Source organism: Scyliorhinus torazame, chromosome 2, assembly GCF_047496885.1.
Source record: "Scyliorhinus torazame isolate Kashiwa2021f chromosome 2, sScyTor2.1, whole genome shotgun sequence".
In the NCBI taxonomy this organism is placed as follows: domain Eukaryota; kingdom Metazoa; phylum Chordata; class Chondrichthyes; order Carcharhiniformes; family Scyliorhinidae; genus Scyliorhinus; species Scyliorhinus torazame.
In genome coordinates, this window is record NC_092708.1 from 188,674,432 (window position 1) to 188,746,271 (window position 71,840).

Genomic DNA, 71,840 nt, shown 5'->3' on the forward strand with positions numbered 1-71,840 from the left:
TTAAACAGAGGAACAACATTGGCTATTCTCCAGTCCTCCAGGACATCACCTGAAGACAGGGAGGATCCAAAGATTTCTGTCAAGGCCTCAGCAATTTCCTCTCCAGCCACCTTCAGTATTCTGGGGTAGATCCCATCAGGCCCAGGGGACTTATTTACCTTAATATTTTTTAAGACGCCCAACACCTCGTCTTTTTGGATCTCAATGTGACCCAGGCTATCTACACACCCTCTCCAGACTCAACATCTACCAATTCCTTCTCTTTGTTGAATACTGATGCAAAGTATTCATTTAGTACCTCGCCCATTTCCTCTGGCTCCACACATAGATTCCCTTGCCTATCCTTCAGTGGGCCAACCCTTTCCCTGGCTACCCTCTTGCATTTTATGTACGTGTAAAAGGCCTTGGGATTTTCCTTAACCCTATTTGCCAATGACTTTTCGTGACCCCTTCTAGCCCTCCTGACTCCTTGCTTAAGTTCCTTCCTACTTTCCTTATATTCCACGCAGGCTTTGTCTGTTCCCAGCCTTTTAGCCCTGACAAATGCCTCCTTTTTCTTTTTGACGAGGCCTACAATATCTCTTGTTATCCAAGGTTCCCGAAAATTGCCGTATTTATCCTTCTTCCTGACAGGAACATGCCGGTCCTGAATTCCTTTCAACTGACACTTGGAAGCCTCCCACATGTCAGATGTTGATTTGCCCTCAAACATCCGCCCCCAATCTAGGTTCTTCAGTTCCCGCCTAATATTGTTATAATTAGCTGCCCCCCAATTTAACACATTCACCCTAGGACCACTCTTATCCTTGTCCACCAGCACTTTAAAACTTACTGAATTGTGGTTACTGTTCCCGAAATGTTCCCCTACTGAAACTTCTACCTGTCCGGGCTCATTCCCCAATACCAGGTCCAGTACCGCCCCTTCCCTAGTTGGACTGTCTACATATTGTTTTAAGAAGCCCTCCTGGATGCTCCTTACAAACTCTGCCCCGTCTAAGCCCCTGGCACTAAGTGAGTCCCAGTCAATATTGGGGAAGTTGAAGTCCCCCATCACCACAACCCTGTTGTTTTTACTCTTTTCCAAAATCTGTCTACCTATCTGCTCCTCTATCTCCCGCTGGCTCTTGGGAGGCCTGTAGTAAACCCCCAACATTGTGACTGCACCCTTCTTATTCCTGATTTCTACCTATATAGCCTCGCTGCCCTCTGAGGTGTTCTCTCGTAGTACAGCTGTGGTATTCTCCCTAACCAGTAGCGTAACTCCGCCACCCCTTTTGCATCCCCCTCTATCCCGCCTGAAACATCTAAATTCTGGAACCTTTAGCTGCCAATCCTGCCCTTCCCTCAACCAGGTCTCTGTAATGGCAACAACATCATAGTTCCAAGTACTAATCCAAGCTCTAAGTTCATCTGCCTTACCCGTAATACTTCTTGCAATAAAACATATGCACTTCAGGCCACCAGCCCCGCTGTATTCAGCAACTTCTCCCTGTCTGCTCTGCCTCAGAGCCCCACTGTCCCTATTCCCTAGTTCTCCCTCAATGCTCTCACCTTCTGACCTATTGCTCCCGTGCCCACCCCCCTGCCATACTAGTTTAAACCCTCCCGTGTGACACTAGCAAACCTCGCGGCCAGGATATTTATGCCTCTCCAGTTTAGATGGAACCCGTCCTTATACCAGGACACTCGTTAATGGAAGAGCTACTGGGCGTGGGTGACCTAGGGAAGGGCAACTGTGTGGACCTGTACGAGCGACTGTTGGAAGAGGTACGCTACACCCTGGATGAGACGAGGGAAAAATGGGAGGAGGAACTAGGCATAGAGATAGGGGGAGGACTCTGGATCAAAGCACTACAGAGGGCGAACTTCACCTCCACATGCACAGGGCTAAGCCTAACGCAGCTAAAGGTGATGCACAGAGCGCACCTAACCAGAACCCGAATGAGTGGGTTCTTTCTGGAGATGGAGGACAAATGTGAACGGTGCCAGGGAGGCCTGGCCAACCACACCCACATTTATCTGGTACTGGACAATCTTCTTTGAGGTAATGTCCAGGGTTGTGGGAGTGATGGTGGAGCCATTCCAAAAAGTGGCAGCCTTAGGGGTTTCAGATCAGCCAGAACTCTTAATGGAAAGGGGGGCTGACGCCCTAGCCTTTGCTTCCCTGATTGTCCGCTGGAGAATCCTGCTCGGTCGACGATCAGCAGCACCTCCGAAAGCTGCAGACGGGGTGTCTGACCCGGCAGAATTTCTCAGGCTGGAGAAAATTTGTCATCCGGGGGTCAGAAGAGGGTTTCCACAGGACATGGAAGCCGTTCAGCAACTTGTTCCAAGATCTGTTCGCAGCCAACAACCAGTAGGGTAAAGGGGGGGACGGGGGACACAATCGATTTAAACACTTGTAAATATGTGCTCTGGGCATTGTAACAGATGTATGCCGACTAACGGGGTCACGGCCACAGCGGGAGGGAAGATAATTGTAAATATATGCGCTACGTTCTGTTTAACTTTGGTGCAGTTTTTCGGTAATATGTAAATTATGAATTGTGAAATATAAGATGTGAAAACACAATAAAAACACTTTTTTATAGAAAGCAATGACATCATCTCACCAAACTGAAAACTAATTAACTCCCGAGGAAATCCCCTTAAAACAAAATTGCAGTAGCCTAGGTTTTTTTACAATGGTTAATTGTACCTCCGGCTCCTAAAAGCTTTGCTGTCTTTCAAACCAAGATCCTTTTAGAAACATGACTGCGGCAGTCAAACATACTCTAACCCAGGCGTTTAACCCTTCAGCAAATATGTATAATCCAATATATGTAAACTTCTCTATTCATCGCAGTAAGGAAGACTTGCTACAATTATACAGGATTTCTGGTGAGACTACAACAGTGCATAGTTTTCACCTTATCTTATGAAGGGGATGCTTACCTTAGGGGTGGTGCAGTGAAGTGCAGTCCAAAGACGTGCAGGTTAGGTGGATTGGCCATGATAAATTGCCCTTAGTGACCAAAAAGGTTAGGAGGGGTTACGGGGATAGGGTGGAAGTGAAGGCTTAAGTGGGTCGGTGCAGACTCGATGGGCCGAATGGCCTACTTCTAGCCTTTGAATTTCGGCGGGAGCGGTGCGCAGGGGCCTTCTGGGAGGTGGTGAGTATTTACTTTAAAAACCCTTACCTGGTCCCGTGTCTGTTCTTCTTTTCTGTTTTTTTTATATAAGGCGGGAACCGGAAGTTCGACCCGCGGACTTCTTGGAAGGCCCCCCCCCCCCCCCCCCCCAACCAATAAATTCTGGTGGAGAGGAAACCCATTGGTGTGAGGTAAGTACCATATTTTATTATTAACACTAAGAAGGTAAGTAAGTGATTTTTACTCATTTTTACTTTTGTACCTTTTCAAATTGTGTGTGTGTCGGGGGGAAACTGAAGTGACATCACAGAAAAGCTGTGGCCTGAGTGGCTGGTTGGGATTCTACACTAAATTAAAAAGAAATTGAGCATTGGTAACTAATTAAACATAATTACTTAATTATAATTTAGAGGGATATCTAAGCCAGAGATCGGAGAGTACTATATTTAGCTTTCGCATTTCTATTAGAAATCTAGTGCTAGGAAACAGATAGTTAACAGTAACTTTGAATTAAAAAAAAAATATTCCAAAAAAAATAATTTTAATTTTAATTTTAATTAATTGACGCAATGTCAGTTAGAGGGGTGCTGTGCTCTGACTGTGAGATGTGGCAGGTCCGGGAGGCTTCCAGCGTCCCGGATGGCTTCATCTTCAGAAAGTGCACCCAACTGGAGCTCCTCACAGACCGCATGGTTCGGTTGGAGCAGCAATTGGATGCACTTAGGAGCATGCAGGCGGTGGAAAGCGTCATAGATCGCAGTTACGTAAATGTGGTCACACCCAAGGTGCAGGCAGAGAAATGGGTGAACACCAGAAAGGGCAGGCAGTCAGTGCAGGAATCCCCTGTGGTTGTCCCCCTCTCGAACAGATATACCCCTTTGGATACTGTCGGGGGGCTAGCCTATCAGGGGAAAACAGCAGCAGCCAGAGCAGTGGCACCACGGCTGGCTCTGATGTTCAGAAAGGAGGGTCAAAGCGCAGAAGAGTAATAGTAATAGGGGACTCTATAGTCAGGGGCACAGATAGGCGCTTCTGTGGACGTGAAAGAGACTCCAGGATGGTATGTTGCCTCCCTGGTGCCAGGGTCCAGGATGTCTCCGAACGGGTAGAGGGCATCCTGAAGGGGGAGGGCAAACAGGCAGAGGTCGTTGTACATATTGGTACTAACGACATAGGCAGGAAGGGGCATGAGGTCCTGCAGCAGGAGTTCAGGGAGCTAGGCAGAAAGTTAAAAGACAGGACCTCGAGGGTTGTAATCTCGGGATTACTCCCTGTGCCACGTGCCAGTGAGGCTAGAAATAGGAAGATAGAGCAGCTAAACATGTGGCTAAACAGCTGGTGTAGGAGGGAGGGTTTCCATTATCTGGACCACTGGGAGCTCTTCCGGGGCAGGTGTGACCTGTATAAGAAGGACGGGTTGCATCTAAACCGGAGAGGCATAAATATCCTGGCCGCGAGGTTTGCTCGTGTCACACGGGAGGGTTTAAACTAGTATGGCAGGGGGGTGGGCACGGGAGCAATAGGTCAGAAGGTAAGAGCATTGAGGGAGAACTAGGGAATAGGGACAGTGTGGCTCTGAGGCAGAGCAGACAGGGAGATGTTGCTGAACACAGCGGGTCTGGTGGCCTGAAGTGCATATGTATTAATGCAAGAAGTATTACGGGTAAGGCAGATGAACTTAGAGCTTGGATTAGTACTTGGAACTATGATGTTGTTGCCATTACAGAGACCTGGTTGAGGGAAGGGCAGGATTGGCAGCTAAACGTTCCAGGATTTAGATGTTTCAGGCGGGATAGAGGGGGATGTAAAAGGGGAGGCGGAGTTGCGCTACTGGTTCGGGAGAATATCACAGCTGTACTGCGAGAGGACACCTCAGAGGGCAGTGAGGCTATATGGGTAGAAATCAGGAATAAGAAGGGTGCAGTCACAATGTTGGGGGTTTACTACAGGCCTCCCAACAGCCAGCGGGAGATAGAGGAGCAGATAGGTAGACAGATTTTGGAAAAGAGTAAAAACAACAGGGTTGTGGTGATGGGAGACTTCAACTTCCCCAATATTGACTGGGACTCACTTAGTGCCAGGGGCTTAGACGGGGCAGAGTTTGTAAGGAGCATCCAGGAGGGCTTCTTAAAACAATATGTAGACAGTCCAACTAGGGAAGGGGCGGTACTGGACCTGGTATTGGGGAATGAGCCCGTCCAGGTGGTAGATGTTTCAGTAGGGGAGCATTTTGGTAACAGTGACCACAATTCAGTAAGTTTTAAAGTACTGGTGGACAAGGATAAGAGTGGTCCTAGGATGAATGTGCTAAATTGGGGGAAGGCTAATTATAACAATATTAGGCGGGAACTGAAGAACCTAGATTGGGGGCGGATGTTTGAGGGCAAATCAACATCTGACATGTGGGAGGCTTTCAAGTGGCAGTTGAAAGGAATTCAGGACCGGCATGTTCCTGTGAGGAAGAAGGATAAATACGGCAATTTTCGGGAACCTTGGATGACGAGAGATATTGTAGGCCTCGTCAAAAAGAAAAAGGAGGCATTTGTCAGGGCTAAAAGGCTGGGAACAGACGAAGCCTGCGTGGAATATAAGGAAAGTAGGAAGGAACTTAAGCAAGGAGTCAGGAGGGCTAGAAGGGGTCACGAAAAGTCACTAGCAAATAGGGTTAAGGAAAATCCCAAGGCTTTTTACACGTACATAAAAAGCAAGAGGGTAGCCAGGGAAAGGGTTGGCCCACTGAAGGATAGGCAAGGGAATCTATGTGTGGAGCCAGAGGAAATGGGCGAGGTACTAAATGAATACTTTGCATCAGTATTCACCAAAGAGAAGAAATTGGTAGATGTTGAGTCTGGAGAAGGGTGTGTAGATAGCCTGGGTCACATTGAGATCCAAAAAGACGAGGTGTTGGGTGTCTTAAAAAATATTAAGGTAGATAAGTCCCCAGGGCCTGATGGGATCTACCCCAGAATACTGAAGGAGGCTGGAGAGGAAATTGCTGAGGCCTTGACAGAAATCTTTGGATCCTCGCTGTCTTCAGGGGATATCCCGGAGGACTGGAGAATAGCCAATGTTGTTCCTCTGTTTAAGAAGGGTGGCAAGGATAATCCCGGGAACTACAGGCCGGTGAGCCTTACTTCAGTGGTAGGGAAATTACTGGAGAGAATTCTTCGAGACAGGATCTACTCCCATTTGGAAGCAAATGGACGTATTAGTGAGAGGCAGCACGGTTTTGTGAAGGGGAGGTCGTGTCTCACTAACTTGATAGAGTTTTTCGAGGAGGTCACAAAGATGATTGATGCAGGTAGGGCAGTGGATGTTGTCTATATGGACTTCAGTAAGGCCTTAGACAAGGTCCCTCATGGTAGACTAGTACAAAAGGTGAAGTCACACGGGATCAGGGGTGAGCTGGCAAGGTGGATACAGAACTGGCTAGGCCATAGAAGGCAGAGAGTAGCAATGGAAGGATGCTTTTCTCATTGGAGGGCTGTGACCAGTGGTGTTCCACAGGGATCAGTGCTGGGACCTTTGCTCTTTGTAGTATATATAAATGATTTGGAGGAAAATGTAACTGGTCTGATTAGTAAGTTTGCAGACGACACAAAGGTTGGTGGAATTGCGGATAGCGATGAGGACTGTCGGAGGATACAGCAGGATTTAGATTGTTTGGAGACTTGGGCGGAGAGATGGCAGATGGACAAATGTGAGGTAATGCATTTTGGAAGGTCTAATGCAGGTAGGGAATATACAGTGAATGGTAGAACCCTCAAGAGTATTGAAAGTCAAAGAGATCTAGGAGTACAGGTCCACAGGTCATTGAAAGGGGCAACACAGGTGGAGAAGGTAGTCAAGATGGCATACGGCATGCTTGCCTTCATTGGCCGGGGCATTGAGTATAAGAATTGGCAAGTCATGTTGCAGCTGTGTAGAACCTTAGTTAGGCCACACTTGGAGTATAGTGTTCAATTCTGGTCGCCACACTACCAGAAGGATGTGGAGGCTTTAGAGAGGGTGCAGAAGAGATTTACCAGAATGTTGCCTGATATGGAGGGCATTAGCTATGAGGAGCGGTTGAATAAACTCGGTTTGTTCTCACTGGAACGACGGAGGTTGAGGGGCGACCTGATAGAGGTATACAAAATTATGAGGGGCATAGACAGAGTGGATAGTCAGAGGTTTTTCCCCAGGGTAGAGGGGTCAATTACTAGGGGGCATAGGTTTAAGGTGAGAGGGGCAAGGTTTAGAGTAGGTGTACGAGGCAAGTTTTTTACGCAGAGGGTAGTGGGTGCCTGGAACTCGCTACCGGAGGAAGTGGTGGAAGCAGGGACAATAGTGACATTTAAGGGGCATCTTGACAAATACATGAATAGGGTGGGAATAGAGGGATACGGACCCAGGAAGTGTAGAAGATTGTAGTTTAGTCGGGCAGCATGGTCGGCACGGGCTTGGAGGGCCAAAGGGCCTGTTCCTGTGCTGTACATTTCTTTGTTCTTTGTTCTTTGAAGGATCGCAAGATTGATTACTGGGCTGAGAGTGTTGTTCTTTGAGGATAAATTGAGTTGAATGAACTTATACTTTGTTTTTTAGCGAGTTGATCTCATTGCAATACATAAGGGGTGAAATTCTCCGGTATCGGCGCGATGTCCGCCGACTGGCGCCCAAAACGGCGCAAATCAGTTGGGCATCGCGCCACCCCAAAGGTGCAGAATGCTCCGCATCTTTGGGGGCCGAGCCCCAACCTTAAGGGGCTAGGCCGGCGCCGGACGGATTTCCGCCCCACCAGCTGGCGGAAAAGGCCTTTGGTGCCCCGCCAGCTGGCGCGGAAATGACATCTCCGGGCGGCGCATGCGCGGGAGCGTCAGCGGCCGCTGACGGCATTCCCACGCATCCGCAGAGGAGGGAGTCCCTTCCGCCCCCACCATGGTGGAGACCGTGGGGAAGGGAAAGAGTGCCCCCACGGCACAGGCCCACCCGCGGATCGGTGGGCCCGATCGCGGGCCAGGCCACCGTGGGGGCACCCCCCGGGGCCAGATCGGCCTGCGCCCCCCCCCCCCCAGGACCCCGGAGCCCGCCCGCGCCGCCTTGTCCCGCCGATAAGTTAGGTGGTTTCATCTACGCTGGCGGGACATCGGCCCATCCGGGGGGGGGGCCGCCAACCGACGCGGCGCGATTCCCGCCCCTGCCGAATATCCGTTGCCGGGGAATTCGGCAACCGGCGGGGGGTCGGAGAATCTCGCCCAAGATCCTGAGGGGGTTTGCTGGTAAACACTGACAGTTGTTTCCTTGGCTAGAGAGTCTAGAGCTAGAGAACATAGTCTCAGGATAAGGGGTTGACAATTTAACACTGAGATGAGGAAGAATTTATTCATTCAGAGAGTTGTGAATTTTTGGAATTCTCTGCCCCCCAAAGTGCTGTGAATGGTTAATCGTAGAGTAGTCAAAGCTGCTGAGGGAGATATATTTTCAACTTTCGTAGAATCCAGGCATGTGGAGCACGTGAGGGAAAGTGGAATTGAGGTTGAAGATCAGCCATAATTGTATTGAATGGTGGAGCAGGCTCTAAGGGCTATATGGCCTTCTTCAACCCCTATTTCTCATCTTGATATACTGCATGTCTAGTTGGTGGTCTGTGGCATGTGACAGTGCATGTCCATTTATAAATCCAGGGCAAGTATTTCTGCATTCCCAATCACAGGGAATATGACAAATATAACTGCATGTCGAGCGACTATTCCATTATTGAGGCAAAGAGAGAGTATGAAAAGGCAGCCAGCATAAAATGGGTTCCAAAAGTCTTCCTTCGGCATATAAAAAGTGATGGGTAGCAAGAGGAGAGGTAGAGCCAAATAAGGAACAAAAATTCTGATCTAAACATAAGACATAGGAGCAGAATTAGGCCACTTGGGACAGGCCCACATGTAATAGGCCTCGCTTGTTATCTGACATTTTGTAGCAAATATTTCTGCCTTGGTGCTTCTTTCTTTAACTGAGAAAACTACTGCGAACTTATTTTGTCTGCATGCTTAGCAAAAGTGGATTATGGATTTATAGATACAGTTCTTTGCTAGCCAGTGTTGACCGTTTGAACCTCAGTTAGTCTAATCCATGTAATGCTTGCAGCAGGAACTGCCAGATAGCAACTGGGAAACGATTTTCCCTTTTTTATTCATGCATGGGATGTGGGCATTGTTGGCTCACCCGGCATTGTGGATAGCACAATTGCTTCACAGCGCCAGGGTCCCAGGTTCGATTCCGGCTTGGGTCACTGTCTGTGCGGAGTCTGCACATCCTCCCCGTGTGTGCGTGGGTTTCCTCCGGGTGCTCCGGTTTCCTCCCACAGTCCAAAGATGTGCAGGTTAGGTGGATTGGCCATGATAAATTGCCTTTAGTGTCCAAAATTGCCCTTAGTGTTGGGTGGGGTTGCTGGGATAGGGTGCTCTTTCCAAGAGACGGTGCAGACTCGATGGGTCGAATGGCCTCCTTCTGCACTGTAAATTCTATGATCTATAATTCACCTAACCGGCACATCTTTGGACTGTGGGAGGAAACCGTAGCACCCGGTAGCACCAGTTGGCATATCATTATGATTAATGATATGCCAACGGCGTTTACGATATGTGCAGAGTAGAATGCATTGACGCCGCTGTCGAGGCACTGAAGCATAGAATTCTGTCGGGCACGAGCGCCGGCCACGAATTTCACCTCACACGAGATTCTCCACCCAATCACCTCAGTTTTCATGATGGAGGACACTAGTACCATCACAATAGTAACAGCTAATGCAAAGGTAATAGAAAGGGAGGAACAATCATCATCAATAGGAAAAAGTACTAAACAAACTATTGAGATTGAAGGCAGACGTGACCCCAGGGCCCCATGCTTGGGTCGGGAAGAGCTCACTCTTTATACCCATAAAACCGGCCAAATTCCTCTAAGATGTTCATAATCCCCCCGATACCTCCCAATGTGTCCGAAATGTAAAGCAGCAGATCGTCTGCGTATAACCCCCCCCCCCCCCAACTATCCCTTTCTAACTCCTTGACGTTCAAAGCGCCATTGCCAATGGCTCTTATCACCAAGGTGAAACACAACAGGGATAGTGGGCATCCCTGCCTTTGTAGCCATCTAAATTGGCCAACTCCAGATTTAAAATGGCGAACGGCAAAGGCTGATGGGAAAGTCAGCCAACGTGGACAGAAACCAGCAGCTGTGTATATACCTCTGCAAAGACCAGACAACATCGATACCAGCGACCACCACCATAACAATGTAGCAGCCATCTGCATACTGATGAGCAATCCCCGGGAACAATAAGTAACATTTTGGACACACAAAGCAAAGCCAGACTCCTCGGCGCCAGCAGGAGCCAACACAAAGGAGGTGAACGAGCACCTCAAGACCGTCCATCGATCAGGGAACCGCTCCAGTATTGGAGGAATCGAACCAAGCGATTGGGACAAAGTCCAATCACTTGGGACCAGGTACAGGGTCTGCCCCGAAAGGCGGGAAGCCCCTGGGGACTATAAGAGTTAAGCCCCAAGTTCAAATCGCTCTCTTCACCTCTTCGTCCTGCCCGGGTCACCCAGCAACGCGAACCAACATTGACCGTGACCGGTGCAGTGATCACCGAACGAAGTAAGTCTTAATTCAACGCTTGCTACGAGATAGGCGCTCCTAGCTACAAATCCGTACCAACTTCGAATCCCGCAGACTCAGAACCCGAACGAAAGGCCATTTGTTCCCCTGACCTGGTGGGCCAGTCCGAAGTTAAGTATAGGCCTGTTAGTTGTAGAAGTAGCTTAGACGTAGAATTTGCATGAGTAGCAATTACTGTGTATAATAAATGTGCTTTGATTTGAATCTTACTAATCGGTGTATTGGGTTATTGATCATTACTTGGACTTGAACCTCGTGGCGGTATCATAAAGATACCTGGCGACTCGAGAGCAAAGGTAATAAAACAGAGCAATTGAACCAAGGAGAAAATTAGCAACACCTTGTCCATCGATGCAATGCAAAATACCCCAAACTCACCTAATTCGCCCTAACACTCACTGGACCCAATCCACAAACCGCTGCCCAAACCCGAACCATCCCAGTATTTCCCACAGATATTCCCATTCTACCCGATCAAAGGCCTTCTCCACGTCCATAGGTTCGCCCTCGGATGTCCACTGTCACCAACTTCCTCCTTATTGCACATCAACCACCCCAGCGCCCCCTCCCCTAAACACAACAATCCCACCCCTCTCTACAACTCTAACCACCTGATCACCCCCACTGTGTTCCCGTGAACTAACTCGCCCAACGAGCCTGGCGGCTCCTGCCCACACTGCCAAACATCCTACCCACCACTGATTCCTCTCCCCCCCCCCCCCCCCCCGCTCGCACACTATCATTGTGCAAACAACAATAACAATGAAAAGAAAAAAGGTGCACTCACCCTCCCACCAAAGAACCACATGAGAAAGCTAAACAGACCCTCAGAGAAGAGAAGCTCTCCCCTGACCCTCACCCAAAAGAACCCAGCACAATACGAGGGGCAGGGAAAATAACACCACCTCACATTCCCTCCACAGTTCAATGTCCTCCCTCTCCTGCCAGTTGATTGTCTCTCAAGAACTCCATCGCCTCCTCCGGTGTTCCAAAGTAGTATTCACGGCCGTTGTGGGTCTCCCAATGGTGGGCCGGGTACAGCATCCCAAACCTCGCCCCCTTCTTAAAGAGGGCAGCCTTGACCCAGTTGAATCCGACTCTCCTCTTTGCCAGTCCCGTGCCCAGGTTCTGATGTACACGAAGCTCGTTGCCTTCCCAGGTACATCTCCTCGTCTGCTTGTCTGCTCACCCCCACAACCCAAAAAAGATGTGCAGGCTCGGTGGATCGGCCACGCTAATTTGCACCTTAATTGGAAAAAAAGAATTGGGTACTCTAAATTTATTTTAAAAGAGATGTAACTGGTGAGATGCTATAGGGTTCAGCCCTCGGGGCCCCAACTATTTACAATACATGTTAATGATGTGGCTGCAGGGGTAGAAGGCACTATAGCCAAATTTGAAGATGACACTAAAATAGGTGGGACAGTAAGTTTCAATGAGGAAATGAGAAACTTACAAATGGATATAGACATGTGTAGCCACCTAAAATGGCTGAGTCCCTATTAATTTGGCCAAAACCCGATTTAAAATGGCTAACAGAAAAGGCTGATGGGAAAAGCAGCCAACAGGACACAAACGGACAGCTGCAGACAGAATAGTGTATTCGGCTCTGGGGAAGTCGGCCCAGATCGATACTCAAGACTATTAGCAGCACATCAACCCAGCCATCTGCAGTTTAATCGGCTATCCCCGGGAACAATTGCAACATATTAGCAATTGAATGCTGGGCCAGACCTGTCGGCGCCTGCAGTGGCCAAAACAAAGACAGGTGAACGACCACCCCCCGATCGAGGAATCGCCCCGTTATTGGACGTATCGAACCCAGTGATTGGGAACAAGTCCAATCACTTGGGACTCAGGGTCAAGGGCCGCCCCGAGAGGCGGGAAGCCCCTGGGCCCTATAAAGTGAGGGGTCAAGATCAGATCTCTCTCTCTCTCTCTCTCTCCCTTCTTCTCCTGCTCGAGACCTTCGCAAGAACATTGACCAGAAACAGGAAGTCTGACTCCAGCGATCGCTACCCGATAGAGACTCCTAGCCATCGACCCGTATCAGCCTTTTTGAATCCCGCGGGCCAGATCCGATTCGATAAGCCATTTGTTTCCCTGACCTGGTGGGCCCTTCCTAAAGTTAAGTATTGGCCAGTAGTGGTAGGTTTCTATATAGATAGTAAGATTATTGTGTAAGCATTAATTGTTGTATATAATAAATGACCGTTGATTTCAATCTTACTAAGCGGTGTGCTGACTTATTAATCATAACTCGAGCTTGAACCACGTGGCGGTATCAGAAAGATACCTGGCGACCCGTGAGCAAAGGTGACATAATCAGAGGTAATAAAACTGAGGCTAAAAAGAGCAACACATGTTAGGTGAGTGGTCCAAAATATGGCATGCTGGAGTTTAATGTGGATAAGTGTGAGGTTATCCATTTTGGTTGGAAAAATGGAAAGACAACTTATTATCTAAATGGGGAGAAACTTCAGAGTGCTTTGGTGCAGAGGGATCTGGGTGGCCTTGTGCATGAATCTCAGAAAACTAGTATTCAGGTACAGCAGGCAATAAGGTAGGCAAATGGGATTTGGGCCTTTATAGCTAAATGAATAGAATATAAAAGCAGGGAAGTGTTGCTACAACTGTACAAGACTTGGTGAGACTGCACCTGGAGTACTGTGTACAGCTTTGGTCCCCCTATTTGAGGAAAGATGTAGCGGCATTGAAGGCAGTTCAGAGGAGGTTCACTAGATTGATTCTAGAGATGGGGGGTTTGTTGTATGAAAAGAGATTGAGCAGTTTAAACCTATACACTCTCAAGTTTAGAAGTATTTTTTTCTTTTGTTTTATTTTATTTTTTCCAATTAAGTGGCAATTTAGAGTGGTCAGTCCACCTACCCTGCACACCTTTGAGTTGTGGGAGTGAGACCCACGCAGACACGGGGAGAATGTGCAAACTCCACGCGGACAGTAACCCGGGGCCGGGATCGAACCCAGGTCCTCGGCGCCATGAGGCAGCAGTGATAACCCTGCATCACCATGCTGCCCTTCAGTTTAGAAGAATGAGAGGAGATCTAATTTACATTTATATGATAAAAGGTACCGACAAAGTAGATGTAGAATGGATGTTGCCTCTTGCAGGGCAATCTAAAATGAGAAGTCATAGTTTTAGGATAAGGGGAAGCAGATTGGAAAAAAAAGGATCTGGAATCTGTGGACCTGAGTGCTTTGGGTGCAGGGATATTGATTAAATTTAAGGAGGAGGTAGACAGATTTTTAATTGGTAATGGGTTGAAGGGTTATGGAGAACGGGCAGGAAAGTGGAGGTTGAGGCCGAGATGAGATTAGCCATGATTGTATTGAATGGCGGAGTGGGCTTGAGGAGCTGGATTGCCGACTCCTGCTCCTAGTTCTTATGTTCCAATCCCTCTGTGCTGCAGCTTTCTGCAGTCTTTTTCCATTTATATAATTTCAGCTCCTTTATTCTTCCTACTAAAGTGCATAACTTCTCATTTTCCGACTGAAGCTCTATTGCATTCTGGTGTTTTTTTAAATGTATCTTTAATCACTGTGTGACAGTTGGACATGTTTCTTAATGATACAATTTTTATGAAGATAATCCCTTCCGATTTTCTCTCCCTCTCTCCATTCTTGGAGGTGCTGAAGCTTTTCGAAAAGCAGTTCTATTCTTTATGTGCTAGTCCCCACAGTGAGTGCCAGAGGGATTTGACAACGGGTAAAGCCTTATCCAATTCTGACCTCAAAGAACATCCAAACTTGTGCTTTCTAGATGATGGACAGTCAATAACAGCAGAAATCACTGTCAATTGTCCACTCCTGCTGAAGGGCGTTGGAAGCTATTGTAGTTCCCATTGTCATCCTGAGCGAGATCCAATTTTAGCTGAGATCAACTGAAAGTAGTCATTGAGTGATACAGCTCAGAAGGAAGCTATTCGGCCCCTCAAAGAGCCAGTACAGGCATGAAAGAACTATCCAATTAGTCTCAGCCACCTGCTCTTTCACCTTAGCTTGACAAAATCTTCCCCTTCAAATATTTATTCAGTTTCCTTTTGAAAATTATTATTTAATCTGCTTCCACCGAAGCTTGGATGTTACATATGAACATACAAAATAAGAGCAGAAGCAAACCATTCGGCCCCTCGAGCCTTCTCCATCATTGAATAAAATAACGGCTGATTTCTTTGAGTTTCAAATTCCACATTCCCATCTACCCCCGATAACCTTTGTTCCAGTTTTGAATGGCTCCACTACCATCCCAGAATCTCACCTATCAACTCTCTTTACATCTAACAATCTATGTAACATTTTACCTTTAGAGAATAGGACAGGCTGCTCTGTAGGTCGGTTTTATAGGAGCAATGTAAACATCCAAAATAATAAAAGCGATGGATAACAAGATTAACAAACTTTCGGGATTAAAATAAAAGTAACATTTTGTGGTTCTTTATCTATATTTTCTTGGCCGACCTCCTCTCTCTGGATTATTCTTGTTGGACACTTATTGGGATTGATTACATTACTTATTACATTAAATTGTATAAACAATGACCAATTCATTCATTCATCAGAAAGGAAAATTCCATGGAGCAACATGGACAGACGTTTTCAGGAGTACATCAATGGGTTTTACACAAATGCATTGCTGAGAATTTTTTTTAAAGGCATGAATGTCAACACACTGAGCTTCTGGTAGTTTCCAGAGGTGAGTTCAGTCCTTAGCTTGGTTTGACCCAACATATACTTTACAAGATTTGTCAAACGCATCAACATTTAAGTCACAAACATTTAGTGGCCAGGGTGCAGATGATTTAAACTTTACTGTACCTTTACTGTACTGTAGTGTTAAGGTTTGAAAGATAATACATATATTGAGGAACGATTTATTAAATATGAGCAATATCCCTGAATAGGACCACTGGATGCCTAGAATGTCTTACGTTTTCCAGTTGCTGTTAGCACACTGCAGGACAATTCAACAGTTGAGTTTGGATTCAACTTCAGGCTCTGCAGTTCAACTTGCTGTTGATGCTCTCCAATGTAAAGTTGGCTGAAATGGTATCATTGCTTTAGCAGATCAAGGTTAAAACCCACGATGCCCACTACCACTCAAAGGGATAGCTTTAGACAATGCCTTCATTCCGTTTGCTTCTCCAGACCACAAGTGATGTTATCAGCAGCGTGATCATCACAGGGACCACAATGAAGGGCCCTATGATGTTGTTTGGCGGATCTCCCAGGGCTCTCCCAGAGACAGAGCAGTTTACAAAGTATTCCGTATGGATGGTGACAAAGAATTGGTCCACCGCTTGGTTTGGCCAAAAACAGTCCATCTTGTTAGCGATCAAGTAGGTGCAGTTGGTGAGATCTCTATAAGAACTGCAAAGAAAGGAAGAGCATTCATTAGCAAGTGTGGGTACAATGGGCAATGCTGAAATCGATAAGAGTGGAGAGGAACAATCACTTTCCGTGTGGAGTTTGCACATTCTCCCCGTGTCTGCTTGGGTCTCACCCTCACAACCCAAAGATGTGCAGGGTAGGTGAATTGGCGATGCTAAATCGCCCCTTAATTGGAGAAAAAATAATTGGATACTCTAAATTTATATTAAAAAAGCGTAGAGGAAAACAATACTCATTAAACAAATGATGTACCATGAAGAAAAATAGAATTGACAAAGACTAGAATGAAGAGCAGGCCTGTAATAGTCAGCAGCACAGTGGTTAGCACTGCTGCCTCACTGCTCCAGAGCCCCAGGTTCAATTCCGGCCTCTGGTGACTGTCTGTGTGGAGTTTGCACGTTCTCCCTGTGTCTGCATGGGTTTCCTCCGGGGGCTCCAGTTTCCTCCCACTGTCCAAACAAGTGCAGGCGGATTGGCCATGCTAAATTGTCCCTTAGTGTCCAAGAGGTTAGGTGGGGTTACTGGGTTACGGAGATAGGGTGGAGGTGAAGGCTTAAGTAGGATGCTCCTGCCAAGGACCGCTGCACACTCGATGGGTCGAATGGCCTCCTTCTGCACTGTAAATTCTATGATTCTATGAGAAGAAAGGCAAAAGAGAAGATGTCATTTGGCTACCTGTACAGGGTTTTGTACACCTGAAACATTAACAAGTATCTTTCAAGAACTCATGGGCCTGTGCATTTGGAAGATGTTTCTATTAACCTTTCTATATTTATTAAAAACTGGAGATGAACATGGGGGCGAAAGGTCCTTATTAAAAATTATAGGATACTTTGCAGCACAGTGAAAATGAACATGAAATAATGTCATCAGATACCCAAAAGGGAGAGACCCTATAAAGGGGTATATGACATTCAATGGGATAAACATAAAAAGGGGCTGAATTTTCAATCCACATTTCCTACATACCACAGCAACTATATTTCAAAGCTAGTTTATTGGCTGTAAAGTGCTTTGCGTCACCCTAAACTATAGAAATATTCTTTCCTTCTTTATTGTCAGTGTTTATTTGAAGTAATGATAGTCACAGACCTAAGTCCCAGGTTCGATTCCGGCTTGGGTCACTGTCTGTGCAGAGTCTGCACATCCTCACCGTGTGTGCGTGGGTTTCCTCCGGGTGCTCCGGTTTCCTCCCACATTCTAAAGATGTGTAGGTTAGGTGGATTGGCCATGCTAAATTGCCCTTAGTGTCCAACATTACCCTTAGTGTTGGGTGGGGTTGCTGGGTTATGGGGATAGGGTGGAGGCGTGGGCTTGTGTAGGGTGCTCTTTTCAAGAGCCGGTGCAGACTCGATGGGCCGAATGGCCTCCTTCTGCACTGTAAATTCTATGAAATAAGTCACTCTTTTTTTATTTGTTCATGGGACATGGGCATCGCAGGCTGTTCCTGCATTATTACCCATCCCTAATTGCCTTTGAGGGGGCAGTTAAGGGTCAACCACATTGCTGTGGGTCTGGAGTCACATGTAGGCCAGATCAGATAAGGACGGCAGATTTCCTTCCCTCAAGGACATTAGTGAACCAGATGTGTTTTTACGATAATTGATAAGGTTTCATGGTCATCATTAGACTTTTTAAAAATAAATTTAGAGTACCCAATTCATTTTTCCAATTAACGGGCAATTTAGCGTGGCCAATCCACCTACCCTGCACACCTTTGGATTGTGGGGGCGAAACCCACGCAAACACGGGGAGAATGTCCAAACTCCACACGGACAGTGACCCAGAGCCGGGATCGAACCTGGGACCTCGGCGCCGTGAGGCAGCAGGGCTAACCCAATCATTAGACTTTTAATTCCAGATTTTATTGAATTCAAATTTCACCATCTGCAGTGGCAGGATTCGAACCCGGGTCCCCAGAGCATTACTCTGGGTCTCTGGCTTACTAGTCCAGTGACAATACCACTATGCCACTGCCTCCCCAACTCTGTTGAACTGCAGCCAATGACTGACAAATATTATAGAAGTAAATAATTTATGATCTGTGTTCCTCCCCACTCCAGGTCCCAAGCTTCAGCCCTTAAAATGGTTCAATTGCACATCGCCAAACCACACAAAACTGGAACGTCTCTGCTTATGCTGATTTTACTGATCTCAACCAGGACAATGGTTAGGGTTAAATGCAGATACATGTCAAAGCTTTATCAATTACATTGTTACGGTTTATTAATGTCAATGGCATTTTAAGAGAAACAGGTGATGGTATTATATGTCTTTGAGCACATATAAAAAGAGGATGGCTGGGACAATGGGTTGAGTGGGAGGAGAGCTGTGAGACTGCAGCGGGGAGAATGTGCAAACTCCACACAGACTGTGATCCGGGGCCGGAATCAAACCCGGGTCCTTGGCGCCACTGTGTCGTTTACACTTAAATACACATGCACACAGACATAGATGCATGCATATCCACATATATGCATCACACATGCTCATGCACAAGTGCACAGATGTGCACAAATGCTTTCCAACATTAATTAATTGTACCGTAATCGGGAGACGGAACGTCAATTGATATTTTAAAAAGGTTTTGCTTCCCTACTATTGGGATCTGGGACATGTGTAGTGCTGCACTGATTAACTCAACACAGACTGGGAACGAAAGCTGAGAGTTCCTTAAGTTATAGAACAAGACAGACCCTTAAGCTTCACTGCTCATGCAACAAGCCCAGAAATATTTGACAGCGCTACAATAATGAAAACAATGTTGAAGTTAAAAAAAAAAAGGGTTCCAATTATTTTCTATTCATTACCAAGTTTTAAAAATAATTCCCAAAGTACCTTGCTGTCGCTTCCCAGTCGCACCAGAGCCTCTGTCCAATATCAGTCATCTGAAATTTGTAAGCCTCCAAGCAAATATGTTGGATAAGATAGGAGTAATAAGCTTCATTGCAGGCAGTGAGCAGAATCAGGTGATCTGCTGTAAAGAGACATTGATAACAATTTTAGTAGAAATTTAACAAGTTCATAACTCTCGCTATGGAGTCAGAAGATTGTGAGTTCCAAACACAGCCCAGAGACAACCAAAGTAGATGTGCAGGTTAGGTGGATTGGCCATGATAAATTGCCCTTAGTGTCCAAAATTGCCCTTAGTTGGGTGGGGTTACTGGGTTACGGGGATAGGGTGGAAGTGAGGGATTAAGTGGGTCGGTGCAGACTCGATGGGCCGAATTGCCTCCTCCTGCACTGTATGTTCTATTCTAAAGCACAATACTGTGGATGCTGGAAATCAGAAATAAGAACAGAGAGAACTGGAAATATTCACAGTTATCAATGCTAACTCGGTTTCTTTCTCTCCACAGATGCTCTCTGACCATTTACAGAATTTTCTAGTTTAACTTGACCACATAATCTAGGCTCACACTTCAGTGCAGTAGTGTGGAAGAGCTGGACTGTCAGAGGGGCAGTCTGTTGAATAATGTATTAATTTTCAGATGAAGGGTTTTTAAAATAAATTGATACGGGCAGCACGGTGGCGCATTGGGTTAGCCCTCCTGCCTCACGGTGCCGAGGTCCCAGGTTTGATCCCGGCTCTGGGTCACTGTCCGTGTGGAGTTTGTACATTCTCCCTGTGTTTGCGTGGGTTTTGCCCCCACAACCCAAAAGATGTGCAGGCTAGGTGGATTGGCCACGCTAAAATTGCCCCTGAATTGGAAAAAATGAATTGGGTATTCAAAATTAGAAACAAAATAAAATAAATCAATTTATAGTACCCGATTCTTTTTTTTAAATTAAGGGGCGATTTAGCGTGGCCAATCCACCTACCTGTCCATCTTTGAGTTGTGGGGGTGAGACCCACTCAGACACGGAGAGAATGTGCAAACTGAACACGGACAGTGACCCAGGGCCAGGATCGAACCTGGGACCTCGGCACCGTGAGGCAGCAGTGCTAACCACTGCACCACCGTGCTGCCCTTCAGATGAAGGTTAAAGATCCATGGCAGCACAGGAAAGGATGGTGATGTGTCACTCCTTCAAGACTTGGGAATTCAGGGCATCAGACTCCGGCAGACACATTGAGAGGAAACAGCAGCAACCCACATTAACCCAGCTCAAAATCCCAGAGGTTGAGAAGGAGGTGGAGTCATTCTGGCACAACAGGGAGAGGGAACAGCTCCAGGAGAAAGAGTTTGAAAGAGTAGTCACACCAAAGAGCAGACAGTGAAGGGGATCAGATGAGTGACTGATCAAGAGGTGGGAAAGGCAGGAATGAAAGGTTTCACAAGGACTACCGGGAGCAATTTAGGCTTTGTGAACAGATTTGCGTTCTCGGTTCCTATGTGAAAAATTATATTTATGCAATGGACCTTCCCTGAGTAACACTAACAGGAACTGAGTCAAGGTTCAGATTAACAGCATAGGTGAAACTGCAGTAGATGCAGTGGATTCAAAGTCAGAGGGGCCGGCACAATCATTTACTGCAGAGTGGCAGATTAGGCTTGTCCAACGCATCGCCCACAGGCCGCATTGCGCCCTAGCAATCCTTCAGGACTTGGCCTGCCAGATTTGTCAGACATTCAACTGATATTTTCACTGGACTAGTAAACCAGAAACTCAGGGTAATGCTCTAGGGATCCGGTGCGAATCCCACCGCTGCAGATGGTGAAATTTGAATTCAATAAAAAAAATCTGGAATTAAAAGCCTAATGATGACCATGAATCCATTGGCGATTGTCATAAAAACCTATCTGGTTCACTGATGTCCTTTAGAGAAGGAAATCTGCCATCCTTACCTGGGGCGTCATTCTCCGCCGGCGGGAGTCTCCGTTTTGCCAGCGCCCGGGGGTTTCCCGACGGCGTGGGGCTGCCCCACAATGGGAAACCCCATTGACCGGCCGGTGTTACGGAGACTCCCGCCGGCCGGTCGGGGCAGAAATGTGGCGGGGCGGGTAGGAGAATTTCGCCCCTGGTCTGGCCAACATGTGATTCCAGACCCACAGCAATGTGGTTGACCCTTAACTGCCCTCTCAAGGGCAACTAGGAGTGGGCAATAAATGCTGGCACAGCCAGCGATGCCCACGTCCCATGAACGAATAAAAAAAGAACCTCCTTCTCCCTCAGGGTGCCCATGGGGCTATGACCGGAGTGAACTCCTGGGACTCCCCTGCCACCCGGCGCCGCCAGTCCTGGAGGCCGGCTCTTGGCTTGACATGGCGCTCCATGCTCATGGAGCACAGGGACTGGGACACCTCCCTCTGCGACTGCGCTACGTCACTCAGTGACTATGCCACCTCGCTCCGGGTCTGGCTCAGGTCAGCCAGCCCCCAGACAACACCCTCAGCCATTACCCGTTGTGACTAGGCCAAGCTCTGGAGTGCTGCTGAAATATCCAGGAGACCCTGGTACATAGCTGCCTCCTGTGCCTCAGCTACCACCCGCACAGAGTGCCCCAGACCTCAGACATCCTGTCCCATGGCCGATACCTTCGCCCCCAAGACCTGTCTGGACAGCAGCTAGTCCCTGGGGTCAGGCTGACCTCTGACCGTCCGCCCGCTTGGGGGTTCCTACCTCCACCTGCTGTACCGCAGCACATGTGTAGTGAGCACCAGATAGTGCCCCAGGAGCCTGTTCACTAAAGTGTCCAACCAAGATGAGTGTCTCTGAGATGCTGGAGGGTGCTGATGACTGCAGTGAGAGGAAACCTGTCACCCCTGGACTGGTATGTGCCTTGGGCTGGCGTTTGGGGGCTCACGCACAGCGTTAGGCAGCTGGATGCAGGCAGCACAGGGGTTGGGCAGCTGGCGACCTTCATGGCCAGGGTATCCAGCCAAGGCAGTCGATATGGGTGCTGCCATGTGGTGGAGAGTGGGGAGCACTGCCAGCGGGTGGGGTTCAATTGCCCTCCGGGATGGGGGGGGGGGTGGGTTTACGGGTGTGTGGGCCAGGGGTTGATGCCAGGGGCACAATGCTGCCTACTCACCCTGGCTGTGCTGAGGAGGTCGTGCAGCTTCTTTCTGCACTGCTGGCCAGCCCTGGTGGTGGGGCCCATGGTGCTCGCCATGTGTGCCCAGGCTTGGTATATGGTGGCGGGTGGCAGCCTCCTTCCCATCCCGGGGAATAGGGTGGCCTCTCCTCCCCAGCATCCAGCAGGGTCTCCAGCTCAGCATCTGTGAACCGTGTGCCGCTCTCCATGCTGCCATCTTGCTGGCTGCGATGTGTGTGTGGAGTGCTTCTCTGCAGCTGCAGCTTGTCAGCCTCTCGAACTTGAATCATGCCCCCAGCAAATCGGGCACCATTTTTCATTGGAATCGACCATGTTTCATGTGGCACTGGTGCTAGCTCATTAACAGATCCTGAACTGTCAAGGGACCGGTGCCAATTTAGTTGCCATTGAAGTCCACAGATTCTGTCCCAATGTCAACACTTATGTTTCTGAAATGGAGAATCCCACCCAGAGTGAGAGAGGGGGCAGAGAGAGAGAGTGTGAGGGGGGAGAAGGAGCGAGAGAATGAGTAGGATAGGGAGAGTGTTTATGAGGGGAGATAGAAAAATAGAAAATAGCCTCCCCTTGGCTGCGTGGGTCTCACCCCCACAACCCGACGATGTGCAGGCTGGTGAATTGGCCACGCTAAATCGCCCCTTAATTGGAAAACAAAATGAATTGGGCACTCTACATTTTTTTTTATAAAGAAAAATAGAATAAAGAGCAGAGGTCGGCCTTTCGGCGCTGCTCCACCATTCAATATGATCGTGGCTGATTATCCAGCTCAGTAACCTGTACCACACATCGTTTGAGGGGTAGTGGGTGAGAAGGGGAAAGAGAGAATAAGGTGGATGGGGGTGGTTTGCAGGGTGTGCAGGAGTGTGAGGGGACAGTGTACATATAAAAAAATAAATTTAGAGTACCCAATTATTTTTTTCCCGAATTAAGGGGCAACTTAGCGTGTCCAATCCACCTCGCCTGCACATTTTTAGGTTGCGAAGGTGAAACCCACGCAGACATGGGGAGAATATGCAAATTCCACATGGACATCGAACCTGGGGCCTCGGGCCATAGTGCTAACCACTGCGCCACTGGGGGCAGTGTATATTAGTCTGGCTCACACGCAATCTCAGTGCTCTCATTAACCCTCACAAACCAACATGTATTCTCGTCCACTCTCACAGTGGGTGCCCTGGGACTAGGAGTGAGCCTGACATTTACACCCCATCTATCACACTCCAATACTCATCTTTATTTGTTAATCATTTGTGTACCAATTCGTTGCTTCGATATTTTTCGATAAGCCAGTTATTTGGGCAGCACGGTAGCATTGTGGATAGCACAATTGCTTCACAGCTCCAGGGTCCCAGGTTCGATTCCGGCTTGGGTCGCTGTCTGTGCGGAGTCTGCATGTTCTCCCCGTGTGTGCGTGGGTTTCCTCCGGGTGCTCCGGTTTCCTCCCACAGTCCAAAGATGTGCGGGTTAGGTGGATTGGCCATGATAAATTGCCCTTCATGTCCAAAATCGCCCTTAGTGTTGGGTGGGGTTACTGGGTTATGGGATAGGGTGGAGGTGTTGACCTTGGGTAGGGTGCTCTTTCCAAGAGCCGGGGCAGACTCGATGGGCCGAATGGCCTCCTTCTGCATTGTAAATTCTGTGATTTCTTTTCATGCCTCAGGTTTTTTTTAAGTCATGTTTTTTCTCAGATTTTTTTTTTAAATTTAGTGTACCCAATTATTTTTTTTCAATTAAGGGGCAATTTAGCGTGGCCAATCTACCTATCGTGTCCATCTTTTTGGGTTGTGGGGTGAGACCCACGCAAACACAGGGAGAATGTGCAAACTCCACACGGAGAGTGACCCAGGGCCGGGATCGAACCCGAGTCCTCAGCGCGTGAGAAAACAGTGCTAACCACTGCGCCACCGTGCCGCTAAATTAATGTTTAATGTTGTGCCAAACTTCATCATTCTGAAATATGCTCATCCGTCCCTTGAGTAAGAAGAATTTTGAAATGTGGTCTCCAATGCGAAGAGGGTTGGACAGGCCCGATCTATAACAAATGTCTAGGGCTGAAATTCCGCAAAAATCAATTTGCGAGATTAAGAAATGAGTTCAAGAACTTCACAGGTGGTGATTTACGTAGGATTAAGTTTTCCCTTTCCACAAAATGGTCATTTCAGGATTACTTCCCTGGTCACATCAAGGAATAGGGGTTGACAGCGTCACTAGGAAAATCAGTGCCTGGCTAAGGGAGACAGCGTAGATAGTGAGATTCCACTTTGTATGGCTTCAGCATTATTCTGGGATGGATAGGATGTATTCCATAAGTGTGGCTACACATGGACGGGGAGATTACCAATGTAATTGCACAATGGTTAAATTATAAATAAGGGAGCTGGAAACAGTCACTAACGGATAGAGAACTTGAATATTGCTGAAGAGAGATGTGTTGCCGAAGTTTTTTGCCTTGCACTCATCAGGAAAAATGCAAGAATACAACATTTCAGTCACAACTTAAATTGTTGTATTGTTGGAAAAAAGAGACAGGTGATCAAAATTTTTCATCTTGCACTCATCAGGATAGCTCGCAAGAAATCATCAAATTGCAACAGGGGAGCAACAATTTATACAGGGGAGCAACAATTTATATTGCATGGGAAGAGAGAGCTAAATTGTTGCTGTTCCACCGTTTGAAATTTTTGCATTTGTTCTGACCCATGCAAGATGAGGAGCTGGGAATCAATAATGAACCGGAACCATCCAATGATGAAGGGACAATTAAATGATGATGATAGAGGGGCTGGTTTAGCACAGTGGGCTAAACAGCTGGCTTGTAATGCAGAACATGGCCAGCAGCGCGGGTTCAATTCCCATACCGGCCTTCCCGGACAGGCGCCGGAATGTGGTGACTAGGGACTTTTCACAGTAACTTCATTGAAGCCTACTTGTGACAATTAGCGATTATTATTATTATATTATTATTATGATATGCATTCATAAAAACAGTTTGGCAGAAGGAATCTCTGGCAGAAAATTAAAATCAAAATCAAATCAAATCAACAAATTATTTTTGGGGAAAAGACTGGAGCAGGAGTCGGCCACTCGGCACTTCTACCTGTTTCATCACTCATAACCCGATCTAACCAATGCTCCACCCTTGAAGAATGTCTAATACATTGTTCACGGAAGGAATTCAATATAGATTAGGAATTCCATTCACCTTTCTCCATTTACTTCTTCATGGTCTCAATTCCTAATTAAAATATTTTAGAACATTGATTTTTGAAATTCCCATGCCTGTATTTAGTCTGACTGCAGATTCCTTTTCTATGTCTTTCTCACAATTTCTCTTCCAGGAATTGTTCCTCTTCTTGTGTCTTTTATTTTGGTTATGAAAACCATTTATTTTTTATAAATTTAGAGTACCCAATTATTTTTTTTTCCAATTAAGAGGCAATTTAGCATGGCCAATCCACCTACCCCGCACATCTTTTTGGTTGTGGGAGTGGGACCCACGCAGACACGGGGAGAATGTGCAAACTCCACACGGACAGTGATCCGGGACTGGGATCGAACCTGGGTCCTGAGTACCGTGAGGCAGCAGTGCTAACCACTGCACCACTGTGCTGCCACCAGTTTGACAAAGCTGAGTGCAGACAGCCAAATAAAAGTCAATAATCGGAAACTTGAGCTGACCGTTTACACTTATCGCAAATGTGGTAGCTCGAGGCAATACTAGGGAGGTTTCCAGTATCACTGAACAAGGGTTTATTGGTAACAAGTAAAGGTAAACTATATACAGGCACAGAGTTACTAAACTGGGGCGTCATTCTCCGACCCCCCGCCGGGTCGGAGAATCGCTGGGGGCTGCCGTGAATCCCGCCCCCGCCGGTTGCCGAAGTCTCCGGCACCGGATATTCGGCGGGGGCGGGAATCGCGCCGCGCCGGTTGGCGGGCCTCCCCGCTCGATTCTCCGGCCCGGATGGGCCGAAGTCCCGCCGATAAATTGCCTGTCCCGCCGGCGTGGATTAAACCACCTTTTGAACGGCGGGACAAGGCGGCGTGGGCGGGCCCCGGGGTCGGGGCAATCTGGCCCCGGGGGGTGCCCCCACAGTGGCCTGGCCTGCGATCGGGGCCCACCGATCCGCGGGCGGGCCTGTGCCGTGGAGGCACTCTTTCCCTTCCGCCTCTGCCACGGTCTCCACCATGGCGGAGGTGGAAGAGACTCCCTCCACTGTGCATGCGTGGGAAACTGTCAGCGGCCGCTGACGCTCCCGCGCATGCGCCGCCCGGGGATGTCATTTCCGCACCAGCTGGCGGGGCAACAAAGGCCGTTTCCGCCAGCTGGCGGGGCGGAAATTCCTCCGGCGCCAGCCTAGCCCCTCAATGTTGGGGCTCGGCCCCCAAAGATGCGGAGCATTCCGCACCTTTGGGGCGGCGCGATGCCCGTCTGATTGGCGCCGTTTTGGGCGCCAGTCGGCGGACATCGCGCCGTTTCGGGAGAATTTCACCCCTGATCTTCAGTCTCTGGCTCCAGGGTCCGCTCTGTCCAGGATCCCACTGCCAGGGCCCCGCGGTTTTCCCCATTGGCCGAGGCTCACGCACTCCCACGTGACCCAAGCCAGTCACGTGGACCGTGAGGGCTCGCTCCTTAAAGGGGTCACCCTACCACACATGGAGCTATTGCTATTTATTGCTTGCCAGACCCTAACCCTTTTTCCCTTCTTGGCAGGTCACACGTGCCCCAGTAATAGTACATTCCATTCTCTTTGGGAAGAATTTATCTTGGTGTTGACCGGTAACAGGAAATAACAAATTGGTTTTGACATCAAATTGGAAGCAACCCGGTAGCAGCGTTAAGTGATTTACTCATTCTCGCCAGTGCTCGGCAAATCAGACTTTATCCCCAATTGTTTATTTCTTCCCTGCTAGTGTTTACTTTTACAACTTTCTTTTTAATTTTAAAACATAAGAAATAGGAGTAGAAGAAGGCCACTCGGCCCCCCGAGGCTGCTCTGTCAATAAGATAATTTCTTCTCTCTTTATTCTTTCCATGGGAATGCTGGGCCAGTATTTGTTGCCCATCTCTAATTGCCCTTGAACAGAGTGGCTCGCTAGCCCATTTCAGGCAGCAGTTAACGGGTCTGGGTCTGGAGACATATGTAGACCACACCAGGTAAGGACGACAGATTTCCTTCCCTGAAGGACATTCGTGAATCAGTTGGGTTTTGACAATGATCAGCAATGGTTTTATGGCCACCATTACTGAGACTATTTTTGAGTTCCAGATTCATGTATTAAATTAAATGCTATGGTGGGATTTGAACACATACTTGCAGAGAATATTCCTGGGCCTCTGAATTACTAGTCCAGTGACATTAACACTACCCCACCATCTCCTCATTATCTCCCCATCATGGTTAATCTTTGACTTTATTCTAATAAGTGCTTTGGAAATCTGTTTGGACCAGCTTAATTTATTGCATAATTCTTCAAGCAATGCATCTTACAGATATTGTTCATGATTTGGAGAATGGAAAATATGTTAATTAAACTAAAGGAGGATAGCCCTGGGTACACACGATGATCCTGGAGGGAGGGATGGGAAGAAATTCCAGAAACTCAAGCAATTATATTTGAGAGTTCAGTGTATAATCTATTTTTCAAAAGGGGAACGGAGTAATTCAGGATAATTTCAAAGTTGATTAGATTATCATCTGTGATTGGGTTTTCATTTAAAATGGGGATTTAAAAAAAATGTAATTGTCTCTCACCAAAATAGGAAGCCACATAATGTGGAGATGCCGGTGTTGGACTGGGGTGAGCACAGTAAGAAGTCTTACAACACCAGGTTAAAGTCCAACAGGTTTGTTTCAAATCACTGGCTTTCGGAGCACTGCTCCTTCCTCAGGTGAATGAAGAGGTATGTTCCAGAAACATATATATAGACAGATTCAAAGATGCCAAACAATGCTTGGAATACGAGCATTTGCAGATAATTAAGTCTTTACAGATCCAGAGATAGGGGTAACCCCAGGTTAAAGAGGTGTGAATTGTCTCAAGCCAGGACAGTTGGTAGGATTTCGTAGGCCCAGGCCAGATAGTGGGGGGTGAATGTAATGCGACATGAATCCAAGGTCCCAGTTGAGGCCGTACTCATGTGTGTGGAACTTGGCTATAGGTTTCTGCTGGGCGATTTTGCGTTGTCGCGTGTCCTGAAGGCCACCTTGGAAAATGCTTACCTGGAGATCAGAGGCTGAATGCCCTTGACTGCTGAAGTGTTCACCGACTGGAAGGGAACATTCCTGCCTGGCAATTGTCGCGCGATGTCCATTCATCCGTTGTCGCAGCGTCTGCATGGTCTCGCCAACGTACCACGCTTCGGGACATCCTTTCCTACAGCGTATGAGGTAGACAACGTTGGCCGAGTCGCACGAGTATGTACTGCGTACCTGGTGGGTGGTGTTCTCACGTGTAATGGTGGTACCATGTCGATGATCTGGCACGTCTTGCAGAGATTGCCATGGCAGGGTTGTGGGTGTTGTGGTCGCTGTTCTGAAGGCTGTGTAGTTTGCTGCAAACAAAGGTTTGTTTGAGGTTGCGCGGTTGTTTGAAGACAGTAGTGGGGTTGTGGGGATGACCTTGGCAAGATGTTCATCTTCATCGAATGACGTGTTGAAGGCTGCGAAGAAGATGTCGTAGTTTCTCCGCTCTGGGGAAGTACTGGACGACGAAGGGTATTCTGTCGGTTGTGTCCCATGTTTGTCTTCTGAGGAGGTCGGTGCGGTTTTTTGCTGTGGCGCGCTGGAACTGTCGATCGATGAGTCGAGCACCATATCCCGTTCATATTTTGACTTTGTCTATATATATGTTTCTGGAACATACCTCTTCATTCACCTGAGGAAGGGGCAGTGCTCCAAAATAGGAAGCAGTTAGGAAAAGCCAAAATGGGGATATTTTTGCTGGAGAAACCACACAGAATTCTTTGAAGAGGCAACAGGTGTGGTAGGCAGTTGTGTTATGTTATGATACTCTGGGCTAGTGCGCGGTCAACTCCAGCCCCACAGGCCCCAAAGTCCTAACATGTGCGAATTAACCAATAATTTGTATGTTTTCCTGAGATCTTTGACCTTTGAATGCTCCAATGACTTATGGGCACCAGATTTGTAAGTAAAACATTAAAAAACTGTTTATTTATAATGAGAGAAGAGATAAACATGTAATGATAATAATAGAACAATGGTCTGCTAATCTAATTTTTTTTTCTTTATTTTATAAATTTAGAGTACCCAATTATATTTTTCCAATTAAGGTGCAATTTAGCATGGCAAATGCACCTACCCTACACATCTTTGGGTTTTGGGGGGAAACCCACGCAGACTCCACACAGACAGTGACTCGTGGCTGGGATCGAACCCGGGTCCTCAGCACTGTAGGCAGCAGTGCTAACCACTGCACCACCATGCTGCCCTACAGTCTCCTAATCTAATGAGTCCCCAAACCCAGCCCCACTCTCCACACACAAGACAGACACCTGGAAGGGGTAGATATAGCATAGAAAATAACAATTTATCCTCAAAGAACAACACTCTCAGCCCAGTAATCAATCTTGCGATCCTTCAAAGAACAAAGAACAAAGAAATGTACAGCACAGGAACAGGCCCTTTGGCCCTCCAAGCCCGTGCCGACCATGCTGCCCGACTAAACTACAATCTTCTACACTTCCTGGGTCCGTATCTCTCTATTCCCATCCTACTCATGTATTTGTCAAGATGCCCCTTAAATGTCACTATTGTCCCTGCTTCCACCACCTCCTCCGGTAGCGAGTTCCAGGCACCACTACCCTCTGCGTAAAAAACTTGCCTCGTACACCTACTCTAAACCTTGCCCCTCTCACCTTAAACCTATGCCCCCTAGTAATTGACCCCTCTACCCTGGGGAAAAGCCTCTGACTATCCACTCTGTCTATGCCCCTCATAATTTTGTATACCTCTATCAGGTCGCCCCTCAACCTCCGTCGTTCCAGTGAGAACAAACCGAGTTTATTCAACCGCTCCTCATAGCTAATGCCCTCCATACCAGGCAACATACTGGTAAATCTCTTCTGCACCCTCTCTAAAGCCTCCACATCCTTCTGGTAGTGTGGCGACCAGAATTGAACACTATACTCCAAGTGTGGCCTAACTAAGGATCTATACAGCTGCAACATGACTTGCCAATTCTTATACTCAATGCCCCGGCCAATGAAGGCAAGCATGCCGTATGCCTTCTTGACTACCTTCTCCACCTGTGTTGCCCCTTTCAATGACCTGTGGACCTGTACTCTTAGATCTCTTTGACTTTCAATACTCTTGAGGGTTCTACCATTCACTGAATATTCCCTACCTGCATTAGACCTTCCAAAATGCATTACCTCACATTTGTCCATCTGCCATCTCTCCGCCCAAGTCTCCAAACAATCTAAATCCTGCTGTATCCTCCGACAGTCCTCATCGCTATCTGCAATTCCACCAACCTTTGTGTCGTCTGCAAACTTACTAATCAGACCAGTTACATTTTCCTCCAAATCATTTATATATACTACAAACAGCAAAGGTCCCAGCACTGATCCCTGTGGAACACCACTGGTCACAGCCCTCCAATTAGAAAAGCATCCTTCCATTGCTACTCTCTGCCTTCTATGACCTAGCCAGTTCTGTATCCACCTTGCCAGCTCACCCCTGATCCCGTGTGACTTCACCTTTTGTACTAGTCTACCATGAGGGACCTTGTCAAAGGCCTTATTGAAGTCCATATAGACAACATCCACTGCCCTACCTGCATCAATCATCTTAGTGACCTCCTCGAAAAACTCTATCAAGTTAGTGAGACACGACCTCCCCTTCACAAAACCATGCTGCCTCTCACTAATACGTCCATTTGCTTCCAAATGGGAGTAGATCCTGTCTCGAAGAATTCTCTCCAGTAATTTCCCTACCACTGAAGTAAGGCTCACCGGCCTGTAGTTCCCTGGATTATCCTTGCTACCCTTCTTAAACAGAGGAACAACATTGGCTATTCTCCAGTCCTCCAGGACATCACCTGAAGACAGTGAGGATCCAAAGATTTCTGTCAAGGCCTCAGCAATTTCCTCTCCAGCCTCCTTCAGTATTCTGGGGTAGATCCCATCAGGCCCTGGGGACTTATCTACCTTAATATTTTTTGAGACACCCAACACCTCGTCTTTTTGGATCTCAATGTGACCCAGGCTATCTACACACCCTTCTCCAGGCTCAACATCTACCAATTTCTTCTCTTTGGTGAATACTGATGCAAAGTATTCATTTAGTACCTCGCCCATTTCCTCTGGCTCCACACATAGATTCCCTTGCCTATCCTTCAGTGGGCCAACCCTTTCCCTGGCTACCCTTTGCTTTTTATGTACGTGTAAAAAGCCTTGGGATTTTCCTTAACCCTATTTGCCAATGACTTTTCATGACCCCTTCTAGCCCTCCTGACTCCTTGCTTAAGTTCCTTCCTACTTTCCTTATATTCCACACACACTCCTTAATAAAATCGTATTGGAGAGCTCAGAAATACTTAGCCTGGGGTGGCAGGGTGGTGCAGTGGTTAGCACTGCTGCCTCACAGTGCTGAGGTCCCAGGTTCAATCCTGGCCCCAGGTCACTGTCCATGTGGAGTTTGCACATTCCCCCCCCCCCGTGTCTGCATGGGTCTCACCCCCACAACCCAAAGAAGTGCAGGGTAGATGGTTTGGCCATGCTAAATTGTCCTTTAATTAGAAAAAAAGACTAGCATTGGGGATTATTGCAAGCTTTGGAAAAAAATAATTGGGTCCTCTAAATTTATTTAAAAAAAGAAATACTTGGCTTGAATTCTGGATTTGAATTAGACCTGACAAGCTGTTTGAAATAAGATTTAAATCATTGTTGAATTAGATTGATCAATGTCAGGGGTGAGGAAATTCTGTCATGTCCGGATTGACCGGTATCTCATGGGAAAGAATGTCCACATGTTGTCAGCAGCCGATGTGAAATAATAGGCAATTTTGCGATACAATCAACAACCACTTACATTTATTTATTTTTACAAAAAAAATTATTATTCAAATTTTCACAAAATATCAACGACAAAATACAGAGACAAGAACAACCCCCCCCCCCCCCCCCCCCCCATATACATAAATAATAAATTAACAGCCTTCATCAACACAAAGGCCAAAATACCCGCCCACTCAAGAAAAAGGAACCAACACCCCTCCCCCCCCCCCCCGCCCCCCCCGGGTTGCTGCCGCTGCTGGCCACCTTCTAACGTTCTGCCAGGAAGTCTAGGAACGGTTGCCATCGCCTGAAGAACCCTTGTACCGATCCCCTTTAAGCGAATTTCACCCTCTCCAATGTAATAAACCCCACCATATCGCTGATCAAGGATTCCACGCTTGGGGGCCTCGCATCCTTCCACTGAAGAAGAATCCTTCGCCGGGCTACCAGGGACGCAAAGGCCAGAATTCCGGCCTCTTTCGCCTCCTGCACTCCCGGCTCCTCTGCCACCCCAAATATTGCGAGCCCCCAGCCCGGCTTGACCCTGGATCCTACCACCCTCGACACCGTCCTCGCTACACCCTTCCAAAATTCCTCCAGCGCTGGGCATGCCCAGAACATATGGGTGTGATTTGCTGGGCTCCCTGAGCACCTAACACACCTGTCCTCACCCCCAAAGAACCGGCTTATCCTTGCCCCGGTCTTGTGTGCTCTGTGCAGCACCTTAAACTGTATGAGGCTGAGTCGCGCAAGAGGAGGAAGAATTCACCCTCCCCAGGGCATCTGCCCACATCCCCTCGCCAATCTCCTCACCCACTTACCCTTTAGCCCCTCCACCGAGGCCTCCTCCTCCTCCTGCATCACCTGATACGTTGCCGAGATCCTCCCCTCTCCAACCCACACCCCCGACAACACCCTGTCCTGGACCCCGCGTGGCGGCAACAGTGGGAACTCCACCACCTGCCGCCGAACAAACGCCCTTACCTGCATATATCTGAAGGTGTTCCCCGGGGGACCCCAAACTTCTCCTCCAGCTCACCCAGGCTCGCAAACTTCCCATCCACAAACAAGTCCCCCATCCTTCTAATACCTACCCTGTGCCAGCTCAGGAACCCTCCGTCCATCCTCCCCGGGACAAACCGGTGGTTCCCCCGAATCGGGGACCACACCGAGGCCCCCCTGTGACGTCTCCATTGCCCCAGATTTTGAGGGTAGCTGCCAACACCGAGCTCGTGGTATACCTCGTTGGAGGAAGCGGCAGCCGCGCCGTCACCAGCGCCTCCAGGCTCGTGCCCACAGGACGCCATCTCCAGCCTCTTCCATGGCGCCTCATCCCCCTCCATCGCCCACTTACGCCACGTTGGCGGCCCAATAACACCCACAGAGGTTAGGCAGTGCCAAACCCCCCCGTCCCTGCACCGCTCCAGAAACACCTTTCTCACGTTCGGGGTCTTCTGCGTCCACACAAACCCCATAACGCTCCTGTTAACCCGCCTGAAGAAGGCCCTAGGGATCAGGATGGAGAGGCCTTGGAACAGGAACAAAAACCTCAGGAGCACCATCATTTTAACTGACTGCACTCTACCCGCCAGGGAGAGTGGCAGCACGTCCCACCTCTTAAACTCCTCCTCCATCTGCTCCACCAGCCTCCTGAAGTTAAGCTTATGTAGGGCCCCCCAGCTCCTAGCCACCTGGACCCCCAGGCACCTGAAACTCCTCTCTGCTCTTTTTAGCGGGAGCTCACCAATCCCCCTCTCCTGGTCCCCCGGGTGCACTACGAACTCGCTCTTCCCCATATTAAGCTTGTACCCGGAGAAATCTCCAAACTCCCTAAAGATCCTCATCACCTCCGGCATTCCCCCCACCGGGTCCGCCACATATAGCAGCAAATCGTCTGCATAGAGCGACACCCGATGCTCCTCCCCACCCTGCACCAGCCCTCTCCAGTTCCTCGACTCCCTCAACGCCATGGCCAGGGGTTCAATCGCCAGTGCAAAGAGCAGGGGGGGGCAGGGGACACCCCTGCCTCGTCCACCGGTATAGCCGGAAATACTCTGACCTCCTTCTGTTCGTGGCCACACTCGACACTGGGGCCTCATACAGCAGCCTCACCCACCTGACGAAGCCCTCCCCAAACCAGAACCTTTTCAACACCTCCCACAGGTACCCCCACTCCACCCTATCAAAGGCCTTCTCCGCATCCATCGCCGCCACTATCCCCGCCTCTCCTTCCATCGCCGGCATCAATATAACATTCAAGAGCCTCCGTACATTAGTATTCAACTGCCTCCCTCTCACGAACCCCATCTGATCCTCGTGTATGACCTGCGGCACACGGTCCTCTATCCTCATGGCCAAAACCTTTGCCAGCAACTTTGCATCTACATTTAAGAGTGAGATTGGCCTATATGACCCACACTGCAGGGGATCCTTGTCCCGCTTCAGGATCAGGGAAATCAGCGCTCTAGACATCTTCGGGGGCAGAGCCCCCCCCCTTCCCTTGCCTCGTTGAAGGTCCTTACCAACAGCGGGCCCAGCAGGTCCGCATACTTCTTGTAAAATTCAACCGGGAACCCTTCCGGCCCCGGTGCCTTCCCCACCTGCATGTTCCCTATCCCTTTGACCAACTCCTCCAACCCAACCGGCGCACCCAACCCTGCCACCTGCCCCTCCTCCACCCTCAGAAACCTCAGCCGGTCCAGGAAGTGACCAATCCCTCCCTCTTCCAGTGGGGGCTCCAACCGGTACAGTTCCTCGTAGAAGTCCCTGAAGACCCCATTGATACCCACCGCACTTCGCACCGTGCTCCCTCCTCCATCCCTAACTCCCCCGATCTCCCTAGCTGCCTCTCACTTCCGAAGCTGGTGCGATAGCATCCGGCTCGCCTTTTCTCCGTATTCATATACTGTCCCCTGCGCCTTCCTCCACTGCGCCTCTGCCTTCCTGGTGGTTAACAAATCAAACTCAGCCTGGAGGCTACGCCGCTCCCTAATCAATCCCTCCTCCGGGGCCTCCACGTAGCTCCTATCCACCCTCAACATCTCCCCCACCAACCTCCCCCTCTCTCTCCTCTCCCCCCTCTCCTTGTGTGCCCTAATGGAGATCAGCTCTCCTCTGACCACTGCCTTCAGCGCCTCCCAGACCACCCTTACTTGCACCTCCCCATTGTCATTAGCCTCCAGGTACCTCTCTATACACACCCGGACCCATCCAGTCACCTCCTCGTCCACCAGCAACCCCACCTCTAGGCGCCACAGCGGGCGCTGGTCCCTCTCCTCCCCAACTCGAGGTTCACCCAGTGCGGAGCATGATCAGAAATGGCTATCGCCGGCTTCCGGGTGCGGCGATGACCAGCTAAGACGCACGTTTCGGCAGCTCCCGGTGGAACGGACCTTTGGGCTCTTGATAGGAGCCCCAACGGCAATTTTAACGGCTAAAAACACTGTGCGGTAAACCAGAAGGGAATCCCCCCTGGATACGGATGGAAAAAGGAGGGGAAAGTGGCCAGATTGCGGTGGATCCTCTAGAGCAGCGGCAAGGAAGGCAAGCAAAAACCAAGATGGCGTCGGAAGGTGGTAGTTTAATATGGGGCCCTGAACAACAAGAGTTCTTGAAATGTTGTGTGGAAGAACTTAAAAAGGAAATGAAGAAGGAGCTGTTGGCCCCGATATTACAGGCGATCGAAGGGCTAAAGGATGAGCAAAAGACCCAGGAGCGGGAGCTTCGGGTCATGAAGGCAAAGGCTGCCGAGAATGAGGACGATATACAGGGCCTGGTGGTGAAGACGGAGATGCACGAGGCACACCATAAACGTTGTGTGGAAAGACTGGAGGTGCTGGAGAACAACGCGAGGAGGAATAACTTAAGGATTCTTGGTCTTCCTGAAGGTGCGGAGGGAGTGGACGTCGGGGCATATGTGAGCACGATGCTGCACTCGTTAATGGGAGCGGAGGCCCCAGCGGGTTCGCTGGAGGTGGAGGGAGCATACCGAGTGATGGCGCGAGGACCGAGAGCAGGAGAAATTCCTAGAGCCATAGTGGTGAGATTCCTCCGTTTTAAGGATAGAGAGATGGTCCTTAGATGGGCAAAGAAAACTCGGAGCAGTAAGTGGGAGAACGCGGTGATCCGCGTATACCAAGACTGGAGTGCGGAGGTGGCGAGAAGGAGGGCGAGCTTTAATCGGGCCAAGGCGGTGCTTCACAAAAAGAAGATAAAATTCGGAATGCTGCAACCGGCAAGACTGTGGGTCACATATCAAGGGAGGCACCACTACTTTGAGACGGCGGATGAGGCGACGGCGGATGAGGCGTGGACTTTTATTGTAGAAGAAAAATTGGAATGAGCGGGTTATTAAAAAAGAACGTTTGAAACAAAGTGGTGGGGTGGGGCGAGGATGGGGGCGAAGAGGGGGGCAAAAAGGGGGGAAAGAGGAGTTTTATGTTATTAATCCTGCGATGTGGTAACTTTTCTCTCTTCCACATGTGGCAGTGGGGGGAGGAAAGGAGGTGGAGGAGATGGGGCGTTGGCCATTGGGGGCGGGGCCAAGGGGGAAGCGCGGGCTTGGTTCCCGCGCTATGATAATCATGGCGGGAATAGGGAAGCAGGAAGGAGGAGGCGTCGCACGGTGCGAGCCGAGGTCACGGAGGAAGCTGAGGTCGGCCAGAGTTTGCTGACTTCTGGGAGCAACATGGGGGGTGTAACTACGCTAGTGGGGGATCTAGCAGGGGGGGTGGGGGAGTTATTGGGTTGCTGCTGCTGGGGAGAGGGGGAGCTGGCATGGGGTGGGGTGGGCGGGGGGGGGCACCGCCTGGGGGGGACACAGCTGCGTGGGAACCGGGTGAGGAGCTGGAAAAAGGGGATGGCTAATCGACGAGGGGGGGGGGGGGGGGTAAAAAGCCCCCCAACCCGGCTGATCACGTGGAATGTGAGAGGGCTGAACGGGCCGATAAAGAGGGCACGGGTACTCGCACACCTTAAGAAACTTAAGGCAGACGTGGTTATGTTACAGGAGACGCACTTGAAACTGATAGACCAGGTTAGACTACGCAAAGGATGGGTGGGGCAGGTGTTTCATTCGGGGCTAGACGCGAAAAACAGGGGGGTGGCTATACTAGTGGGGAAGCGGGTAATGTTTGAGGCAAAGACCATAGTGGCGGATAGCGGGGGCAGATACGTGATGGTGAGTGGCAAATTACAGGGGGAGACGGTGGTTTTGGTAAACGTATATGCCCCGAACTGGGATGATGCCAATTTTATGAGGCGTATGCTAGGACGCATCCCGGACCTAGAGGTGGGAAAGTTGGTAATGGGGGGAGATTTCAATACGGTGCTGGAACCAGGGCTGGACAGGTCGAGGTCCAGGACTGGAAGGAGGTCGGCAGCAGCTAAGGTGCTTAAAGATTTTATGGAGCAGATGGGAGGAGTAGACCCGTGGAGATTTAGCAGACCTAGGAGTAAGGAGTTTTCGTTTTTCTCCTATGTCCACAAAGTCTATTCGCGAATAGACTTTTTTGTTTTGGGAAGGGCGTTGATCCCGAAGGTGAGGGGAACGGAGTATACGGCTATAGCCATTTCGGATCACGCTCCACATTGGGTGGACTTGGAGATAGGGGAGGAAACAGAAGGGCGCCCACCCTGGAGAATGGACATGGGACTAATGGCAGATGAGGGGGGGGTGTCTAAGGGTGAGGGGGTGCATTGAAAAGTACTTGGAACTCAATGATAATGGGGAGGTCCAGGTGGGAGTGGTCTGGGAGGCGCTGACGGCAGTGGTTAGAGGGGAGCTGATATCAATAAGGGCACATAAAGGAAAGCAGGAGAGTAGGGAACGGGAGCGGTTGCTGCAAGAACTTCTGAGGGTGGACAGGCAATATGCGGAGGCACCGGGAGGGACTGTACGGGGAAAGGCAAAGGCTACACGTAGAATTTGACTTGCTGACAACGGGTACTGCAGAGGCACAGTGGAGGAAGGCACAGGGTGTACAGTACGAATATGGGGAGAAGGCGAGCAGGTTGCTGGCCCACCAATTGAGGAAAAGGGGAGCAGCGAGGGAAATAGGGGGAGTGAGGGATGAGGAAGGAGAGATGGAGCGGGGAGCGGAGTGAATGGAGTGTTCAAGGCATTCTATAAAAGATTATACGAAGCTCAACCCCCGGATGGGAGGGAGAGAATGATGGGCTTTCTGGACCGGCTGGAATTTCCTATGGTGGAGGAGCAGGAGAGGGTGGGACTGGGAGCACAGATCGAAATAGAGGAAGTAGTGAAAGGAATTAGGAGCATGCAGGCGGGGAAGGCTCCGGGACCGGATGGATTTCCAGTTGAATTTTATAGGAAATATGTGGACTTGCTCGCCCCGCTACTGATGAGGACCTTTAATGAGGCAAAGGAAAGGGGACAGCTGCCCCCGACTATGTCTGAGGCAACGATATCGCTTCTCCTAAAGAAGGAAAAAGACCCGCTGCAATGCGGGTCCTATAGACCTATTTCCCTCCTAAATGTAGACGCTAAGATTCTGGCTAAGGTAATGGCAATGAGGATAGAGGATTGTGTCCCGGGGGTGGTCCACGAGGACCAAACTGGGTTTGTGAAGGGGAGACAGCTGAATACGAATATACGGAGGCTGCTAGGGGTAATGATGATGCCCCCACCAGAGGGGGAGGCGGAGATAGTGGTGGCGATGGATGCCGAGAAAGCATTTGATAGAGTGGAGTGGGATTATTTGTGGGAGGTGCTGAGGAGATTTGGTTTTGGAGATGGGTATGTTAGATGGGTACAGCTGTTGTATAGGGCCCCGATGGCGAGTGTGGTCACGAATGGACGGGGATCTGCATACTTTCGGCTCCATAGAGGGACAAGGCAGGGATGCCCTCTGTCCCCATTATTGTTTGCGCTGGCGATTGAGCCTCTGGCAATAGCATTGAGGGGTTCCAGGAAGTGGAGGGGAGTACTCAGAGGAGGAGAAGAACACCGGGTATCTCTGTATGCGGACGATTTGCTGCTATATGTAGCGGACCCGGCGGAGGGGATGCCAGAGATAATGCGGACACTTCGGGAGTTTGGAGAATTCTCAGGATATAAACTGAACATGGGGAAAAGTGAGTTGTTTGTGGTGCATCCAGGGGAGCAGAGCAGAGAAATAGAGGACTTACCGCTGAGGAAGGTAACAAGGGACTTTCGTTACTTGGGGATCCAGATAGCCAAGAATTGGGGCACATTGCATAGGTTAAATTTAACGCGGTTGGTGGAACAGATGGAGGAGGACTTCAAGAGATGGGACATGGTATCCCTGTCATTGGCAGGGAGGGTGCAGGCGGTTAAAATGGTAGTCCTCCCGAGATTCCTTTTTGTGTTTCAGTGCCTCCCGGTGGTGATCACGAAGGCTTTTTTCAAAAGGATTGAAAAGAGTATCATGAGTTTTGTGTGGGCCGGGAAGACCCCGAGAGTGAGGAAGGGATTTTTACAGCGTAGTAGGGATAGGGGGGGGCTGGCACTACCGAGCCTAAGTGAGTACTACTGGGCCGCCAATATCTCAATGGTGAGTAAGTGGATGGGAGAAGAGGAGGGTGTGGCGTGGAAGAGACTGGAGAGGGCGTCCTGTAGGGGGACTAGCCTACAAGCTATGGTGACGGCCCCATTGCCGCTCTCACCGAAGAAATACACCACAAGCCCGGTGGTGGTGGCTACTTTGAAAATTTGGGGACAGTGGAGACGGCATAGGGGAAAGACGGGAGCCTTGGTGGGGTCCCCGATAAGAAATAATCATAGGTTTGCTCCAGGGAGAATGGATGGGGGATTTGGAATATGGCAAAGAGCAGGAGTAACACAATTGAAAGATCTGTTTGTGGATGGGAAGTTTGCAAGTCTGGGAGCGCTGACCGAGAAATATGGGTTGCCCCATGGGAATGCATTCCGGTATATGCAACTGAGGGCTTTTGCGAGGCAACAGGTGAGGGAATTCCCGCAGCTCCCGACGCAGGAGGTGCAGGACAGAGTGATCTCAAAGACATGGGTGGGGGACGGTAAGGTGTCAGATATATATAGGGAAATAAGGGACGAGGGGGAGATTATGGTAGATGAGCTGAAAGGGAAATGGGAAGAGCTGGGGGAGGAGATTGAGGAGGGGCTGTGGGCTGATGCCCTACGTAGGGTAAACTGATCGTCCTCGTGTGCCAGGCTAAGCCTGATACAATTTAAGGTGTTACACAGGGCGCATATGACTGGAGCACGGCTCAGTAAATTTTTTGGGGTCGAAGATAGGTGTGCGAGATGCTCAAGAAGCCCAGCGAATCACACCCACATGTTCTGGTCATGTCCGGCACTACAGGGGTTTTGGGTGGGGGTGACAAAGGTGCTTTCGAAAGTAGTGGGGGTCCGGGTCGAACCAAGCTGGGGGTTGGCTATATTTGGGGTTGCAGAAGAGCCGGGAGTGCAGGAGGCGAGAGAGGCTGATGTTTTGGCCTTTGCGTCCCTAGTAGCCCGGCGCAGGATACTGTTGATGTGGAAGGAAGCCAAGCCCCCGGGGGTGGAGACCTGGATAAATGACATGGCAGGGTTTATAAAGCTGGAAAGGATTAAGTTCGTCCTAAGGGGATCGGCTCAAGGGTTCACCAGGTGGTGGCAACCGTTCGTCGAATACCTCACAGAAAGATAGAGGGAATGGAAAAGAAGAAGACAGCAGCAGCAGCCCAGGAGGGGGGGGGGGGGGGGGGGGGGGGGGGGAGGAACCAGAAGGACTCTCAGGGTTGTTAATATATATGTATAATATGTATAGGTTGTTGTTATAGATAATTGTATATTGGACTGTTAAATCATATTTTTGGAGAGTGTTTATCTGAGACAAGGCAGTTGCCATTTAGTTTTAGTTATATATTATTTATTTTTTGTTTATAAAACAGGCCATTGTTATTTATACTGTTATATTACTGTGTAAAGGATACGCAATGTACGGTGATGGTTGGCCAAAAATTTTCAATAAAATATATTTTTAAAAAAGAAATGGCTATCGCCGAGTACTCCGTATCCTCCACCCTCGGAATCAGCGCTCTACTCATGACAAAAAAGTCAATCCGGGAGTAGGCCTTGTGCACACTGGAGAAGAATGAAAATTCCCTGGCCCCCGGCCTCGCAAACCTCCATGGATCCACCCCTCCCACCTGGTCCATGAACCCCTCAGCACCCTGGCCGCCACCGGCCTCCTGCCCGTCCTAGACCTAGAGCGATCCAATGCCGGGTCCAGCACAGTGTTGAAATCTCCCCCCATTTTCAGGCCCCCTGACCCAGGTCCGGAATCCGTCCCATTATACGCCGCATGAAGCCCGCATCGTCCCAATTCGGGGCATATACATTGACCAACACCACCCGCTCTCCCTGCAGCTTGCCACTTACCATCACATACCTACCGCCATTGTCTGCCACGATGCTCAACGCCTTGAACGACACTCTCTTCCCCACCAAGATCGCCACCCCCTGATTTTTTGCATCCAAACCCGAGTGAAACACCTGCCCTACCCACCCCTTTCTCAACCTTACCTGATCCGCCACCCTCAGGTGCGTCTCCTGAAGCATGGCCACATCCACCTTCAGCCCTTTCAGGTGCGCGAACACCCGGGTCCGCTTGACCGGCCCATTCAGTCCCCTTACATTCCAGGTTATCAGCCGGATCAGGGGGCTTCTCGCCCCTCTCCCCCGCCGACTAGCCATAGCCCTTCCTAGGCCTGCCACGTGCCCACGCCCCTCGTTCCCCACAGCGGCAGACCCCCGCCCCGACCTCCTCCACCAACTTCAGCTCCCCCATGATGGCCATTCCAGCAGCAACCCCCCCCCCCCCGCCACCAAGGTCCCCCCTTAGCTCCCATTGCACTCCCGTAAGTCAGCTGACTCCTGCTGACCCTGGCCACTCCCCCGACCACCCCCCAGTGTGGAACTTCCCCTCCCCCCCCCCCCCCCCCTGTCCACCAGCGGGATCACATCCATTCCACTCCCAGCGTGGGAGAAAAAGTCCGCGCTTTCCACTCGCCCAGCCCCGCCTCCCCTGGCGCTGCTCCCTTTCCAGGCCCGGTCCCACTACCCCCAACTCAGGACCCCCCCCCCCCGGCGGGGCCCCATCTCCCCTACCGACCATCAACCCCCCAAGCAGTTTACCTACCCCCCCCCCACGAGCCCACCCGGCGGACCTAATCAAAACAATGCCCAATCAACCCCCAAAAAACAAAGAACCCCCCCCTCGAAACACAACCCAACAATTCCCAACCATCCCTCCACCGCGACCCCTCATCCCCGAACCTGACCCTTAGTCTGAGTCCAGTTTTTTGGCCTGAACAAAGGCCCACGCCTCCTCCAGGGACTCAAAATAATGGTGTTGATCCTTATAGGTGACCCACAGACACGCCGGCTGCAGCATACCGAACTTCACCCCTTTCCTGTGCAGCACTGCCTTCGCCCCGTTGTAACCGGCCCTCTTCTTCGCCACCTCCGCGCTCCAATCCTGATATATCCGAACCTCCGCGTTCTCCCACCTGCTGCTCCGCTCCTTCTTGGCCCACCTTAACACACACTCCCGATCAGCAAACCGGTGGAACCGCATCAGCACCGCCCGTGGCGGCTCGCTGGACTTGGGCCCCCTCGCCAGCACTCGGTGGGCCCCCTCCAGCTCCAAGGGCCCCTGAAAGGCCCCCGCTCCCATCAGCGAATTCAGCATGGTGAATGGTAGGCCCCCACGTCCGGCCCCTCCAGGAGACCCAGGATCCGCAATTTTTTCCGCCTCGACCGGTTCTCTATCTCCTCGAACCTCGCCTGCCATTTCTTGTGGAGCGCCTCGTGCACCTCCACCTTCACCACCAGGCCCAGGATCTCGTCCTCGTTCTCCGAGACCTTCCGCCGGTCCTCCCGGATCGCCGCCCCTTGGGCCATCTGGGTCTCCAGCAGCTTATCGATTGAAGCCTTCATCGGTTCCAACAGCTCTGCTTTTAGTTCCTTAAAACAGCGTTGGAGAAGCTCCTGCTGCTCTTGCGCCCACTGCCTCCACGCTGCCTGGTCTCCGCCCGCCGCCATCTTGGTCCTCCTCCCTCGCACCTTTCTTTGCTTCAATGCCACTTTTTTTAATCGCCCCACTCCTGGTCCAATCCATACACTATCGGGGGAATGTTGCTGTCCCCTTCCCACACCGGGAAACGTCGAACAAGCGCCGTTACAGGCCCTAAAAAGAGCCCAAAAGTCCGTTTTTAGCGGGAGCTGCCGAACGTGCGACTTAGCTCCGCATAGCCGCAACCGGAAGTCACTTTCATTTATTTATATCATACCTTTAATACAGTAAAACATCTCAAGGTGCCTCATGGAGTAGAATTTGACACCAAATCACAAAGAGTCATTGGGAAAAGCAGCCAAAATCTTAAAGAGGAAGGTAGGTCTCAAACTTTGTTGAGAAGTGTAGAGGCAGAGAGGTTCAGGAAGGGAATTCCAGAGTATGGGACAAAGACAACTGAAGGCATGGCTGCCCCCTGTGGGTACAATTAAAATTGAAGATGCACTGGAGGAGCACGGAGGACTCGGAGGGATGTAAGGGCTAGAGGAGGGACATAGCAGTTTACAACAGGGGAGCATATGGAGTCCACGGTGTCTTTGCCAGGCCATTATTCGAGCAATGTAAAACTAACCCATTGCCCTGCTCCCCCAACAATCCTCCCAATCTTCATCTGTGCTCCACTGCTCCAGGATCCCGGGTTCGATTACCGGCTGAATCTAGAGACACAGAAAGCAGTCAAAGCGTGTGTTCCCTGTAGCTTGCTTTTCCTAAAAGTCACTAGCCTGAAGCCAGAGGCCAGAGCTTGAGCGGTGCCACTCTGCAGCAAGCATGGCTGACTCGTAGCCTCTCCCACGGGCAGCATGGTAGCACAGTGGTTAGCACTGTGGCTTCACAGCTCCAGGGTCCCAGGTTCGATTCCCGACTTGGGTCACTGTCTGTGCGGAGTCTGCATGTTCTCCCCGTGTCTGCGTGGATTTCCTCCCACAGTACAAAGATGTGCAGGTTAGGTGGATTGGCCATGCTAAATTGCCCTTAGTGTCCAAAAAGATTAGGAGGGGTTACTGGGTTACAGGGATAGGGTGGAAGTGAGGGCTTAGGTGGGGTGGTTTTTCCAAAGGTCGGTGCAGAGTCGATGGGCCAAATGGCCTCCTTCTGCACTGCAAATTCTACGTTCTATGTACCAACGCTATAGGTGTTTAAAGGTTTGCAATCAACTTTTTGGCTGCATTATGAACACACACCCTGTGGTCAATAGGTCAGGACTTTACCTACAGCCGCACAAGAACCTCCGTTGTAGCTTAATTGAAGGATAAGAATCTCTCCGGAAAGGTACAGAAAGCTGTAAACAAATCCAATCTTAGAGACACATGATAAAGTTGGTGCCAACAGTGCCACAGAGAGTTACAATGAGTGTAAAATGTTTAATGGAAGGAGGAGAGGGAGATCTATGATTACGAGTGAATGTGAAAAAGGTGAGCTGATCAAATAAAAGAAATAATGAGGACTTTTATAAGCACATTTAAAAAAGGCTATAACTTTTTATTTGCTTAAAAAAAACCTTACAATTTCCTTTAATGTTATCTGCTGCTGGGCTTTATCTATATTCCCTTTCCAGCCTTTCCCGATGACCTTTTATTCATCATTTTCTTTAGTCCAAATAGTTTGATTTATATTTTCTCCAGTTATTCCTTGTCTTATAGATCTACTTCATACTCTTTTCCTATATTTGAAGCTATTCATTGCCAACACATAAAATTCTTGGTTAACATTTTTGTTTGACTAATTTGTCCTAGATCCCCCTAATCTAACTGAATTTTGATCTCCTTTCTCTTACCTTTGTCTTGTCATTCTAATTTTCACTTCCTACCTTGATCCTATTTTGTTTAGTGCTATTTCCTTTTGCTCTCCTGCTATTGCATCACTTACTTCCCCCACTTCATTTCCATGAAGCAATGCCACATTCCTCATTTGTCTGGAAACAGACTGATCTAGCCGCCAGCCCCACTTTGTCCACTCACATTACCCGCATTTCAGCCTAACTTGGGATAGTTACAAATCACCTACAATTAATGTTGTTCTTCCACCCCCTGCTGAATTGTCTCCAGATCTCCCCCTCCCTCATCTCCGACCTGCAAAGCACACGGCAAAGGCACCATTTCTCGTCCCATTTCTTAGCCCAATTTATGTGCATTAGCACAGTTTCCCAGGATAGTCTAGTCCTGTTGTGGTCTTCCAGAAGACGATCTGATAATAAATCATTAGCAAAAGTGAGGATGCAAAGAATGAGCAGTTTTTAAAACAGGGTCCAAATGGGCTGGTGAAGCCAACATCAAGACACAGATCTTTTCTTCATGGAGAGAGTTTATTCTCTTGTTCAGCCTCACAGCTCTGCCCCCACTTTCATAGAATTTACAGTGCAGAAGGAGGCCATTCGGCCCATCGAGTCTGCACCGTTTCTTGGAAAGAGCACCCTACCCAAGGTCAACACCTCCACCCTATCTCCATAACCCAGTAACACCACCCAACACTAAGGGCAACAACTGCGCACTTAACCCAGATATTCCTTATTTACACTCTCTTTTTAAAATTGTGAACCAATAAAATAAACGAATTAATGGATAAACAAATTGACTAATTGAAAGCCCCTTAAAGAGGCACATCCCTATTTATATTCTCTTTTTAACGAACACTAAACAAAAGATCAGTAAAACAAAATAGTCAAAGATGGAGTGACAGCCTCTATTAGGGCACTTAACTAAAGCAAAATGTCAAAGGGAACTTATAAAATCAAATCAATGTCTGTGTGGAGTTTGCACATTCTCCCTGTCTATGTGGGCTTCGCCCCCACAACCCAAAGATGTGCGGGGTAGGTAGATTGGCCACGCTAAATTGCCCCTTAATTGGAAAAATGAATTGGGTACGGTAAAAAAATTTTAAAAATCAAATCAAAGTATCATTTCCGGGGGAGATGATGCCCACCAGAGACATTGCTGTGGCCCTCGAGTCACGTGTAGGCCAGACCAGGTAAGGACTGCAGATTTCCTTCCCTGAAGGACATTCTGAACTAGATGGGTTTTCACATCAATCAAGGATAGTTTTATGGTCACCAATACTGAGACTCGCTTTCAATTCCAGATTTTATTTATATATTTATTTATAAATTTAGAGAGCCGGCACAGACAAGATGGACCACCTTCTGAGCTGTAACCATTCTGTGATATTGTACTTTATACAATTGGTATTTAATATTGTATCATTATTAGAAACAATTATCGTGCTATTAGAGTTTATATTACAGTAGTTAATTTTCATTATGCTGCCAAATCCCTGGATGTTAAAATACACAGGAGCGAGACTGCAAGTTCTCTGAATCTGCAGGGAGCGTATGGGTTAAAAACATGAGACTCAAGAGCAGTATTGTTATGAAGCAGGGATCGCATTTTTTTAAAAACAAGAGCCCAATTTTGAGGGTAATGGGGAGAAAGCTGGGTTTTGGGGTGAAACTGAACAGCTATTTGAAAGAATCAGCTCAAGACAGACTCTGATTCAAAGCTTTAGCCTTAACACCAGTCTGTGTTTGTCAGCTGTACAAATATGAGCCTAAAATTATCCTGAAGTTGTTTGATATTTAATTTAATAGTTTGATATTACTGCATGTTGCTATATAGAGATCAGCAGTGACACTGTCTACATAAAATTAATTAACTAAAGATCATAATTCAACTCAACAAACTGCTACCATATTTTAATAAACAAATAGGCTGCACAGCAACTGAATTCAAAAGCACCAATATTCGGGATTAATTGCAGAATTCCTGCACTGCTATTTGAAGTGCTTACAGTCAAACAACACTATGATCCATCATTTTACCCCAACCTCTGAAAGTGGTTAATTCATATAAAGCTCCAACAGTGGCAAAGCCTGTTACTTGGCCTCCCCTTTTCAAAGGTTTAATTTCAAAAGCAACACTCCTGGAACAAAGAAGGGAGTGCGCTCAACAACTAACATCTAACTTCAGAGAATTCCTTCAACGATGGGTGAAAAATGGCCCTTTCGTGCAATAATATCAGTGACATCAATACCATTTAACAGATGCGAGAGGACTTTTAGAAAAGAGAACGGCATTGGCCAACCATAGCTCAATGCCATAAAATTGGTAAACATTGGGCACGACTTTTCCCCCTGCCCCGGACGTGTTTTCCGGCGCCAGAGGTGGCGCCCCATTGGCCGTTGGTGGAATTTCCTGGTCCCACCGATGTCAATGGCATTTTTGTGGCTCGCTCATCCCACTGCTGGGAACCTGCCACCGGAGTGGGGTTTTACCTTTGACAGGGCTGGAAGATCCTGCCAGCAGGGAAATCCTGAAAATCCCACCCATACACTTATTTCAACGACAACTTATGGTTACCTGACGTCTCGCAACATGTCACGGAAATTCACAGGAAAATTATCAAACAAAATATGACCAAAGAGGAGATGTTAGGTCAGTGAAAGCCTAGTTGGGGAGGGGGGGGGAAATAGGATTTAAGGAATGTCTGAAATAAGGAGAAAGAGGTGGAGTGGCAGACGTTTGGAGGGGCAGATGTTTGGAGGAGCAGATGTCGGGGAAGGGGTGATTTTGGGGAGATATCGGGGAGGGTGGAGATGTTGGGGAGGGGGAAAGCTGTTGGGAATGGGGGGGGGGAGATGTTGGGGAGAGGTAAAGATGCTAGGGAGGGGAGAGATGCTGGGGAGGGGAAGATGTTGGGAAGGGGGAGATGTCGCAGAGGGGAAGATGTCAGGGAGGGGGAGATGTCAGGGAGAGGGAGATGTCAGGGAGGGGGAGATGTCAGGGAGGGGGAGATGTCAGGGAGGGAGAGATGTCAGGAGGGAGAGATGTCAGGAGGGAGAGATGTCAGGGAGGGAGAGATGTCAGTGAGGGAGAGATGTCAGGGAGGGGGGAGATGTTGGAGGGTGGAGATGTTGGAGGGTGGAGATGTTGGGGCGTGGGGAGAGGTCGGGGAGGAGGGAGATGTCGAGGATGTGGGAGATGTTGTGGGGGGGAGATGTTGGGGAGCGGAGAGATGTTGGGGAGGGGAGAGATGTCGAGGAGGTGGGAGATGTTGGGGAGGGGGGAAGAGGTTGGGGAGGGGGAGATGTTGCAGAGGGGAGAGATGTTGGGGAGGGGGAGATGTCGCTGAGGGGGGAGATGTTGGGGAGGGGGAGATGTCGGGGAGAGGGAGATGTCGGGGAGAGGGAGATGTCGGGTAGAGGGAGATGTTGGGGAGGGGGAGATGTTGGGGGGGAGCAAGATGTCAGGGAGGGGGCAGATGTAGGGGAGATGTTGGGGGGATTGGTTGGGGAGGGGTGATGTCACGGAGGGGGAGATGTTAGGGAGGGGAGATGTTGGGGCGATGTCGGGGATGGGGAGATGTTGGGGCGATGTCGGGGAGGGGGGGGGGAGAGGTTGGGGACAGCGAGATGTCATTTGTTGGGGAGGGGGAGATGTTGGGGAGGAGGGAGTTATTGGGGAGGGGGAGATGTTGGGGAGGAGGGAGTTATTGGGGAGGGGGAGATGTTGGGGAGGGGGAGGTTTTTTTAAGGGGGGAGGTGTTGGGGAGGGGGGAGATGTCACGGAGGGGAAGATGTCGGGGAGGGGGAGATTTTGGGGAGGGGGATGTTTGGGGGGGGGGGGGGGGGTGTTGAGTTAGGGAGGGAATTCCAGAGATTGGGACCAGGGCTGCAGCCGGAATGGGAAATAAGATTTTAAGTGCAGCGTTGCTGAGGATGTTGGTGCAATGGAGTAACTCTGGAAAACGGTGCTCGCACGGGAGTTAGGGGTGTACGGGTCAGTTCATGCTATCAGATTGCTGCTTGGAGAGTGGGCAGATTAATCGAATCCACCCTACAGGCACAAATCCAGAGGCGAGAGCGCCCAAAAGCACCGAGAGCTGTCTCCAGATTATTGAATCAAATCGTTCCTTTCCGGCATTGTGAAAATGTTACTGCAAGTTTAACAGTGGAGCCCAGGCTCCCGCGCTCTCGCCCGCTCACTGGCATTTCCCAATGCAATTGCTTCACACCACACACTCGGTGTCTCGCATTCTCTTTCTGGAGTCCCAGTCACTCTGTATCTGTGTGTGTCACTGACAAGGTGCTGTATCCTCTGTATCTCTCATTGTGTGTTCACCATATCCCAGTGTGTAACTGTGCAGCTCACTCGGAGTCTCTATAGCTCTGTCGCCCAGTCTCTCTCTTTGTGTCTGTCTCTCTCTCCTCTCACTCTTGCAGTCCACTCCGTGTGCCAGTGTCTTTGCTCCTCACCAGCTCATTCTGTATCTCTGTGACTGAGTGTCTGTGTCTGTCTCCATCTCGATCTCTATGTCTCTCGATCTCTCTATATTTCTCTCTAGATATCGCACTCTCTCTCAGTCTCAGGCCCCCCCACTCTCAGTCCTCACCCCCAACACTGTGGTGAAGGGTTCCCCCATCCCCCGTTTCTTTGTTAAATCGCGAGGAGCAGGTTCTGGGGACCCGCACGGATGCTCAGCACCGAGAGAGAGCCGCGGTCAGTACCGGGCCAGGGGACACCCTCTCCCTCTCTCCCCAGCCCCCGGAACAGCGACTTACCGAGCAGCAGGAGGCCAAGGAAGCGCCCGGTCCAGGGAGCCATCAGTAGCCGCTCCGGGAGTCACTCCCTTCCCGGAGTCTCCGGCACCCCCGCAGCTAAATCCGCAACTCCAAATGCGCCTCCCACCCACCACTGCAACTCAACACACTCAGGGCTCCTCCTCCCGCCTAAAGATCAGCTTCACTCCCCTAAGCTGCCCGCGAGAGAGTTCACTCCTCTCAGTGATAGAGACTGACCCCAAAATCCCAACTGCACCAAAATCCCAACTAACCCCAAAATCCCAACTAACCCAAAACCCAACTAACCCCAAAATCCCAACTGCACCAAACTCCGAACTAATCCCAACTGCACCAAAATCCTCAACTAACCCCAAACCCTCACCTAACCCCAAAATCCCAACTGCACCAAAATCCTCAACTAACCCCAAACCCTCACCTAACCCCAAACCCTCAACTAACCCCCAAATCACTAACTAACCCCAAAATCCCAACCAACCAATCCCAAACCCTCAACTAACAAAAATCCCCAACCAACCCCCAAATCCCAACTAACCCAAACCCTCAACTAACCCCCTAATCCCAACTAACCCCCTAATCCCAACTAACCCCCTAATCCCAACTAACCCCCTAATCCCAACTAACCCCCTAATCTCAACTAACCCCCAAATCCCAACAAACCCCAACCAACGCCCTAATTCCAACTGATTTGATTCCTTGTCATATGTACCGAAGTACAGTGAAAAGTAATTTTCTGCGGCCGAGGGAATGTACACAGTACATACACAGTACGTACATAGTAGACAAAGAGAATAATCAACAGAGAACATTGACAAATGGTACATCGTTAACAGTGATTGGTTACAGTGTGGAACAAGGGGCCAAACAAAGCAAATACATGAGCAAGAGCAGCATAGGGCGCATGAATAGTGTTCTTACAGGGAACAGATCAGTCAGAGGGGGAGTCGTTGAGGAGTCTTGTAGCTGTGGGGAAGAAGCTGTTCCTATGTCTGGATGTGCGAGTCTTCAGAATTCAGTATATTCTGCCTGATGGAAGAGTCTGAAAGAAGGCAATGCCTGGGTGGGAGGGTCTCTGATAATGCTGTCTGCCTTCCTGAGGCAGCAGGAGGTGTATACAGTGGGTTTGGTAAGCTTGTGTGATGCGTTGGGCTGAGTTCACCACACTCTGCAGTTTCTTGCGATCTTGGACTGAGCAGTTGCCATTCCAAGCTGTGATGCAGCCGGATAGGATGCTCTCTATTGCACATCTGTAGAAGTTTGAGAGAGTTGATGCAGCCAAATTTCTTCAGCTTCCGTAGGAAGTAGAGACGTTCTTGGGCTTTCTTGACTGTTGCATCAACGTGAGTGGACCAGGACAGATTGTTAGTGATGATGACCCCCAGGAACTTAAAGCTACCGACCATTTCCACTTCGGAGCAACTAACCCAAAAATCCCAACTAACCCAAAAATCCCAACTAACCCCAGAATCCCAACTAACCCCCAACTAACCCTCAAACCCCCAACCCAACCCTCAACTAACCCCCAACCCAACCCTCAACTAACCCCCAACCCAGCCCTCAACTAACCCCAAAACCCTCAACTAACCCCAAAACCCTCCCCAAACCCAAACCCTCAACTAACGTCAAACCCTCCGCTAACGTCAAACCCTCCGCTAACGTCAAACCCTCCGCCAACGTCAAACCCTCCACTAACCCCAAACCCTCCACTAACCCCAAACCCTCCACTGACCCCAAACCCTCCACTGACCCCGAACCCTCCACTAACCCCGAACCCTCCACTAACCCCAAAGTCCCAACAAACCCCAAAATCCCAACTAATCCTAAATAGAGTACAGGAATGAGATAGCGAATCTGGTGCACTGGTACAACGACAATAATCTCTCCCTCAATGTCAAGAAAACAAAGGAGATTGTCATCAACTTCAGGAAGCGTAGTGGAGAACATGCCCCTGTCTACATCAATGGAAATGAAGTAGAAAGGTTCGAGTGCTTCAAGTTTTTAGGTGTCCAGATCACCAACAACCTGTCCTGGTCCCCACATGCCAATATAGTTAAGAGAGCCTACAATCGACTCTACTTTCTCAGAAGACTAAGGAAATTTGGCATGTCAGCTACGACTCTCACCAATGTTTACAGGTGCACCATAGAAAGCATTCTTTCTGGTTGTATCACAGCTTGGTATGTTCCTGCTCTGCTCAAGACCGCAGGAAACTAAAAAGTTTGTGAATGTAGCCCCGTCCGTCACGCAAACCAGCCTCCCATCCATTGACTCGGTCTACAATTTCCGCTGCCTCGGAAAGGCAGCCAGCATAATTAAGGACCCCAGCATCCCGGACATACTCTCTTCCACCTTCTTCCGTCAGGAAAAAGATACAAAAGTTTGAGGTCACGTACCAACTGACTCAAGAGCAGCTTCCTTCCCTGCTGCCATCAGACTTTTGAATGGACCTACCTCGTATTAAGTTGAACTTTTCTCTACACTCGAGGTATGATTGTAATATTACATTCTGCAGTTTCTCCTTCCTTCCCTATGCACGGTATGCGTTGTCTGTATTACAGTGTTCTTCAAACTTTTTTTCCGGAGACCCATTTTTACCAACCTTCGTGACCCACACCGGCCGACCTTCGCGACCAACCATTTTCTCTTACCGTTAACGCGAGAGGTGAGCCTGCTTGGTCCTCACGATCTCACTCCAATCAGGTCCATAGGAAGAGAGGGCTATGCGCATATTGGGTGAAGGATTCAGTGGTTCCTTTGTGGCGTCTTCATCTTTGTGAGGACGGAAAATCCAACCTTGCACATGTAGGTCGTTGTGAAGGGCAAGAGCAACAAAATGCTTGTTTTACTCGGCTCCGGATACTCCTCAGAGATGCTACTCCAGAATGCTGACAGCCTCATTGACTTGTGCCATGTTTTTAAATATGCTGTCACAGTTGAGGCGCATAAGCTCAATTTCTTAATTTGGAGTCAGCTGCAAGTTAAAAACGGACTCTAGGACCTCAAACTCAAAGGGATATTTCACCTATTTCTTCTCTCTCAAAATCTTAAACTTCTCCTCTGGAAAGTAGCAACCAAAATTGTTGATCAGGGAAGTCAGTTGCAACTGGATTAGGCTTGCCAATCCATTTACAGTTTCCTTACTAAAGCTGTTTTCTTCGATGTGTCGTAGCAGTGTGGGAAACATCTTTTGGAAAGCTTCGATTTCTTCAGAGTGCCGAAAGCAATCATCATCCTTCCCTTGCAATTTGAGGTTCAGTTCATTTAGAATTGAAAAGATGTCTGCAAGGTAAGACATAGTTAGCATCCAAGTTTCATCAGCAAACGAATCAGCGAGAGGGGACAATTTCTCGAGGAGGAAAGTGTGGATTTCATTCCTGTTCGTAAACTCGGAGTAGCACCCGACCCTTTGACAGCCAACGTACTTGTGTGTGGAACAATAAATGTGTGTGCTCAGCCCCCACATCGGAACACAGTGTCAAAAAGTCTGGTATTGAGTGCGCTGCGTTTAATGAAATTCACAACTTTCACTATTCCTTTCAACACCACTTCCAAGATTGGATGGAATTCCTTTTGATGCCAGTGCCTCATGGTGAATAAAACAATGATTCCAAACAATGTCCTGACCAGCTGCCTCCTTAATCCTTACAATAACGCCGCTGTTTTTCCCAGTCATGTTGACTGCTCCTTCACTTGTGATTCCTCTGCAATTACCCCAGTCGAGCCCGCACTTTCCAACCACAAAACTATTCAAAACTTCAAAAATTTCTGCGCCAGTCGTGTGGGTTGCTAAAGTCAGATAGCACAGCAAATCTTCAACAAATTCATTGTGCCAAACATACCTCATGTAAACTAGCAAGGTTGCACAATCTGAAATGTCTGTACTTTCATCCAGTTGTATTGAGAAATAAGCTGGGCTTCTAAATTCTCAGCAATATCAGAAATTCGGCGAGCTACTGTGCTATCACTAAGTGGGATGCATTTCACTTTTTCTTTTAAAAAAAAACTTTTATTAAGGTTTTTTAACAACACAATTTTTCCCCTTACAAACAATAACCCCCCCCCCCCCCGTAACAAAATAACGCAAAATCACCCTGAGCAAGACATAGCTTTATACACTGGCTCTTGGCCGCACATACCGTTTCTCCCCACCCTCAATGCTATCTCCCGCTCGTCCATCCCCTCAAACAATCTCTCGTTCCCCCCACCCAGGATTGCTGCTGCTGCTGACTGACCTTCCTCTAACGCTCCGCGAGATATTCTAGGAACGGTTGCCACCACCTGTAAAACCCCTGTGCAGACCCTCTCAAAGCAAACTTAATTCTCTCCAATTTTATGAACCCCGCCATGTCATTAATCCAGGCCTCCAGGCTAGGGGGCTTCGCCTCCTTCCACAATAGCAAGACCCTTCGCTGGGCTACTAGGGACGCAAAGGCTAGAATTCCGGCCTCTTTCGCCTCCTGCACTCCCGGCTCATCCACTACTCCAAATATTGCTAGTCCCCAGCTTGGCTTGACCCGGACTTTCACCACCTGGGATATTACTCCCGCCACACCTCTCCAGAACCCCTCCAATGCCGGGCATGACCAAAACATATGGACATGGTTCGCCGGGCTCCCTGAACATCTTTCGCATCTATCCTCTACCCCAAAGAACCTACTCAGCCTCGCCCTCGTCAAATGCGCTCTGTGAACCATCTTAAATTGTATCAGACTGAGCCTGGCACACGAGGAGGAGGTATTAACCCTACCCAGGGCGTCAACCCATAGCCCTTCCTCAATCTCCTCCTCCCATTTACCTTTCAATTCTTCTACTAGCGCTTCCCCCTCTTCTTTCATCTCTTGGTATATTTCCGACACCTTGCCCTTCCTGACCCATACCCCTGAGATCACCCTATCTTGAACTTCTTGTGCCGGGAGCAATGGAAATTCCCTCACCTGTCGCCTCACAAAAGCCCTCACCTGCATATATCTAAATGCATTTCCCGGGGGTAACTCAAATTTCTCCTCCAGTGCCCCTAGGCTCACAAATGTCCCGTCAATGAACAGGTCCCCCATTCTTCTAATCCCCGCCCGATGCCAGCCTTGGAACCCCCCGTCCATCTTCCCTGGGACAAACCGGTGGTTACCCCTGATCGGGAACCACACCGATGCTCCCATTGCACCCCTGTGCCTTCTCCACTGGCCCCAGATCCTTAAGTGTTGCCGCCACCACCGAGCTTGTGGTGTATCTTGTCGGCGAGAGCGGCAGCGGTGCCATTACCAACGCCCCCAGGCTCGTTCCTTTACAGGACGCCATCTCCATCCTCTTCCATGCCGCCCCCTCTCCCTCCATGACCCACTTGCGGATCATCGCCATGTTTGCTGCCCAGTAGTAACTCCCTAGGTTTCGCAAAGCCAACCCTCCTCGGTCCCTATTGCGTTCCAAGAACCCTCTCCTAACCCTCGGGGTCTTATTTGCCCACACATACCCCATAATACTTCTACCTACTCTCTTGAAAAAGCCCTTGGTGATCACGATGGGGAGGCACTGAAACACGAACAAAAACCTCGGAAGGACCACCATTTTGACAGACTGCACCCTACCCGCCAGCGAGAGCGGGAGCATGTCCCATCTTTTAAAATCCTCCTCCATTTGCTCCACCACCCTCGTCAGATTCAGTTTATGTAGGGCCCCCCAACTTCTGGCTATCTGGATCCCCAGATACCGAAAACTCCTCTCCGCCCTCCTCAGCGGTAGGTCCCCTATCCCTCTTTCTTGGTCCCCTGCCTGTAATACAAAAAGCTCACTCTTCCCTACATTAAGCTTGTAGCCCGAGAACTCCCCAAACTCCTTCAGAGTCTGCATGACCTCCACCATCCCCTCCATTGGGTCCGCCACGTCTAGCAGCAGGTCATCCGCATATAGCGATACCCGATGCTCCTCTCGGACTCCATGGCCAAGGGTTCGATCGCCAATGCAAACAACAGGGGGGACAGGGGGCACCCCTGCCTCGTCCCTCAGTACAGCTGAAAGTACTCCGACCTCCGCCGGTTCGTCACTACACTCGCCACGAGGGCGCTGTAAAGGAGCTTAACCCATCTAATAAACTCTCCCCCAAACCCAAACCTGCGCAATACTTCCCAGAGGTACTCCCACTCTACTCGGTCAAAGGCTTTTTCCGCGTCCATAGCTGCCACTATCTCCCTCCTCCGATGTCATCATTATCACGTTTAAGAGCCGCCGCACATTGGTATTTAACTGCCTGCCCTTTACGAATACCGTTTGGTCCTCGTGAATCACCCCCGGGACACAGTCCTCAATCCTAGTGGCCAGTACTTTCGCCAATAGCTTAGCATCCACATTGAGGAGCGAAATCGGCCTGTACGATCCACATTGCAGTGGATCCTTGTCTCGCTTTAGAATCAAGGAGATTGTCGCCTCCGACATTGTCTGGGGCAGGGTCCCCTCCTCTCTTGCCTCGTTAAAGGTCCTCACTAGTAGCGGGGCCAACAGGTCCACATATTTTCTGTAGAACTCCACCGGGAACCCGTCCGGCCCCGGGGCCTTCCCCGCCTGCATGCTCCCCAAACCCTTACTCAACTCCTCCAACCCAATTGGTGTCCCCAAACCAACCGCCTCCTGCTCCTCCACCCTCGGGAACCCCAGCTGGTCCAGGAATCGCCTCATGCATTTCACTTTTTCAACAAATCTTTCATCTCTGACAGTGCAAACTATATCTAATGCTGCAGGGAGAATTAATCTCTCTCCTACAGTGTGGGGCATTTTCTCTTTAGCTACACGGTAAGCTACCATGTAAGAGGCTAATTGTACTTTGTCGTTCAATGTAACATTTCTGCTGAGGACTTCAGCTGACAATTTAAGTTCTCGTTGCACCCTTTGAAAATAAATCAGGGACTTCCGGTTGCGGCGATGACCAGCTAAGCCGCACGTTTTGGCACCTCCCGTTTCAACGGACTTTTGGGCTCTTATCGGGAGCCCCAACGGAAAATTTTTACGGCCAAACCCAGTGTGAGGTGACAAAGGAAGAAGTCCCCCCGGGTGTGGATGGAAAGGAGCGACAGCAGTGTCCAGATTGCGGAGGATCCTCTGGAGCAGCGGCAGAGAAGGGAAGGGAAGGGAGAAGCAAGATGGCGGCCGAGGGAACCCAGATGGTATGGGGCCCGGAACAGCAGGAGTTCCTCCGACGATGTGTGGAGGAGCTCAAGAAAGAGGTGCTGGCGCCGATGTTACTGGCAATCGAGGGATTGAAGGAAACACAAAAGGTCCAGGCGATGGAACTCCGTGGAGTGAAGGCAAAGGCAGCCGAGAACAAAGACGAGATACAGGGCCTGGTGGTAAAAACGGAGACGCACGAGGCACTACATAAGAGGTGCATAGAAAGGCTGGAAGCCCTGGAGAACAGCTCGAGGAGGAAGAATCTAAAGATTTTAGGTCTCCCTGAAGGGACAGAGGGGGCTGATGCTGGGGCATATGTGAGTACGATGCTCCATACTCTAATGGGAGCTGAGGCCCCAACGGGCCCCCTGGAAGTGGAGGGAGCGTACCGGGTCCTCGTGAGAAGACCAAAGGCAGGGGAAACACCACGAGCAATAGTGGTGAGGTTCCACCGCTACAGGGACAGGGAGATGGTCCTGAGTTGGGCTAAGAGGACACGGAGCAGTAAATGGGAGAACGCGGTGATACGCGTATATCAAGATTGGAGTGCGGAAGTGGCGAGAAGGAGGGCGAGCTTCAATCGGGCCAAAGCGGTGCACCATAGGAAGAAAGTCAAATTTGGGATGCTGCAGCCGGCAAGATTGTGGGTCACACACCAGGGCAAACACCACTACTTCGAGACAGCGGAGGAGGCATGGACATTCATTCAGGAAGAGAAATTGGACTAAACTTGAGAAATTGATGTCTGGAGAGAGGTAGCGAGGTGGTGGCACGGAAATGTAAAGTGGGGAGAGGGAGGGCTAATATGTAAGAATGTTGGACGGGGAATTTTTTCTCCCGGGGGGGGGGGGACACGAGGAAATGTGGGCGCCGGTGGAAAAGGGGACAGGGAAGGGGAATGAGGGAACTGCGCCATTAGGGGCGGGGCCGAGAGGGGAGCGCGGGTTTTTTCCCGCGCTATGGAAATTGAGGCGGGAAAAAGGGCGCAGGAGGGAAGGGGGCCTCACACGTGGCCGATTAAGAGGGCAAGGGTGTTTGCGCACTTAAAGAGACTGAAGGTGGACGTGGTTATGCTCCAGGAGACGCAACTGAAATTGGCGGATCAGGTTAGACTGAGGAAAGGATGGGTGGGGCAGGTATTCCACTCAGGGTTAGATGCGAAAAACAGAGGGGTGGCAATACTGGTGGGGAAACGGGTATCGTTCGAGGCTAAGACCACAGTGGTGGATAGTGGGGGCAGGTACGTGATGGTGAGTGGCAGATTGCAAGGGGAGGCGGTGGTGCTGGTGAACGTATACGCCCCGAACTGGGATGATGCGGGATTCATGAAGCGAATGCTGGGACGTATCCCAGACCTGGAGGCGGGAAGCTTGGTAATGGGGGGGGGGGGGGGATTTTAACACAGTGCTGGACCGGTCCAGATCCAGGACCGGAAGAAGGCCGGCAGCGGCCAAGGTGCTTAAGGGATTTATGGAGCAGATCCGTGGAGATTTGCTAGCCCGATGGGGAAAGAGTTTTCCTTCTTCTCCCACGTCCATAAAGTATATTCCCGGATAGACATTTTTGTCTTGGGAAGGGCGCTGATCCCAAAAGTGGCAGGAACGCAGTACTCGGCTATAGCCGTTTCGGATCACGCCCCACATTGGGTGGATCTGGATCTAGGAGAGGAAAAGGAGCAGCGCCCACTTTGGAGATTAGACATGGGACTACTGGCGGATGAGGGGGTATGCGGAAGGGTGAGGGGATGCATCGAAAGATACCTGGAGGTTAATGATGGTGCGGAGGTCCAGGTGGGGGTAGTATGGGAAGCGCTGAAGGCGGTGGTTAGAGGAGAGCTGATTTCCATTAGAGCCCACAAGGGGAAACAAGAGGGTAAAGAAAGAGAGAGATTGGTTGGGGAAATTCTGAGGGTGGATAGGCAGTATGCGGAGGCCCCGGATGAAGGGCTATACAAGGAAAGACGAAGACTACAGACGGAGTTTGACCTGCTGACCACGGGAAAGGTGGAGACGCAGTGGAGGAAGGCACAGGGAATACAATATGAATATGGGGAAAAGGCGAGTCGGCTGCTGGCCCAACAACTTCGAAAGAGGGGGACGGCGAGAGAGATCGGAGGAGTTAGGGACGAAACGGGAAAGGTGGAGCAGAGAGCAGGGAAAGTGAACGAGGTGTTCAAGACCTTTTATGAGAGGTTGTATAAGTCCCAACCCCCGGACGGGAAAGAGGGAATGATACACTTTTTGGACCAGCTGGAGTTCCCGAGGGTGGAGGAGCAGGAGGTGGAGGAGGTGATCAAAGGAATTGGGAATATGCAAGCAGGGAAGGCCCCAGGACCAGATGGGTTCCCGGTGGAATTTTACAGGAAGTATATGGACCTGCTGGCCCCGCTTCTGGCGAGGACCTTCAATGAGGCGAAGGAAAGGGGGACATTACCCCCGACAATGTTCGGAGGCGACGATATCGTTAATTCTGAAACGAGACAAAGACTCGCTGCAGTGCGGGTCATACAGGCCCATCTCCCTCCTAAACATAGATGCCAAGCTGCTGGCCAAAGTGATGGCGACAAGGATAGAGGAGTGCGTCCCAGGGGTGGTACGTGACGACCAGACAGGGTTTGTTTAAGGGAGACAATTGAACGCCAATATACGAAGGTTGCTGGGGGTGATGATGATGCCCCCACCGGAGGGGGAGGCAGAGATAGTGGTGGCGATGGATGCAGAGAAGGCATTCGATAGAGTGGAGTGGGACTATTTGTGGGAGGTCTGAAGAGATTTGGGTTCGGGGAGGGGTTCATTAGATGGGTTAGACTCCTGTACGGGGCCCCGGTGGCAAGCGTTGTTACAAATAGGCAAAGATCGGGTTACTTCCGATTACATAGGGGTACAAGACAGGGGTGCCCCCTGTCCCCGTTACTGCTCGCGTTGACAATTGAGCCATTGGCCATAGCGCTGAGGGACTCTAAGAAGTGGAGGGGGGTGCTTAGAGGGGGAGAGGAACATAGAGTGTCACTGTATGCAGACGATTTACTGCTATATGTGGCGGACCCAGTAGAGGGGATGCCAGAGGTAATGCAGATACTCAGGGAGTTTGGAGAGTTCTCGGGATATAAACTAAATATGGGAAAGAGCGAACTTTTTGTGATGCACCCCGGGGAACAGGGCAGGGCAATAGATGCTCTGCCGCTGAGGAGAGTGACAGGAAATTTTCGATACCTGGGGATTCAGGTGGCCAGGAACTGGGGAACCCTACACAAACTTAACCTGACGCGACTGGTGGAGCAGATGGAGGAGGACTTTAGGAGGTGGGATGTGGTGCCCCTGTCATTGGCGGGCAGAGTACAGGCGGTCAAGATGGTGGTCCTCCCGAGGTTTCTTTTCGTGTTTCAGTGCCTCCCCATCTTGATTACTAAGGCCCTTTTTTAAAAAATAGACAGGAGCATTATGAGCTTTGTGTGGGCGGGAAAGACCCCGAGGGTAAAGAGGGGGTTCCTGCAGCGCAGTAGGGACAGAGGGGGATTGGCACTGCCGAGTCTGAGTGACTACTATTGGGCCGCTAATGTGTCGATGGTTTGTAAGTGGATGAGGGAAGAGGAAGGTGCGGCGTGGAAAAGGCTGGAGATGGCGTCCTGTAAGGGAACAAGCCTGAAAGCGCTGGCGACGGCGCCGCTACCGTTCTCCCCGAAAAGGTACACCACAAACCCAGTGGTGGTGGCGACCTTGAAGATCTGGGGGCAGTGGAGACGACACAGGGGAGTGACGGGTGCCTCGGTGTGGTCCCCGATAAGGAATAACCACAGGTTCGCCCCAGGGAGGATAGATTGGGGATTTCAATGTTGGCAGCGAGCAGGAATTAGGAAGCTGAAGGACCTGTTTGTGGATGGGATGTTTGCGAGTTTGGGAGCATTGGAAGAAAAATATAAGTTGCCACTAGGGAATGCTTTCCGATACATGCAAGTGAGGGCATTTACGAGGCAACGGGTGAGGGAATTTCCGCAGCTCCCGACGCAAGGGATCCAGGAAAGAGTGATTTCAGGGGCATGGGTGAGAGAAGGTAAAGTGTCGGAAATATACAGGGAGATGAGAGACGAGGGGGAGACGATGGTAGAGGAGCTGAAGGGTAAATGGGAGGAGGAGCTGGGGGAAGAGATTGAGGAGGGGCTGTGGGCAGATGCCCTAAGCAGGGTAAATTCCTCGTCCTCATGTGCCAGGCTTAGCCTGATTCAATTTAAGGTTCTACACAGGGCGCATATGACGGGTGCAAGACTGAGCAGGTTTTTTTGGGTGGAGGATAGGTGTGGGAGGTGCTCGGGAATCTCTGCGAACCACACCCACATGTTCTGGTCGTGTCCGGCACTGCAGGAGTTCTGGGGGGGAGTGGCAAGAGTGGTCTCAAAGGTGGTGGGGGTCCGGGTCAAACCAAGCTGGGGGTTAGCTATATTTGGGGTTGCAGAAGAACCGGGAGTGCAGGAGATGAAAGAGTCCGACGTTCTGGCCTTTGCGTCCCGAGGAGCCCGGCGAAGGATTCTACTCATGTGGAAAGAAGCGAAGCCCCCGGGCTTGGAGGCCTGGATAAATGACATGGCAGGGTTCATAAGACTGGAGCGAATAAAATATGCGTTAAGAGGATCGGCTCAGGGGTTCACCAGGCGGTGGCAACCGTTCCTTGACTATCTCGCGGAACGATAACGGAAAAACAGAAAAGACAGCAGCAGCAACCCGGGGGGGGGGGGGGGGGGATTATCCCGTGTTTTTTTTTGCCAGTTGTTGATATTTGCTTTTTGTTTATTTCTCCTTTTTTTTTTCATTTGTTGTTAGTTTAATATATTATTTAAATAACATTTAATGCATATTCCTTTATTAAGTTGTAAAAACAGAAAATCTCTGTTTGAAAAATGTCAATAAAATATATTTTAAAAAAAGTAAAGAAATCAAGCGGTTTGTCCTCGAACTCGCCATGCTTAGTCTTCAAATGCCTTTGAAGTTTTGAGGGTTTTAAAATGTCATTTGCCAGCACTTCCCTGCATCTAACACACATGGGCCTTGCATCCGGATTTGCATTGGCACAATTAATAAATCCATACCTTAAAAAATCGTCTTTATACTGCTTTGTGCATGATTTCAGCTTCTTCTTAATGGGCTGTTCAGCAGAGGCCCTGGAGCTCACACCAGCACTGCTTTGTCCTGGTGTGGACCCTCCTGAACCGCTCACACCAATACTGCTTTGTCCTGGTGTGGACCCTCCTGAACCGCTCACACCAATACTGCTTTGTCCTGGTGTGGACCCTCCTGAACCGCTCACACCAATACTGCTTTGTCCTGGTGTGGACCCTCCTGAACAGCTCACACCAACACTGCTTTGTCCGGGTGTGGACCCTCCTGAACCGCTCACACCAATACTGCTTTGTCCTGCTGTGGATTCTTCTGAACAGCTCACACCAACACTTGATAAAAGCAAATTACTGCAGATGCTGGAATCTGAAACGAAAGAGAAAATGCTGGAAAATCTCAGCAAGTCTGGCAGCATCTGTCGGGAGAGAAAAGAGCTAACGTCAGCTTTGACAAAGAGTCATCGGACTCGAAACGTTAGCTCTTTTCTCTCTCTACAGATGCTGCCAGACTTGCTGAGATTTTCCAGCATTTTCTCTTTCGTCACACCAACACTGCTTCGTCCTGCTGTGGATTCTCCTGAGCCACTCTCTCCAGCAGGTTTAGTTGTGAGATCCTGGCCTTTGTGTGTCTCTGGCCCTCTCTTCCTTATTACAAAACAATCCATTTTAAATTTTACAGTCCTGTTGTTTGTTTGCTGCTAACAAAATGGAGGAATCGCCATCGCGCCCAAAGCACGTGACGTCGACGTTCGGGGGGCATGACCTGCCCTCTGCCTCCCTTTAGGCATGATGTGGAGATGCCGGCGTTGGACTGGGGTGAGCACAGTACGAAGTCTTACAACACCAGGTTAAAGTCCAACAGGTTTGTTTCGATGTCACTAGCTTTCGGAGCGCTGCTCCTTCCTCAGGTGAATTAAGAGGTATGTTCCAGAAACACATATATAGACAAATTCAAAGATGCCAAACAATGCTTGGAATGTGACCATTAGCAGGTGATTAAATCTTTACAGACCCAGAGATGGGGTAACCCCAGGTTAAAGAGGTGTGAATTGTCTCAAGCCAGGACAGTTGGTAGGATTTCGCAGGCCAGATGGTGGGGGGTGAATGTAATGCGACATGAATCCCAGGTCCCGGTTGAGGCCGCACTCATGTGTGCGGAACTTGGCTATAAGTTTCTGCTTGGCGATTCTGCGTTGTCGCGCGTCCTGAAGGCCGCCTTGGAGAACGCTTACCCGGAGATCAGAGGCTGAATGCCCTTGACTGCTGAAGTGTTCCCCGACTGGAAGGGGGTGGCTTCTTTAATGTGATTTTAAAAAAATCTTCTGCATCTCTGCAGCAGCCGGTTGTTAATAACGCCGGCTGAAAGCGGCCTTCAAAATGGCCGCGAACATGTAAAAAAAAAAAAATGCGGCCGCATTGCGTATGCGCGCCCGATGATCGGTGCACATGCACAATGCGGGCGCATTTTTTTTTCCCACGTTCACGGCCATTTTGAAGGCCGCTTGCAGCCGACGTTATTAAAAGCCGGCTGCTGCGCGCGGATTTGCGCAATTGGGAGCCTCCGCGATGGATGGCTCCGCGACCCTCCCGACACCCGGCCGCGACCCATCCGCGGGTTTGACATAGAGCCCACTTGACCAGAACCCGAATGAGCAGGTTCTTCCCGGAGGTGGAGGATAGATGTGAACGGTGCCAAGGAGGCCCAGCCAACCACGCCCACATGTTCTGGTCTTGCCCCAGACTTGCTGGATACCGGACAGCCTTCTTCGAGGCAATATCCAAAGTGGTGGGGATGAGGGTGGAGCGATGCCCGAAAGTGGCGGTCTTCAGTACTTCAGACCAGCCAGATCTCTTCATGGGGAGGAGGGCGGACGCCCTTGCCTTTGCCACCCTGATCGCCCGCTATAGAATCCTGTTCGGCTGGTGGTCAGCAGGACCACCCAAAGCTGCAGACTGGCTGTCCGACCTATCAGAATCTCTCCAAATGGAGAAAATCAAATTCACCATCCGTGAGTCGGAAGAGGGCTTCCACAGAACGTGGGAACCATTCACCCGACTGTTCAGAGAACTGTTTGTGGCCAACACAGGAATAAATAAATAGCCAGTAGCCAGTGAGAAATAGCCAGGACAAGATAGAAAGAGGAAAGCGAGGGAGGACCGGGGGGGATGGGGGTTTGGGGGGGGGGGGGGAGCAAGGTGAGGGTGCAGAACCCAGCAAAAAAAAAAAAAAATGAGGAGCAGCAGTGAAAAAGGGGGGAAGGGAGGGGAGCAGGGGGGGGGGAATAGGGAGGGTTGTATGCTGAGCCAGAAGGCGACAGACTGTAAATAGAAAAACCTAAGAAGAAACCTTTGTGACTGTACTATAAATGAAAACGAACGGCAATATATATAATTTTGAAAATGCCAACAAAAAGATTTTTTTTTTTTTTTTTTTAATTGCAAAAACTCCTCCAACCTCGCAAACCGCCCTTCTAAAAATAAGTCCTTCATTTCCATCACCCCCGCTCCTACCAGCTCTGAAACCTAGCATCCAACCTCGCCGGCTCAAACAGATGATTCCCTCAGATTGGCATCAACTTCGACCCCGCCCCTAACCTAAAGTACTGCCGAAATTATCTGCATCTCTTCAACGTGGCCACCACCACCGGACTCCCCAAGTATTTCCCTGGGCTGGCGTTGCCAGCGCCCGCAACCTCGTCCCCTATAAGAACCAGCCTCCATCCTCCTCTACAAAGCCTTTGTCTCCCTACTCCAATCCCGCACCTTCTCAGCATTCGCCGCCCAATAATAATACAATAAAACAGGTTTGGAAGGGCCAGACCGCAGACTGCCACCTACTTCCGAATCCTTGCTACTTTACCTGCCCAGACAAACGACAAAATCAACTGTTCCACTCTGGCAAAATAATTGGTAAGCACGGAAACAAAAATAAAGACATTAATCTTTACCGCCTGCAAATGACAGCGAGAGCCGGTCCCATTGCAACAAACCTGCCTTGACTTTACCCACTAGACTCGTGAAATTCAATTTACGGAACCGGATCCAGTCTCGAGCCACCTGCACCCCCAAATACCTAAAGCGAGTAGTCGACACCCGAAACGGCAACCTCCCCCAACAACAGCTTCCGTCCCTGGAGAAGACACCAAACAATACTCACTCTTCTCCAGATTCAGCTGAAAAAGCACAAAATCTTCTGAGCAGCCCCATTATATCCCCCACTGTGGAACCCGGGTTGGAGATGTACAACAACAAATCGTCGGCGGACAAATACCCCTTATTTTCTACACACAGCCACACCTGATTTTCTACACACAACCCCGACTGATCTTCCCCAACACCTGTGGAAGGCACTCTTCCAACCTAAGCGGCAACACCTTGGCAAGAACTTTGGCATCCACATTTAGCAGAGATATTGGCCTGTACGAACCACACTCGATCGGGTCCTTATTTTTTTTGGCAATAGTGAAATGGATGCCTGTCCCATCGTCTCCAGGAGCACCCATTTAGCAACAGCATCCTCAAACATCTCAACTAACAGCGGCGCCAACCTATCCCAAAACATTTTTATAAAACTCCACTGGAAACCCATCCGGCCCTGGTGCCTTGCCCGTTTGCATCTTACCTGTCACCATCCGAACCTCCTCAAACCCCCAGCTTCTCTAGTCCTACCCTCTCCTCCTCACCTACTCTAGGACACTCCAACACCACCCCTCCCCATAAGACGTCCTTCATATCTAGCTCATTTTCTGGGGGCTCCGACTAGTACGTTTCATAAGACTCCTCAAATGCTTAGTTCAATTGCTGCGGCACCACCACCAGCTCCCCTGCACCATTCCAGACGTAAACAAACTCCCTCACTCTCTTACTCACCAGTATCGCTATCCCCCGGATACTCACTATCGAAGCCTAAGTGGAACACCTAACTCACCCAACTCTTCCAAAGCCTCACCTGGCTCTTCACCCTCAAACGTATCTCCTGCAACAGCACTACATTCGCTCTCAAGCTTATCAAATGCAAGAAAACTCTCGCTCGCTTCACCGGTCCAACCAACCCCCAACACGTTCCACATTACCATTCTGACCAGGGGGAGCTCACACCCACCCCCTTGTCAGTATGATCACTACCTCAGCGAGTGGAACCCAACCTAGTCTCCTCCCCTCGCTCCCGTTCACCAGCCAACTTACATTTGCTAGTGAGGCGACCCCTGCCAGAACTTCCTCCTCCTACATGCCCAATATCTAAAAAACAATACAATGTCCCCCCTCACACAGTTCCACCCAACAACCCAACATAATAGACTCCCAGACAAAGGGAGACAAACCCCAACACATTATCAAACATCCCCAAATCATCCCCTCCCAACCACAACCTGAAAGAAAAACAAAGTCCAAACTCAGTTCAGTCCCAGTCCTTCAGCCTTCATGAACACCTTCCCCTGCTCCGCAGTCTCAAAAAGTATAATAATAATAATCTTTATTGTCACAAGTAGGCTTACATTAACTCTGCAATGAAGTTACTGTGAAAATTATCCTTGGAGACAGTGGCGTAGTGGTTTTGTCACTGGACTAGTAATCTGGAGACCCAGGGTAATAATCTGGGAACACCTTCGAATCCCACACGGCAGGTGGTGGAATTTAAACTCAATACAATATCTGGAATTAAAAGTCTAATGACGATCATGAAACCATTGTCGATTGTCATAAAAACCCATCTGGTTCACTGATGTCCTTTAGGGAAGGAAACCTGCCGTCCTTACCTGGTCTGGCCTACATGTGACTCCAGGCCCACAGCAATGTGGTTGATTCTTAAATGCTCTCTGAATGGCCCAGCAAGACACTCAGTTGTATTCAACCGCTATGAAAACACAAAACAGGAATGAAACCGGATAACCACCCAGCATCAATGTAGGTACTGGAAAAAACAGCAAACCCAGCCCTGCCGACCCTGAAGTCCTCTTTACTAACATCTGGCTTGTGCCAAAGTTGGGAGAGCTATCTCACTAACTAGTCGAGTTACAGTCTGACATAGTCATACTCACAGAACCATACCTTACAGACGATATCCCAGACACCACTGTCATCATTCCTGGGTATGCCCTGTCTCACTGCCAGGACAGACCCAGCAGAGGCGGCAGCACAGTGGTATAGAGTCAGAAGGGAATCGCCCTGGGAGTCCTCAACGTTGACTCTGGACCACATGAAGATCTCATGGCTTCAGGTTAAACATGGGCAAGTAAACCTCCTGCTGATTACCAAGTACCAGCCACCATCAGCTGATGAATCAGTACTCCTCGGTGTTGAATACCACTTGGAGGAAGCACTGAGGGTGGCAAGGGCTCAAATATGCTCTGGATCGAGGATCTCAATGTCCATCATTGTACCAATGTGGCCAATGTACCACCATAGACCGAGCTGGCCGATCCCTACAGGCCATAGCTGCTAGACTGGGACTGCAGCAGGTGGTGAGGGAACCAAGACGGAAAAACATACTCAACCTCATCCTCACCAACCTGCCTGCTGCAGATGCATCTGTCCATGACAGTATCGGTAGAAGTGACCACAGCACAGTCCTTGTGGAGATAAAGTCCTGTCTACACATTGAGGATACCCTCCATCATTTTGTGTGGCATTATCTTCATGCTAAATGGGATAGGCTCAAACAGATCTAGCAACTCAAGACTGGGCATCCATGAGGTGCTGTGGACCATCAGCAGCAGCAGAATTGTATTCAACCACAATCTGCAACCTCATGGCCCGGCATATCCCCCACACTACCATTAACACCAAGCCAGGGGATCAACACTGGATCAATGAAGAGTGCAGGGGAGCATGTCAGGAGCAACACCAGGCACCCTGAAAAATGAGGTGTAAATCTGGTGAAGCTACAACACAGGACTACTTGTGTGCCAAACAGCATAAGCAGCAAGTAATAGACAGAGCTAAGTGATTCCACAATGAATGCATCAGATCTAAGCTCTGCACATCCAGCCATGAATGGTTGGATGGTGGTGGACAATTAAACAACTCATTGGAGGAGGAGGTTCCACAAATATCCCCATCCTCAATGATGGAGGAGCCCAGCAAATTTGTGCCCAAGGCAAGGCCAAGGCATCCACAACAATCTTCAGCCAGAAGTGCCAAGTGGACGATCCCCCCCCACCCCAGCATCACAGATGTCAGTCTTCAGCCAATACGATTCACTCCACGTGATATCAAGGACTGGCTGAAGGAACCGGATACTGCAAAGGCTATGACAATATTCTAGCAATAGTTCTGAAGACTTGTGCTCCAGATCTTGCAGCACCCCTAGCCAAGCTGTTACAGTATAGCTACAACACTGGCATCTACCCGGCAATGTGGAAAATTGCCCAGGTGTGTCCTGTGCACAAGAAACAGGACAAATCCAACCCAGCCAATTACTGCCCTATCAGTCTACTCTTCATCATCAGCAAAGTGATGGAAGGAGTCATCAACAGTGCTATCAGACTTCCGGGTGCAGTGATGACCAGCTAAGTCGCACATTTCGGCAGCTCCCGGTGGAACAGACTTTTGGGCTCTTAATAGGAGCACCAACGGCAATTTTAACGGCTAAAAACACTGTGCGGTAAACCAGAAGGGAATCCCCCCTGGATACGGATGGAAAAAGGAGAGGAAAGCGGCCAGATCGCGGAGGATCCTCTAGATCAGCGGCAAGGAAGGCAAGCACAAAGCAAGATGGCGTCAGAAGGTGGCCGTTTAGTATGGGGCCCTGACCAACAAGAGTTCCTGCGGCACTGTCTGGAAGAACTGAAAAAGGAGATGAAGAAGGAGCTGCTGGCCCCGATATTACAGGCGATTGAAGGGCTAAAGGAGGAGCAAAAGACCCAGGAGCAGGAGCTTCGGGTCGTGAAGGCAAAGGCCGCTGAAAATGAAGACGAAATACAGGGCCTGGTGGTGAAGACAGAGATGCACGAGACACAACACAAAAGGTGTGTGGAAAGGCTGGAGGTGCTGGAGAATAATGCGAGGAGGAAGAATTTAAGGATTCTTGGTCTTCCCGAAGGCGCAGAAGGGGCGGACGTCGGGGCATATGTGAGCACGATGCTTCACTCGTTAATGGGATCGGAGGCCCCGACGGGCCCGTTGGAGGTGGAGGGAGCTTATCGAGTTATGGCGCGAAGACCGAGGGCTGGAGAAATACCTCGAGCCATAGTGGTGAGATTTCTCCGCTATAATGACAGAGAGATGGTCCTCAGATGGGCGAAGAAAACTCGGAGCAGTAGGTGGGAGAACGCGGTGATCCGCGTATATCAAGATTGGAGTGCGGAGGTGGCGAGAAGGAGGGCAAGTTTTAATCGGGCTAAGGCGGTGCTTCACAAAAGGAAGGTCAAATTCGGAATGTTGCAGCCGGCAAGATTGTGGGTCACACACCAAGGGAAGCACCACTACTTTGAGACGGCAGAAGAGGCGTGGACATTTATTGTGGATCAGTAGCTGGAATAGGCGGGCAAGAAAAAGAACGTTTGGGACAAAGTGGTGGGGTGATTACGTGGGGTGAAGGGGGAAAAAGGGGGAGGGGATGATTTTTCAAGTGGTTAATCTTGCGACCCTGTAACTTTTTTCTCTTCCCCATGTTGTGGGGGAGGGGGGGGGGGGGGGGGAGGGAGGATGAGGAACTGTGAGCGCCGGTCATTAGGGGCGGGGCCAAGTGGGAAACGCGGGCTTTGTTCCCGCGCTATGGTAATCATGGCGGGAACAGGGAAGCAGGAAGGAGGGGGACTCGCACAGTGGGGGCCGAGGTCACGAGGGGAAGCCGAGGTCAGCCAGAGTTTGCTGGCTTCTGGGAGCAACATGGGGGGTGCAACTACGCTAGAAAGGGATCTAGCGGGGGGGGGGGGGGGGGGGGCGGGGGGGGGGTTAACTGGGTTGCTGCTGCTGGGGAGAAGGGGGAGCTGGCACGGGGTGGGGTGGTCGAGGCGGGAGGGCGCCGTCGGGGGGATATACGGATACGTGGGAACTGGGTGAGGAGCTGGATTAAAAAGGGGATGGCTAGTCGACAAGGGGGGGGGGGGGTAAAGAGCCCCCCAACCCGGCTGATCACTTGGAATGTGAGAGGGCTGAACGGGCCGATTAAAAGGGCACGGGTACTCGCACACCTAAAGAAATTAAAGGCAGATGTGGTTATGTTGCAGGAGACGCATTTGAAACTGATAGACCAGGTCAGACTACGCAAAGAATGGGTGGGGCAGGTGTTTCATTCGGGGTTAGATGCAAAGAACAGGGGGGTGGCTATATTAGTGGGGAAACGGGTACTGTTTGAGGCAAAGACCATAGTGGCGGATAGTGGGGGTAGATACGTGATGGTGAGTGGTAGATTGCAAGGGGAGGCGGTGGTTCTAGTGAACGTATATGCCCCGAACTGGGATGATGCAAATTTTATGAGGCGTATGTTGGGACGTATCCCGGACCTAGAGGCGGGAAAGTTGGTAATGGGGGGAGACTTCAATACGGTGCTGGACCCAGGGCTGGACAGATCGAGGTCCAGGACCGGGAGGAGGCCGGCTGCAGCTAGGGTGCTCAAGGACTTCATGGAGCAGATGGGAGGAGTAGAACCCTGGAGATTTAGCAGGCCTAGGAGTAAGGAGTTCTCGATTTTCTCCTATGTTCATAAAGTATATTCACGGATAGACTTTTTTGTTTTGGGAAGGGCATTGATCCCGAAGGTGACAGGGACGGAGTACACGGCCATAACTATCTCGGACCACGCTCCACATTGTGTGGACCTGGAGATAGGAGAGGAAAAAGAACAGCACCCACCCTGGAGAATGGACATGGGATTATTGGCGGATGAGGGGGTATATTTAAGGGTGAGGGGGTGTATTGAAAGGTACTTGGAGCTTAATGACAATGGGGAAGTTCAGGTGGGAGTGGTCTGGGAGGCGTTGAAGGCAGTGGTTAGAGGGGAGCTGATATCTATCAGGGCACATAAAGGAAAGCAGGAGGGTAGGGAAAGGGAGCGGTTGCTGAAAGAACATTTGAGGGTGGACAGACAATATGCGGAGGCACCGGAGGAGGGACTGTACAGGGAAAGGCAAAGGCTACATGTAGAATTTGACTTGTTGACTACGGGTAATGCAGAGGCACAATGGAGGAGGGCACAGGGTGTACAGTACGAATATGGAGAGAAGGCGAGCCGGTTGCTGGCCCACCAACTGAGGAGAGGGGAGCAGCGAGGGAGATAGGGGGGGGGTGAGAGATGAGGAGGGAGAGATGGAGCGGGGAGCGGAGAGAGTGAATGGAGTGTTCAAGGCATTCTACGAAAGATTATATGAAGCTCAGCCCCCGGAAGGGAAGGAGAGAATGATGTGCTTTCTGGATCAGCTGGAATTCCCTAAGGTGGAGGAACAGGAGAGGGCGGGACTGGGAGCACAGATTGAGATGGAGGAGGTAGTGAAAGGGATTGGGAGCATGCAGGCGGGGAAGGCCCTGGGACCAGACGGATTCCCGGTGGAATTTTATAGAAGTATATGGACTTGCTGGCCCCGCTTCTGACGAGAACCTTTAATGAGGCTAGGGAAAGGGGGCAGCTGCCCCCGACTATGTCAGAGGCAACGATATCGCTCCTCTTAAAGAAGGAAAAAGACCCACTGCAATGCGGGTCCTATAGGCCCATTTCCCTTTTAAACGTGGATGCTAAGATTCTGGCCAAGGTGATGGCGACGAGGATAGAGGACTGTG

The 71,840-nt window shown here is 49.9% G+C and overlaps 1 protein-coding gene across 2 annotated transcripts; it reads right to left on the reverse strand.

The window, feature by feature from the left end:
* Positions 1-14,838: 14,838 nt before the first annotated feature.
* On the reverse strand, positions 14,839-50,017 carry ramp1 (receptor activity modifying protein 1). 2 transcript variants are annotated; one of them, XM_072481507.1, is made up of 4 exons: positions 49,844-49,963; positions 43,865-43,949; positions 19,032-19,170; positions 14,839-16,172 (listed from the first exon to the last, which is right to left on the reverse strand). In XM_072481507.1, the coding sequence occupies exons 2-4, from the start codon at positions 43,866-43,868 to the stop codon at positions 15,917-15,919; spliced, it is 399 nt and encodes a 132-aa protein (XP_072337608.1). In that variant the 5' UTR covers positions 43,869-43,949; positions 49,844-49,963; the 3' UTR covers positions 14,839-15,916. The 2 variants fall into 2 exon arrangements, with proteins under 2 accessions (XP_072337608.1, XP_072337599.1); XM_072481498.1 differs by lacking the exon at positions 43,865-43,949 and having other exon boundaries at positions 49,844-50,017.
* Between the last annotated feature and the right edge of the window lie 21,823 nt (positions 50,018-71,840).

Excerpts from the sequence above, each read along its gene's own strand:
- ramp1 (XM_072481498.1), bottom strand. The coding sequence starts at position 49,886 with ATGGCTCCCTGGACCGGGCGCTTCCTTGGCCTCCTGCTGCTCG. Across the intron at positions 19,171-49,843 it reads CCTTGGCCTCCTGCTGCTCG|CAGATCACCTGATTCTGCTC; the intron begins GTAAGTCGCTGT and ends GTCTCTTTACAG. Across the intron at positions 16,173-19,031 it reads GACTGGGAAGCGACAGCAAG|TTCTTATAGAGATCTCACCA; the intron begins GTACTTTGGGAA and ends CTTTCTTTGCAG.